Raw genomic sequence first — 70,385 nt, 5'->3', positions numbered from 1 at the left:
TGATATTGTGGAGGCTGCTTGCTGCTTGCTGCTTCCATGGACTCAGATGGACTGGTGAGGTCTTGAAGAACTTTGGACAAAATCCAAGCCTACATGCATGCATACAAACAAACAACATGCAGGCAAAGCACTCATACACATAAAATAAAATAGGAAAAAAATTTTAAAGTCTAAACTTTCTATGTCAGGTCACCGTATATATAGAACATAGTTTCCTATTTATAAGGTGACCTGAAGTACTAACTTGTCCTTCCTTTGCAAAACAAAGGAAGAAAAAGTGAAGAGCTAAGTACTTCTTGTTTTGAGGCAGGGTCTCTCTCCTTACACACTAGTTTCCGGCCAAGTCTCCTGCCTGTGCTCCTGTGTCACCCTGGGAAATCTGAGATTACAGCTGTGCATCACTACATCCAAGGGCTGAAGTCAGCTCACCAGACTTGTATGGCTTTTGTCTGCAGAACCATCTCCCAGTCCCTAGGCATCATCCTCTTTAAAAGTGAACGAGTAGTTTGCACTGGTTGGCTCACCTTTGCATTCATTCCCCTGCCCGGCCTTGAATGCTTTCCAAGGCAAAAACCACCATTGGCTTTTTTGTGGCTGGATCAGAAAGATCCGATGGCAGTGTGGTTCAGCAGACACCATTTGAACATGAAGCAGAATGGTTGAAATATTCCCAGAAGGGAAGTATTTGGCATTCATATTTAACAGAAAATAGATGCTTCTTGGGGTTGGAGAGATGGGTCAGCAGTTAAGAGCTCTGGCAGCTCTTCTAGGGGACCTGGGTTCAAGTCCCAGCAACTACATGACAACTCACAACTGTCTGTAACTCCAGTTCCAGGGAATTTAACATGCTCGCACAGACATACATGCTGGAAAAACACCAATGCAAATAAATCATAAACTTCATTAAAACTTTGAGGTTTTTTTTTCTTTTATGTAATTTAACCATCATTTCTCCAGTGTGAACTTTGTAGATATCAAACTGTTGTAAAGGTTGAAGGGCTTCAATAGAGTGGCAAAAGGCAAATAAGAAACAAGGTTTTGACCTGAAGGGACTGACCGGATAAACAGTTCTCTGCACCCGAATCCCATGGGAGGGAAAGCTAAACCTTCAGAGAGGCAGACATGCCTGGGAAACCAGAAGAGTCTACACTCGGCCCACATCTCTGACTCCAGAGGAAAACACCAAATGCCATCTGGAACCCTGGTGCACGGAAGCTCCCGGAAAGGGAGGCAAAGATCTTCCTGAATGCCTCCGCCTCGGAGAGCTCATAAGCAACACCCCACGAGCAAACTTGAGCCTTGGCACCACAGGTAAGACAAACCTTCCAGCTCCAAGCGACCTGCCTGGTGAACTCAAGACACAGGGCCACAGGAACAGCTGAAGACCTGTAGATAGGAAAAACTACACGCCCCAAAGCAGAACACTCTGTCCCCATAACTGGCTGAAAGAAAACAGTAAAACAGGTCTACAGCACTCCTGACACACAGGCTTACAGGACAGTCTAGCCACTGTCAGAAATAGCAGAACAAAGTAACACTAGAGATAATCTGATGGCGAGAGGCAAGCGCAGGAACCCAAGCAACAGAAACCAAGACTACATGGCATCATCCGAGCACAATTCTCCCACCAAAGCCAACACAGAATATCTAAACACACCAGAAAAGCAAGATCTAGATTCAAAATCACACTTCATCATGATGCTGGAGGACTTCAAGAAAGACATGAAGAACTCCCTTACAGAAACACAGGAAAACATAAATAAACAAGTAGAACTCTACAGACAGGAATCACAAAAATCCCTGAAAGAATTCCAAGAAAATATAAATAAACAAGTAGAAGCTTATGGAGAGGAATCACAAAAATCCCTGAAAGAATTCCAGGAAAAAATAATCAAAGAATTGAAGGAATTAAAAATGGAAATAGAAGCAATCAAGAAAGAACACATGGAAACAACCCTGGATGTAGAAAACCAAAGGAAGAGACAAGGAGCCATAGATACAAGCATCACCAACAGAATACAAGAGATAGAAGAGAGAATCTCAGGAGCAGAATATTCCATAGAAATCATCGACTCAACAGTCAAAGATAATGTAAAGCAGAAAAAGCTACTGGTCCAAAACATACAGGAAATCCAGGACTCAATGAGAAGATCAAACCTAAGGATAATAGGTATAGAAGAGAGTGAAGACTCCCAGCTCAAAGGACCAGTAAATATCTTCAACAAAATCATAGAAGAAAACTTCCCTAACCTAAAAAAAGAGATACCCATAGGCATTCAAGAAGCCTACAGAACTCCAAATAGATTGGACCAGAAAAGAAACACCTCCCAACACATAATAGTCAAAACTCAAAATGCACAAAATAAAGAAAGAATATTAAAAGCAGTAAGGGATAAAGGTCAAGTAACATATAAAGGCAGACCTATCAGAATCACACCAGACTTTTCGCCAGAGACTATGAAAGCCAGAAGATCCTGGACAGATGTCATACAGACCCTAAGAAAACACAAATGCCAGCCCAGGTTACTGTATCCTGCAAAACTCTCAATTAACATAGATGGAGAAATCAAGATATTCCATGACGAAAACATATTTACGCAATATCTTTCTACAAATCCAGCGCTACAAAGGATAATAAATGGTAAAGCCCAACATAAGGAGCCGGATTTAGATCGCTCCTGAGAGACACAGCCAGAATACAGCAAATACAGAGGCGAATGCCAGCAGCAAACCACTGAACTGAGAACAGGACTCCCGTTGAAGGAATCAGAGAAAGAACTGGAAGAGCTTAAAGGGGCTTGAGACCCCATATGAACAACAATGCCAAGCAACCAGAGCTTCCAGGGACTAAGCCACTACCTAAAGACTATACATGGACTGACTCTGAACTCTGACCTCATAAGTAGCAGTGAATATCCTAGTACGATCATCAGTGGAAGGGGAAGCCCTGGGTCCTGCTAAGACTGAACCCCCATTGAATGTGATTGTTGGGGGGAGGGCAGCAATGGGGGGAGGATGGGGAGGGGAACACCCATAAAGAAGGGGAAGGGGAGGGGTTAGGGGGATGTTGGCCTGGAAACCGGGAAAGGAAATAACACTCGAAATGTAAATAAGAAATACTCAATTTAATAAAGACAAAAAAAGTTAAAAAAAATGATGAAGTAGCCAAGTCTTTAGGAGGTGGGAGAGTTTGTCAGTTTTGATAGCCATGTGAAGAAAAGGCTCATTTCTCCCAGGGCCAATGTCTCTTCAGTGGACTCTGCAGGGTTTCCTTAGATGCCTGCATCTGTTCTTTTGAGACAGGCAGGGTCTCTCTAGTCAGGGTGACCTTAGCTCACTCACTGTAGTCACTCTAGTTTTACACTCATGGCAGTTACAGATGAGAGCCACCATACCAGCTCCTGTATTGGGTTTTTGTCTTATTAAAAAATAAGTACTTTTTTCCCTTGTTCCTTTGGTTATTATGGGCAGTTTTCAATGTTGCATTTTACACACTAGTTTTGTTAGAACTGTTTTGGATGTAGGAGAGTGACTCTGGGACAGCCAAGACACTTTGGAGTGAGTGTACTTCGGTTAATGAAGCCTGGTTGTTAGGTTGTAGATACTCCAGGGATTTTGGATCATCCTTTGGAGGATCAGAACACCATTGAGATGCAGGCCATCACAGCCCTGGCCCAGCCCCGAGCTGCAGTTCTGTATGTGATGGATTTGTCTGAGCAGTGTGGACATGGGTTGAAGGAGCAATTAGAACTCTTCCAGAATATCAGACCCCTGTTTATCAACAAGGTAAGTGTGCTAACTAATGCTTAGTTTACGTAGTAGCCCCTTCTCACTCATAGGTAATGGGTTCCAAGACCACTGGAGCCGTTCTATGTTCCTTGACCATAGATGTTAGTGATGTGACAACTTACATAAACCTGGTTGCCTGGTAGCACAGACAGTAGTAAGCCAGACAAAGGGATGATCTGTGTCCTGGTGGGAATGCAGCACTAAGACAAGACTTCATTGCACTGCTTAGGATGGAGCACATTTTATTTACAAGTTGTTTATTTATAGAACTTTCCACTTGGTGTTTTATAGCAGTAATTGATTTCAGCTTGGGTCAGGGAAATAGCAGAAAGCAAGGGCGTGGACAAGGAGAGGGACTACATGACTCTATACATGGTTTTATACATGGTTCTATACATGATTCTATACATTCTTCTATACATGATTCTATACATGATTCTATACATGCTTCTATACATTCTTCTATACATTCTATAAATGATTCTATACATTCTATACATTATTCTATACATTATTCTATACATGATTCTATACATGATTCTGTACATGATTCTATACATGATTCTATACATGATTCTATACATTCTTCTATACATGATTCTGTACATGATTCTATACATGATTCTATACATGATTCTATACATGATTCTATACATTATTCTATACATGATTCTATGGTGTGAAAGTAGTGACTTCTTTCTTCCTTGCTAGCCTCTTATTGTTGTAGCAAACAAATGTGATGTGAAGAGAATAGCTGAACTTTCTGAAGAAGATCAGGTAAGTCACTGATACATTAATTATGTATACTTTATTTTAAAGTAGCTGTGAGTCCTTTGACTGTCCTTTAGAAAGATTTTTAGTGCTCCCAGAACAGGTTTCTATTCGAGAACTAAGATGATCCTCAGTGGTTTAGTGGCAGGACATTAAAGCTGGAGTGTAGGTTCCTGACTCCTGCTCTGTGTCCAGTCTGTAGGAACGCCTGTGTTCTGGGGTTGCTACACTAAACCATTGGGAAATGTGCTTCCCTAGAAAAGGACTGCTTTTAAATTGGTACCCAAGGGGAAGCCAGGTACCTCAAGTCATGTGTACTTTTATCTTTTCCAGGCCTTAGGCTATGAAATGTTCTAGGGAAGTATTTCCCACAAGTTTCTCTTTAGAACGAGTGTAAATATGGCTTACTTTATTACATAGTGGAATCTGTAGCTAAGTAAGTTTGCAAGTGAGTAAGGGAGAACACCTTCTAAGTTCAGTGTCTGCCAGCATTATCCATGAGGTAGGCTGCATTGGTAGTCAAAAATTTTCAAACAGTTTAATCCTTTTAGTAGACAGTTTTCAGGATAAATGCTTTGAGAGACAGGTACTTGAACAGTGCTCTCACTGCCATCCTGAGTATAAGTTCCCTTCATGTTTACCTGTAGCTTGTCAGAAATTAATACCCTAGGGCTCATAGACTCCTCGTCCAACCCCCTGGGGTATGGAGCAGTATGAGTTTGCACAGGTGACAAGTGCACACTGAAAGTGCTGTCTGGATATATCTTTATATCTTTTGTCATGTTTAAACCAAGGTGGATGGTTCCTGAGTGGAAGGGACTTCTGTCCATGGGAAGCATTAGTTTGTCCTAAGTTGTCTTCTTAGGGCAGAACACAGCAAGTTTGGGGTTTTTTTTCGACTACTTACTTATTTAAAGACAGGACTAATGTAGGTTAGGATGGCCTTGAACTCTTTATCCTCCCGTCTGCTCATTCCAGCTGGCAGGATCGTATATTCTTTAAATTACTAATTACCTAACTGATGTCAGAGAATCAGTTTATTTTGAAAAGCAGAGAAACAAAAACTCTTTATATCTTATAAATAATCTTAATTTGTCAGTCCATATGGCATTGAAGAGAGGAGGAGGCGGGAAGGGAGTGGGCAGAGCCTGGGAGACTTACAAGTGAAACAAACTGGTCAGGTGCTCAGGCTTTGGGGTCAGCTCAGGTCCAGCTTCACTACTCAGCAATGTGGTAGGAAAGGGAGTCACCCTGTGGAGCCCCACATGTCTGGCTAGTGAAGGTACTGCCTGGATAATTGGTCACTGGCCAGCTGTTAGTAGAGAGCTGACATCACTGTAGGTTATCTTTCTGGTCTCTGATTCTCTCTAGTGAAAACAGTGCCTACCCTGCAGTCATTGGTGTTACAGGAATTGGGAAGTGGATGCTGTAGAAATGTACAGCTTGCTTAGCACTTGCACTATAGAGCCTGTCCTTCAACATTGGTGTGTTGTCACATGGTAGTAACAGTCAACAGTTATCACATGACTGGGGACTCAGTGACTGCCTTACACCCCGGGTCACAGTGACTGCCTTACACCCTGGGTCACAGTGACTGTTTTACACCCCGGGTCATTCTTTGTTAAGTGACAGGATTTGTGCTCAGAGACCCTAGCTTTCGCTGAAATCATGCTCTACACCCTTGATAATAGAAGTTGACCTTGTTCATGGGAACTTTTAGTGTCTATTATAAGTTGGTCCCCCGTCTCTAAGCTAGAGAGAGGTTTGTAGTTGTAAACATTTGAGAAGAGCATATTGCGTCCCTTCTTTAGAGTCTTAGTGATTCACAAAATGAAACAGCAAATATTTTTGTATTTTCTGAAGAATTATCTTGGGCTATTATAGCAGAAACTTTAAAATAAGGAATAGCATTGAAAACGTCTTTTGAAAAGTTGGTCCTGTCTTCATGAGGAACTGTGCTTCAGAAATCCCAGCAGGGAGACTGAGGCAGAAGCTAGCTTGTATTACATGGTGTATGTGTTCTAGGCCAGCCTGAACTACGAATCCAGGGTCTGCCTTCTTAAAACAAAACAATAAAAGTTGGTCATCCTCTTCTTTTGCATTTTTCCTCCTGAGAAATTGCATCTTGAGTTTGTGGATATAGGTCAGTGGGAGCTTGCTTGTAGCTGAGTTTAACCCCTAGTGCTGGGAGTTGGGGAGTAGGGGAAATCTTACAGAGTATTCCACAGAGCTTCTGACTTTGATTCGGTTTGATTCTGTGGGGGTTTGTTTGTTTGTTTAATTTTTGAGGCAACATTTTTCTCTGTAGCTTTGACTGTTGTAGAGCCTCACTTTAAACCAGGCTGGCCTTGAACTCAGAGATCCACCTGGCTCTGCTGTTCCACTTATGTATTTATTTATTTATTTTTAATTATATAAGATTGTTGTAGAAATTAACTTAAAACTGTTCTTAGAGTTAAAAACAAATCATAGTTGTTGAGCAAATAGTGTTTGCAACTTCCATTCACAAAACATTAATGCATGTTGCCCTTCTTTTCTTTGTATTCCAGAAAATATTTCTAGACTTGCAGGCTGAAGGATTTCCTGTCATCGAGACCAGCACCCTGACTGAGGAAGGTGTCATTCAAGTTAAAACAGAGGTTGGTGCTTTCTTAACTCGGGGCTAGTGTTTTTGTCTGAGATAGGTCAGTTGTGGGAAACTGTTTGCATTTTGGGAATTACTAACACTGGAAATAATTTAGGTTGGGTTTTTGTTTTTGTGTTTGTTTTTGTTTTCCTTGAATAGGATTAGTTGTTTAAATTCTTAGGGGAACCTAGTTACCTGCTGAAAGAAAATATGTAGGAAGTTCCATACTGGGTTGTGAACCTGTGGATGAGTGGAGGACTTGATTCTTCCTTGCAGTGTGAGGCTGGGGACTGGCCTCAATGGCTTTGTGACTCTTGTTTTTCTACTTTCTTAGGCTTGTGATAGGCTTTTGGCTCACCGAGTAGAAACGAAAATGAAAGGAAATAAAGTGAATGAGGTTCTGAACAGATTGCACTTAGCTGTGCCCAACAAGAGAGATGACAAGGTAAGGCAAGGCTGCCCTTCTTCGCAGGCTTCAGTTTGTGTTGCTGTGCTGGGCCGGTGGCCGCTTGGCACGTCCTCTTCCTGGTGTACACAGAGTCACATGTGGGTTTCACTTTTTCGTTCCTGGTGAAGTCACACGTGCCTGTGGGAGGGATGAAGTAAAGAAGAGTTCTGTGCACCTACTTCTCCCTGTCACAGTCTGTGTTGTAACTTGTTGTTTGTCCCTTAGAAGTAGCTTGGGTGCAATTGTCACACATCCCCATCCCCCCTGTTTTTTAAATTGTCAGTGGAAGCATATTTTTGTGTTTTTCTGCCATTATAAGCAGTCTACATCTTTATAGATGTGTTCCTACAAATAAATCTGTATTTTAGGATAGAAGTTCCTAAAAGTTGTTTTCTTTACCACTTTTTTCCTTGCCTGCTTTGTAAATATGTACACAGTGTGCATTCCTGGTGTCTGTGGGGGTCCAGAGACAGCATCAGATCCCCTGAAGTCATAGTTAGCGGTGAGCCAATTGAGTCCTGAGTCCTGTGAACTGAACTAGGTCCTCCACAGGAACAACCTGCAGATTTTCTTAACTGCTGAACTGTCTCTCCAGCCCCTCTTTATTTTATTGTTGTTTTTAAACACCTCAAAAACCTGCACATTTTCATTACATTAGCATTAGTGCTCTTTCGTAGTTATTAGATTGTGGGTTCTAGAGAACTGACAACATTATTTCTAAAATACTTTAGTGTCATTTTTCTCTGTATTTTCGTATTTTTGTTTCTGTTTGCTTTCATTTTTCTTCTGAATAGAGTTTTATGTGTGCTCAATTTAGTTTTTCCTGAGGGAGGTGTGGTTTACTACTTGTTTCATGGGGTGGTCATTGTTCTCAACTAATTAATGAATTTAATTCTGTTGAATTGTAAACATACTTAGGTTTATGTCTGTTTCTCATTCTACTGTTTTCCTGTATGTTTTTCTTATATGTTTCATGATAATTTTTTAAAAAGATTTATTTATCTATTATATATAAGTATACCGTAGCTGTCTTCAGATACACCAGAAGAGGGCATCGGATCTCCTTACAGATGGTTGTGAGCCACCATGTGGTTGCTGGGAATTGAACTCATGACCTCTGGAAGGGCAGTTGGGTCCTCTTAACCGCTGAGCCATCTCTCCAGCCCTTACGATAATTTTTGTTTTTGTTTTTTTTCCAAATGAACTATAGAATCAATTTTGGTGGTTGTCTGGTCTCTTTTACCTACTCTGGCCCCAAACCTCACTCCCCAGAATGCACTTTCTTTTAATTGGTGTGGGTTGTTTTGTGTTTCCCTTGTAGACTGTCTTTTTGTGTGTGTGTTTGGTTCCTTTAAGTTTCTTTCATACTTGGGAAGGCATTTCACATACTTTAAACAATGTCTTCTTAGGAGAGACCCCCTTTCATCCCAGAAGGAGTGGTAGCTCGTCGGAAGAGAATGGAGATCGCAGAACCCAAGAAGAAGAGGGTCGGTTACTGGACCTCTTTGTCTGAGTTTCTTATGAACAGGGACAGAGGGCCTGCCTGTGCACCAGAAAAAGTGATGCTGGGTGGTGGTCTTAGCCATGTGAAGCCTCCTTGGTGCAGGAAATGCAAATTGAGTGTGCCCAGGGTTTGGCCCTGTAAGATTCAGGGACACAGTGGTGAATCCTTAGCATATGCTTGACTGGAGCTTTTCAGTTGATGTCATAGTTCAGTGAACAAAGTCCATGAGACACGTAGTCCTCAGGTGGGCAAAACAGCCCTCCTGATAGACATAGATGTGCAAAAGGTCAGAGGCTGCTTCATCGGGAAGGAGGCTGCAAAGCATCTGGGGACATAAAGCTAAGACAAACTTTTGGGGCTTTCTTTTCAGGAACGAGATCCTGAAAATGGGAGATGATTATATTTTGGATCTTCAGAGTAAGTAAGGTGTTTTGGAATGTCAGTTGTATGAAAAGTGTTTCAGAAAAGAAAGGAACTCAGTGAGTGAAAGTCTTCCAGAGAGTTTATTGGTTTATAAACTTTTACTTATTTTCTTTTTTTTAAAAAATATTTATTTATTATATATGAGTCCACTTAAGATGTCCTCACACACACACAGAAGAGGTCATCAGATCCCATTACAGATGGCTGTGAGCTACCATGTGGTTGCTGGGAATTGAACTCAGGACTTCTGTAAGAGTAGTCAGTTCTCTTAACCACCAAGCCATCCCTCGAGCCCCCAAGATTTTACTTTTTTGAAGATTAGAACTTGCAGACTTACAGAGATGTGTATAAATAATGTCCTGTTGTTTCAGATGAAAGGATTCTTTTTTTGTAGTATTTGGAAGTCGGACACACGGGTCAGTATTCTTGTTAGTAGTAAGTTAAGGGTGTTGAACACAGCTGTTTTGTTAGGCTGTAAAGTGGTTTTACTTATAAAGGGATTATCCAGAGTAGTCATCTTGATGACACAGTACTTGAAGATTTGAGAAACTACCATAAACATAACTCCTTTTTCCTTTCAATATTAGAATACTGGGACTTAATGAATTCATCTGAGAAGTATGATAAGATACCAGAGATTTGGGAAGGCCACAATGTTGCTGATTATATCGATCCTGCTATCATGAAGGTCTGCAATGCTTTTTGAATTACTTGCCCCACTTTGACATTTAGAAGAACTTCACCAACTTTTACTCCTTCCTTGTTCTCCTTTTGTTAAATGCCCTCAGAGATCCTTTCACCCTGTTTTTGCTCTCTTGGAGACATCACTTCTCAATTCAAAGGACATTAATTATTCTTTTTCTGTGTGGTCCTGGTGGCGCCCAGCCTTCCCTACCGAGCTGCAGTGGCCCCATCATTTTGCTTGTGTTGATGTCCAGTGTGGAGATCCATCCTGTCCCTGGCTCCGTCCTCTCTCTGGAACATCTTCTGAGTCTTCTCAGACATCCTCCTGCAGTCTTTTGCCAGTTTAGCAAGTGACAGCAAATTAACAAGAAAATTCAGTCCATGGGGTGTGAGCTCTGATTTCCAGATTTCTCTGTCTCACTGACCTTTTTATGTTTGGTTCCTTCTAATCTGGAAGGGGGGATTAACCTCAGTGCCTTTCTTAGACACATTCCCACAGAGAGCTGGCCCACCGCCGACCTCTCTCCTGCCGGGCACCTATCCCTTGCTTGCTTTTTCATAGCGCGTCAATGTTTACACGATTATCTTCTCATTTATCTATATTTCTGTGTGCGTGCGTGTGAGTGTGCATGTTTGTGTTCGTGTGCATGTGCGTGTTTGTGTGCGTTGCTGGGGCGTGAACCCAGGATCTTGTGCTTGTGAGCTTTGTCACCTCGCTGCATCCCCAACCTCTGTGCATTTAAAGTTTCACTTTGTCACCAGTGCAGTTGTGCTTAGTATGGTATTTGAGAGGATGAATGGGGGTTTGTACAGATTTATTTTGTGTATCTGCAGTGGACACTAGGGAATGAGGGAAGGGGTCCCTATGTTTTTTATCTTTAAAGATGAAATGCAATTGGCAGAAAACAGTGCATACGTTGGTCATGCTGTCTCTTTGGCCTTCGTAAATCCTCTTTTCCATGAGATTAACTGTACACGTGGGCCCCGGTTGTGACGAGACCACACAGCGTTCTCATACCTTCAGGTATCTGAGGACACATGATTCCTGTAAATATGTCGCTGCACTTACCTCCCTGCAGGGTTTCCTTGTTAACTTCATGATTCTTTTTAAAGAAATTAGAAGAGTTGGAAAAGGAAGAAGAGCTCAGAACAGCTGCTGGGGAGTATGACAGCGAGTCTGAGAGTGAAGACGAGGAAATGGTGGAAATCCGACAGCTGGCAAAACAAATTAGAGAGAAGAAGAAGTTGAAAATTCTACAGTCCAAAGAAAAGAACACACAGGGACCCCGGATGCCCCGGACTGCTAAGAAGGTTAGTGTGGAGCCCCGCAGAGCCAAGTCCAGGCTTGCATGCTGGATCCTGTGTAATCCGCCATGAGAGCCCGGCTTCGCTGCCTGGGATGTCAGGTGCGGCACACCCCGGCGTTCGCAGGGTCCTGCTCTGGGCTGCAGCTTCTCTCCATGCATTGCAGCTCCAGGTGCATCCCTGCTGCAGACTGAGTCATTGCTGCCATGATGTGAGTTAAACCGAAACCTGATGACGGCTGAGGATGTTAGGTAGTTGTTAAAGAGGGTCTCAGGTAGTCCGGGCTTGAACCTGCAGCCAAGGAGTTCCTTCCCGACTCCTGCTCCACAGGTGCCAGGAGTACAGCCGTGTGCCACTGTGCATTTTCGTGACCTAGTTTTCTATTGATTGAGACTCCTAAATCCACAAGGCAGCTCGCCAGCCCCTGATGTTGCTGAGCATAGGAGCATCGCTCTCCAGGTGTGAATGGACCCTGAGCACCACTTGGCTTTGTGTCGGGATGTCATTGTCTTTACTTCTGTTCTCCTTGGAACTACCTCTGTGTCCATAGCCTTCCTGAAAGCTGAGGTCAGGGAGTGAGTGGCAGGTTCCCAAAAGGGATAGATACTGGGCAGTTAAAGTATAATGGAGGTGGGGGGTTGGAGGTGGGGGGTTGGCGTTGTAGATTCCACAATGGACGCTCCTGGTTTGAAAATACTGTTTTCATGTGCTTGGGCGGCCACTAATATTCACAGACGTGTTGTTTCTCCTGGTGCTTAGTTGTCTGTGAGAAGAGAGTCTGGTTCCCGAGTCTGTCTTCCCTCAGCTGTAGTGCCTTCTCTAGCCCATGCAGCCATTCTCTCACCCCGAGAACATAGCAGTCTTGCCATGACTTCTGTGTAGCAAATGCACTGTTTGTTTTTGTGGGGTTTAGCTGAACTGTCCAGAAACTGAAGTTATCCCAACTGGCAACAAGCATTGACAGTAGGTAATAGTCACTGTACAGCTATACTCTGAAGACCCAGAGCAGGAACAAACTCAGTCTCTCCTGCTGTATGCTGACACGTGGATCCTTTATTTGACTCCGGCTGGGTGGGAGAAATCTCCACCATCAAGCCATCAATCAGTCCTGCACCGACTCTGCTGGGTATCCCTCAGTTAATTCACATCTCACACTGTCTCCCTGCCTGAAGGGAGCATCAAGACCGTGAGGCTGAGAGTTTCCTTGCACCAGGCTAGCCCCACTTGCAGGTTATGGGGCAGGGCCTCTAGAGCTCAACTCTCTAATTACAGAGTGTGGTTCCCCTGATCCTGTCTTTGAGTTTGATTAATTTACTAGAGTACCTCACAATTGGGAAAACATTCCCTTTTGTTGATTACATTTGCCAGTTCATCGTAAAGTGTATTTTAAAATTTAAGAGATGAAGGCAGTGAAGTGCTGAATGAGGGCAATCTGAAGGGACCTTCAGTCCTGGGCCATGTGACCCCTCTTAGCACATGGCTGGGTGTTTCTCATTTTCCTGTATGCTAGGCATTTAGAGTCACTTCAAACTCTGTTCTTTTAGGTTTTTATTAAAGCTTTTTGCATAAACATACTTGGATCCTGGACTGTAAAAGTGTGATGGGCAAGCTTCTAAACTAATGCTAACAGACTATGTCTGTCCGCCCAGCCTCTTTAGGCCTTTCTGTGCTACATACCTGTGCGCCTCTGAAACAGGGTCTTGAGTTTGCTGCCACAGGGTAATCATAGGTGGCCTGCTCCCGTACAGAAAGGCGGGGGAAGGGGAAGGGACATTTTTTTCCCCTTCGGAGCTGGGGACCGAACCCAGGGCCTTGCGCTTGCTAGGCAAGCGCTCTACCGCTGAGCTAAATCCCCAACCTGGGAAGGTACCTTTTTAAGGTCTGTCGTCTGCCTTGGAGAAGAGATTATAATATTACATGTAATGGTGTAATACTATAGCCTGTCCTTCCATAGAGACGTAGTTGGTGCAGCTTTCTATTTCTTAGGAAGAAAATGGAGCATGTGTAAAGGGGGCAGAAGATGAGAGAAACCGAGAGACAGACAGACTGACTGACTGACTCTTGTGTATGACCTGAAGTCCATAGTTAAAAAGACTCAACTTTACCCCAGGTAGCCTCTGGAACCAGGGACTAAAGGCCAGATGCTCTAGTCCTTTCTGTTCCAGTCCTGAGGAAAGGATGAGGGCTGCGGGCTGGCATCCAGTAACCGAGAGCAGAGCACGTGTCTGCCACTTCTCTGTCCAGCACAGCTTCACCTGTTTTTTTCCTCTCTCTCTTTCTCTCTCTCTCTCTCTCTCTCTCTCTCTCTCTCTCTCTCTCTCTCTCTCTCCCCTTTTCTTTTAAAATTAAATTTCAACAGACATCTTACTTAGAACAAGTTATCTTCCCTCCCTTCCCCACCTTCTCAGGTTCAACAGGCAGATTTAGAGAATGAGATGCGTAGTCTTGGCGTGGACATGGATGATAAAGACAATGTAAGTCTGGAGGGGCAGTGTGGTTTCAGATGATCCGTGCTTTTGTTGTTTTGAGACGTTCATTGTCTTGCTGTGTCGCCCAGCCAGCCTTCAATCTCAGTCTTTCCCTGCCTCTAGTTCTCCAGTGCTGGTGGCAGGCATGTGCTGCCAAACCCTTCCCACAGTCAGTTTGCTTAACGATGCGGGTACCTTCCGAGAAATCTGTCCTAGGTGATCTGCTAATGTAAATGTCATGGCATGCACATGATATACGTAATGTAGCTGATGCATATGCCTACTGCCTCAGCTGTTTGGAGTGGGAGGTTAAAACCTCAGCATACATCATGTGAACTGTGGACCAAAACCATTGCCATTACTGCTTGTGATTGATGTTATCCAGTAAAGAACATTAGTGCACAGGATGTGCAAGAGCTGTGGCCTAAGAGCACCATCTTACTCACCACCAGCATGGGTGCTGAGCTGGACATTTCTGAAGCCTTGTCAGGAGACACAGGAGAGCATAGCACTGCGTCTGACCCTTAACCCCTGGCTTCAGACCAGAGCCCGCGAGTAAGCTGCAGTAGGCCTTCCAGAGTCTTTCACTTGCGAGTGATATTGTCTTTAAGAGCTTGTCTGTTTTCTCTTCTTGTTGGACTAATTTCGATTGTTACCAAGAGCACTGTTTGTTTTCCAGGCCCACTATGCAGTCCAGGCCAGAAGATCTCGGAGTGTCACCAGGAAAAGAAAACGAGAAGAGTCTGTTCCTCCCTCTTCCATAGCCCGCAGTCGCAGTCGGAGTTGCTCTAAAACGCCACGTGATGTTTCTGGTCTTCGGGATGTCAAGGTTTGTTTCGTTGATCTGGGACAAAAGAAAATAAGAACCTTCAGGGGTGTTTATAGAACCTCCAGCAAGCACCAGCCATTACTTGAGGAGGGTTGTGATTAAGAGATTAGCTGTTCGTCCTATCTTCTACTTTGTAGCATCTTTGGAGAGGAACTTGGACCAGAAGCAGTTGGATCCCCTGGATAGGTGTTCTGGCAAACCATTCTGAACCCCTTGACATGGCAGATAGACAGACATGGCCTCATAAAGTATGGATAGTCTAGGCTTAGGTCCCAACTGTTTGCAAAATACTAGGAAGAGGCCCCATTTCCAGTGAGGAAGTAGGCTGGGAAAACTTGGTTCATTTTCCTCATTAGGGGAATTGTTATCTCTTCAAGGTGGTAGCTTGTCACTATGGTATAATTTGTAATGTCTTTTTCAAAGGTGCAATAGTTGCTTAAAATCTCACTGAAATTTCTTTTTGAGAAAAAACTTTTTTTTTTAGTATTTTGAAAATTCAAATATAAGAGAAAACCTATTTAAACTAGCAGGTTCTCTAATAGAAGGCTGAAGTTTTCATTTCAGATGTCATTTCTATCTGGAAGTCTAGGAAGTGAGTGTTGAGTTGAGGTAGTGTTTTACTATGACTCCTAAGCGGCCTGAGAGTCCAGACTGCTCCATGTTCACCCGGGAGTAAGATTACACTATTGGTCTATGGGTTTCAATACTGGCATTGACATAAGTCAGAAGGTTCAGACCCTGGAAGTCTGAACAGATGCTCTTATAGTCTACTAATGGTAGAAAGGTCCAAGGCTTCCTCACGTAGTCACTGAGCTCAGATGCTCTTGTAGTCTATTGACTGTAGAAAGGTCCAAGGCTTCCTCATGTAGTCACTGAGCTCAGATGCTCTTATAGTCTACTAACGGTAGAAAGGTCCAAGGCTTCCTCAGGTAGACACCGAGCTCAGATTCTCTTATAGTCTATAACTGTAGAAAGGTTCAAGGCTTCCTCACGTAGTCATTGAGCTCATGCAGATAGTTGGGTGGTCTGAGAACCCGGTGACTGAGACAACTGGGTCTTGATGGTTCCTTCTGACTTTGGTAAAATGGTTCCCAGGTAATTACAATGCAGGACAGAAATGTGGTTTTCATTGTTGTGTGTTCTCCTGTGTAGATGGTGAAGAAAGCCAAGACCATGATGAAGAAAGCCCAGAAGAAGATGAATCGCTTGGGGAAGAAGGGGGAAGCAGATAGGCATGTGTTTGATATGAAGCCCAAGCACCTACTCTCTGGGAAGAGGAAAGCTGGTAAAAAGGACAGGAGATAATGTCCTCTTCGGTCGGAGTAGTTTAACTAGACCCGTGATTATTTCTGAGTGTGTGATGGTGTGTTTTATAGAATTTGGGATCAACATCTGTTAACCAAAGAAACGATGGAAATGACTTTTAAATGCTTGTTGCTGTGCTGAAAACTGGTAAAGCCGAGTAAGCGTGTGGTGCCGTGGCCCTGTGCAGTCAGATGTTACCTGCAGAGTGCTCTGTACTGGATGACGCGCTTCTTTCACAGCCAAGGGACTCATTTTGCAGAAAAGATGTATTGGTGTAAGGAGGCTGCTTTGGTGGGGGAAAACTTTTGTAGTAGATCTTTTGACACCCAAAATACCTATTTTTGTTAAGAAAGTATTCCTGCTGGGAGGTCTTACATTTAGCGTGTATCAGAACTTAAACTACAGTCTTAAATTATTTTCTGCATCTGTAGTACAATGTATCATTGTAACTTCAAACATTTTATCCAAAGTAAACATCCAGCAAAAACATAGTTTTGATCATTTACATTTAGTTTGATTTAATTGCAAGTCTCTTGATAGCCAAAAGGAACGGGCAGGGAATAGGACTTTGCTTAGAGCAAAAATAGTTTTTTAAAGGGAATAAGTGCCTGGATATGTCTTCTTTCACTAACAACAGCTGGATTAAGATTGGTGTCCTAGAAAGTAAAGAAACATTGATGAGAGGGATCCCAGTGTGGCTGGAACTGCAGCCCTGTCCACAGATCAGAAGACAGCCTTCCCACTGTCAGCGCTTCCTGTCAGTGTGACCGCTTCTGACCTGTATCGGAAACCAGTGATGTATACATGTATTATATTCTCTATCCTAAATCATATGGACTCTTTGAGACTTTTTTAAAAAATAGTTTTATTTGTCTTGGATATGTCATGTATTTGCATTTCAAGTGTTATCCCCTGTCTCCCCTCTTCCATCCCCCTCCCCAGCTTCTATGAGGGTGCTCCCACTCCCACCCACCCACTCCAACCTCAACACCCGAGACTTCTTATATTGGCTTTAGTTGTCTGATGACATTTGATGTCTTGATCTATTTTTTTATGTGTAGATGATTAAAGTTTATAATCATTAGTATGACTAATACCTTGATTAAATCATAGAATTATTCATCTAACAGTAGAAGATCTAGACAAAGCTTTTTTTTTCCTTAATAGAACTTGTATTTACTTAAATTTCAGAGGCGTTAGTGAGAAAGGGTAGAGGGTGCTGTTCAAAACAAAACAATTAAGCAAATACAGGAGCAGAATGTTCGAGGTCTTGAGCTTCACTGTGTTAGGAATCTGTCCTCATTGCTGTTAGAAAGAACTGGCTGTGAATGCTGGTGTTTGGTAGGTAGGCACTGGGCTACCTCTCTGCCTACCATGCCCTTTAGCAGTGCTGGTTACTAATAGAAGAAGCTGGAATGTGGTGGGGATTCAGCCGCTCCTCCTCTAGAGAGACACTAAATAGTCTTTAAATGTTAGAGGACTCATTCTGATTGTAAGCATATACTACAAAGACTACAAAGACTAAAGACAGCACTGCAGTACTGTCATAAAGACAACCATGCAGATGGTTGGAACAGAGTAGAGTAATAGCAGAAATCATTATCCTAAACAATGGACCAGAACAAACAGTGGGCAAAGGACTGTTTCTCCAGCAGCCACTGTGGGAAATGTATGGTTAAAGTCAGGCTCTACCTTACACCACATTAGAACATACATGTTTAAAAGCCTAAGGAGGAGAAGGACCTGCAGAACTCCAAAGCTTTAAAGAAAAGGGTAAAACCATCAGAACAATTGACAATTTCTTGGCTATGGCACCAGAGTAAAGGAAAGGTGAAAGTACATAAGCAGGACGCCCTCGGGATTCTTGGTATCGGAGGAGACAGCCTGCGGGATGGGAGAGGAGGTCTGCAGGTGGCAGGAGTATGAGTAATCCATGGTTTGTAAAGCTCAACAGAGACCAACTCAATATTGCAAGGGTCTTGAATATGTATTTCTCCAACCGAGATAGTCAGGTGTCCAGATAGCCACAGGCAGACATCTTCAGGGATGCTTTCACCTAAACATTGGGGAAATAGGAATTAGCGTGAAACCACTGCTGCACACCCACCAAGCTGACCAGGTCAAACAACAGCCAAGAAGGGGGTAAGCATGGGAAACCCAGGTAATTCTTCCCTTGTAGTATGTCCCTCAGGTGCTTGGTAGAGTGCTTTGCTAACATGAAACATTCCTGGATAGACAGTCAACACACAGGTGGAAACCTTACCATGCCTTGCTCCTTATCCTGCTTGCTGCTAAGGTGATCCCTCCTTGTTTGAGAAAAATAACTGACTGTATTTTCAAAAGCTATCTCACTCATTTTTAATTTTTTTCTAAAGATATCAGTCATCTTGTTTGTAACAATGATAGTTTAATTTCATGTTTATTCTGTTCCTGGGGTTCAATACATAAAACGAAAAATGTTTATAACCAGAAAATGTTCACTGGATCAAAGTTTTCCCTAAATCTGTCTGTGAATTATCAATAAAAAAGTGATCTGAAGTTAGGGTCTATTTCCAACAAGGTAAAAGTTATTGTTCACAGTGGGGAGGGCGTGATGCCTATTCTTGGTTGTCAACCTGACTATGGGGATTAACTAAAACCCCAAAATGGCGAGCACAACTGTGAGGGATTTTTGCTTAATTTGAAGCTTAGATTCTTCCTGGGCATTCCAGCAGGAAAAATCTACTGAGTCTAAATGTTGCAGCACGACAGGAGAGATGGGAGAAAAGACATCCTGGGGTTTCGGTGTTAGAATTTGTTCCCTCCAAGTCAGCCTGTTGAACTCTGAATTCATTATAGGAATAATGACTCCTACTCAAGGAAGAATTAGGCAACATCCACTGGATGTTTTTAATTTTCAAGACAGTTGCCCAAGCTTGGTGTAGTGGCAAATGCCTTTAATCCAGCACCTGGGAGGCAGAAGTAGAGGGATCTCTGAGTGGAATGCTAGCCTGGTCTACAGTGAGTTCCAAGATAGCCAGAGCTTATAGTGAGACCCTGTCTTTGAAAAAAGAAAAGAAACATACCCAGTACTATGGGGAACAGGGAATTTTTTGATGACTGAATCTTCTAGCACAATTCTCATAGTAAAGATTATATGTTTCCATCATTATTGGTAAGTATATTCACAATGACATTTGACCAGGCAAATTTATTCGTTGATTTATACTGACGAACATTAAGCTGCTTGCTTTTTGGCCGTTATTTAACATGTAGAAGACAGGCTTAATGTTTTGTACTGGGGGTCAGCAGTGGCCTAGGTAAAAATTCAACAGGAAGTACTTGATTAAGCTCATCAGCTCCACAAAGAGTCCTTGTGAAATCTGTGAAGCCGGTGAAAACCAACAAAGCTCTTATGTAATCCTCACGCACCACATGCTGCCTACAGAGAGAGCCCTGATCAGGTGAGCCTATGTAACACAAGGGACGGTGGTGACACCACAGGGAGGTTTTAGGAGAAAAGAGATATTTTTCCATAGATGATACAGAAATATTCTGAGCTGGAGAGAAAGAGGAAGCAATTAAATGAAATGAAGAGCTTGAATTTTATTTAGTGCAAGCAATTAAAGGAAATTAGAACTCAAGGTTCTGTCATACATGCCAGTTTTACCCATGGGTTATTAAAGAACTTTGTTTTTGAGACATTTTATAATTTTATGCACACGAGGTTTTGCCTTGTTCTGTATGTATACCACATAGTTCATTCCAGGTACCCACAGAGGTCATAAGAGTGAACAGGAGCAAGTACTCTTAGCTGCTGTCATTTCCCACACCCAATCCCTGCTTCAACCATTACTTTTCTATACCCCTCAAAGTCCATATATCTTGTCAGGCTCCACAAATGGGGACACATCCTCTAAATAAGGCCACCAAGGCAACAGGAAGTCTTCTACCATGCTTCTGAACCATCGGGTGATCTTCTCTGCCCCACGGGCCTCCCTGTCCAGTAGCCCCTGCACATCCTCCTGGCTCATATAGCTGTAGCTTCTCACTTCCCTGGGATCTGGGTTCAGCGTAAGGTCCTTCCTTACCAACAGAAGATAGCCAATCTCATGGTCTCCCCAGACGGCATCTGACTGACACTTTTGGTATTTTCGGGTTATGAAGGTTATGTCCTTTATGGAAATCTGTTAAAGTTGTTACAGTATTAATAACAGAGAAAATGGGCATTAGATAGAAAACAGCTCATTTCTTTCCTCATTCCTTTCCAGAATGCCATACAAGCACTTAAGCTTCAAGCAGATGGTAGGCAAATCACAATGAGGAGAGCACCGAACTTGGGTTTCATTTCCTGGTCACTATGGCTTCCTTGTTCACTTACAGTGAAGACCATGTATACAGGACATAAGGCTAAACACAGTTATGTAGTGTAGGACATACAGTTACGGGAAAGATTTCTTTTAGAAAATGCAAATAAAAGCACTGGAGGGCTGGTGATGGTAGTACACGCCTTTAATCCCAGTACTAAGGCAAGGCAAGCAGATCATTGTGAGATCCAGGTTAGCCTAGTTTACAAAGCAAGAACCAGGACAGCCAGGCTTACCTACACACACAGACACACACACACACACTCACACACACACACACACACAAGCACACACACATACACACACACACACACACACACACACACACACACACACACACAAGCACACACACATACACCCTGTAAAAAAAGTTGGGCACTTCATAGGAATGCTGTTTCCTACGGGAGACAGAAGCCATGTTAGCCCAGCAGCCACTCCCTAAGTTACCATTTTATGGATGAAACTTGACAACACTGGCATGTGACCTTCTATGTATCAAACAGATCCCTGAGCACATGAAAAAGTTCATTGAGCCCCATGCTGAGTAAGTGTGTACCTGGTCCTGGGGGATGCCCAGTTCAGCCTGCAGACGTCTCAGGGCCGCCCTCCTCACTCCCACGGCATCCTCCTCTTCCAGCTCCTCAGGCACATATAAAGGGTGACTAGAACAGGAATCTGTAAAATGTCCTGGGGCAGCATACAGCATGCTGCTTTAGAGAGAACACTATTGAATAGGAGCAATTTCCTTCCTGGTCATAGTGTAGAGAGTGGGTTCACCTTGGACTTTTATCAGTATCAGCTCTTCTATATGCAAATAGTAGATTATAAAATCTCAAAACTTGATTCGAGTTGCAAAATGCTTATAATTTAATGTCCTTGTATCGAGTGCGAGTGGGACTGTCTTTCTGTCTCTCTCTCTCTCTCTCTCTCTCTCTCTCTCTCTCTCTCTCTCTCACACACACACACACACACACACACACACACACACGGGGTTGTGAGGGAAGAGTGCTCAAATGTGTTCTCTCACTAGTCATTCCTGTGAGGTTCCCAAACCCTAAGTTAGACTCAAGTGCTCCCTGGGGTTGAGCTGGGTGGCTCACCAGGAAAAGTGTACTTGGCATCTGCTCTCTGCTGAACCAAGAGCTGGTTTTGTGTGTTGAAGAGGACCACACTGAAGACTCGGTGTAGCAGACCTGCAAAGTGACCATGTGCGAGTTAGGGTCATGCTGGAGTCAGCATGGAGTCTGCATATCCATCTCTTTCTCAGTCTCATGCAACTCAGGATGATGGCACCAGGAGTGGCTGGTGATTCTTGCTGGGATAGAACCTATGCCAGTCGACTGCATTTGTTGACTCACACAGTAAGTCTGCAAGTGAGTACTGCAGTTTTCCTCCACTTGTAAACAAAACCTAGAGAGCCAAGAAGTAAAGTAAGCCTTGCAAGGCAGGCTGAGCCCCACTGTGTGAATCTAAAGCTATAACTTGAAAGTATGTCCTAGCTGCTTTGGTCACACTGTGCAGGCATATGGATGACCGAGTGGCACACAGACTCACTGCTTATGCCTGGAAGTTGGGACACATGACGCACCGAGAGGGCTCACAGTGGGGTGTCTCCCACCACCCCCTTTTCCTGAGACACATATAGACCTCACAGGCCTGCCTATGGAGAAGAGGCTGGCCTTGAACTCAGAGAGATAACTTGTCTCTGCTTCTCTACTGGGACTAAAGATGTACAGCGCCACCCCCAGCTTGTCTACAATTTCTGACTTTCCCAATCCCTTCGAGGCAGCAGTCACAGTCTGCATCACCCAGTGCACTGATGGAAGTGTTAGCCTTATCAAGTTAGCAGCAGCCGCAGCAGCACCCGCTGGACAGCTGCCTCCTGACCCTGCATGGCTCAGAGTGGCCCATGGCACCAGGCCTGCACATGGCACCCTCCTTTCCACTCACCCTTGTTGATGTTTTCCATCAGGTGGCAGTTCCTCTTGGTGTCGGCCCCAATGATCTGGTCCTGCTTGTCAATGACAATGAGGATCTCCTCCAGGCGTTTTATCTGGAGTTCATTCAGGTGGGTTTTGCTTGCCTGGAACATACCTGTGAACACCAACGGCCTCTTGTGTAAACAGAAAGCATAAGGGGAGAGAGGTGTGTGAGCCCCTCCAATGTCAGCGCCGGAAGCATGTGCAGATATGGAAGTGTAAGGAGAAGGATGAGGCTTTAGTGATCAGACAGTGAGCTACACGGGCAACTGAGAGTGCTCATGGTCTGAATTTTATTTCTCCATGATGATTAAATCGCTGTGTAGAGAGAGCAGTGTCCTCAAATGAAGCTAACTGTGGGCAAGGGACACTCCTGCACGAATGCCACCAAAGAACGTCTCTACTGTTAGCCATCATTGTCGCTGTCTGGGTCTTCCTTTAATATGTGATATTTTTATCTTTATTAACTTAAGTATTTCTTATTTACATTTTGATTATTATTCCCCTTCCCTGTTTCCAGAGCAACATGCCCCTATCCCCTCCCCCTCCCCTTCTATATGGGCTTCCCCTCCCCACCCTCCCCCCATTACCGCCCTCCCCCAAACAATCACATTCACTGTGGGTTCAGCCTTCGCAGGACCCAGGGCTTCCCCTTCCACTGGTGCTCTTACTAGGATATTCATTGCTACCTATGAGGTCAGAGTCCAGGGTCAGTCCATGCATAGTCCTTAGGTAGTGGCTTAGTCCCTGGAAGCTCTGGTTGCTTGGCATTGTTGTACATATGGGGTCTTGAGCCCCTTCAAGCTCTTCCAGACCTTCTCTGATTCCTTCAATGGGGGTCCCAATCTTAGTTCAGTGGATTACTGCTGGCATTCGCCTCTGTATTTGCTGTATTCTGGGTGTGTCTCTCAGGAGCGATCTACATCCGATTCCTGTCGGTCTGCACTTCTTTGTTTCATCCATCTTATCTAATTGGGTGGGTGTATATGTATGGGCCACATGTGGGGCAGGCTCTGAATGGGTGTTCCTTCTGTTTCTGTTTTAATCTTTGCCTCTCTATTCCCTGCCAAGGGTATTCTTGTTCCCCTTTTAGAGAAGGAGTAAAGCATTTGCATTTTGGTCATCCTTCTTGAGTTTCATGTGTTCTATGCATGTAGGGTAATTCAAGCATTTGGGCTAATAGCCACTTATCAATGAGTGTATACTATGTGTGTTTTTCTGTGATTGGGTTACCTCACTTAGGATGATATTTTCCAGTTCCATCCATTAGCCTATGAATTTCAAAAGTCATTGTTATTGATAACTGAGTAGTATTCCATTGTTTAGATGTACCACATTTTCTGTATCCATTCTTCTGTTGAAGGGCATCTGGATTCTTTCCAGCTTCTGGCTATTATAAATAAGGCTGCTATGAACATAGTGGAGCACGTGTCTTTGTTATATGTTGGGGCATCTTTTGGGTATATGCCCAAGAGAGGTATAGCTGGGTCCTCAGGTAGTTCAATGTCCAATTTTCTGAGGAACCTCCAGACTGATTTCCAGAATGGTTGTACCAGTTTGCAGTCCCAGCAGCAATGGAGGAGTGTTCCTCTTTCTCTGCATCCTCGCCAGCATCTGCTGTCACCTGAGTTTTTGATCTTAGCCATTCTCACTGGTGTGAGGTGAAATCTCAGGGTTGTTTTGATTTGCATTTCCCTTATGACTAAAGATGTTGAACATTTCTTTAGGTGTTTCTCAGCCTTTTGGCATTCCTCAGCTGTGAATTCTTTGTTTAGCTCTGAACCCCACTTTTTAATAGGGTCATTTGTCTCCCTGCGGTCTAACTTCTTGAGTTCTTTGTATATTTTGGATATAAGCCCTCTATCTGTTGTAGGATTGGTAAAGATCTTTTCCCAATCTGTTGGTTGCCATTTTGTCCTAACCACAGTGTCCTTTGCCTTACAGAAGCTTTGCAGTTTTATGAGATCCCATTTGTCAATTCTTGATCTTAGAGCATAAGCCGTTGGTGTTTTGTTCAGGAAATTTTTTCCAGTACCCATGTGTTCGAGATGCTGCCCTAGTTTTTCTTCTATTAGTTTGAGTGTATCTGGTTTGATGTGGAGGTCCTTGATCCACTTAGACTTAAGTTTTGTACAGGGTGATAAGCATGGATCGATTTGCATTCTGCTACATGTTGACCTCCAGATGAACCAGCACCATTTGCTGAAAATGCTATCTTATTTCCATTGGATGGTTTTGGCTCCTTTGTCAAAAATCAAGTGCCCATAGGTGTGTGGGTTCATTTCTGGGTCTTCAATTCTGTTCCATTGGTCTATCTGTCTGTCTCTGTACCAATACCATGCAGTTTTTATCACTATTGCTCTGTAATACTGCTTGAGTTCAGGGGTAGTGATTCCCTCATAAGTCCTTTTATTGTTGAGGATAGTTTTAGCTATCCTGGGTTTTTGTTATTCCAGATGAATTTGCAAATTGTTCTGTCTAGCTCTTTGAAGAATTGGATTGGTATTTTGATGGGGATTGCATTGAATCTGTAGATCGCTTTTAGTAAAATGGCCATTTTTACTATATTGATCCTGCCAACGCATGGGAGATCTTTCTATCTTCGGAGGTTTTCTTCAATTTCTTTCTTCAGTGTCTTGAAGTTCTTATTGTACAGATCTTTTACTTGCTTGGTTAAAGTCACACCGAGGTACTTTATATTATTTGGGTCTATTATGAAGGGTGTCATTTCCCTAATTTCTTTCTCGGCTTGTTTCTCTTTTGTGTAGAGGAAGGCTACTGATTTATTTGAGTTAATTTTATACCCAGCCACTTTGCTGAAGTTGTTTATCAGCTTTAGTAGTTCTCTGGTGGAACTTTTGGGATCAGTTAAATATACTATCATGTCATCTGCAAATAGTGATATTTTGACTTCTTCTTTTCCGATCTGTATCCCCTTGACCTCCTTTTGTTGTCTGATTGCTCTGGCTAGAACTTCAAGAACTATATTGAATAAGTAGGGAGAGAGTGGGCAGCCTTGTCTAGTCCCTGATTTTAGTGGGATTGCTTCAAGTTTCTCTCCATTTAGTTTAATGTTAGCAACTGGTTTGCTGTATATAGCTTTTACTATGTTTAGGTATGGGCCTTGAATTCCTATTCTTTCCAGGACTTTTATCATGAAGGGGTGTTGAATTTTGTCAAATGCATTCTCAGCATCTAATGAAATGATCAGGTGTTTTTGTTCTTTCAGTTTGCTTATATAATGGATCACGTTGATGGTTTTCCATATATTAAACCATCCCTGCATGCCTGGGATGAAGCCTACTTGATCATGGTGGATGATTGTTTTGATGTGCTCTTGGATTCGGTTTGCCAGAATTTTATTGAGTATTTTTGCGTCGATATTCATAAGGGAAATTGGTCTGAAGTTCTCTTTCTTTGTTGGGTCTTTGTGTGGTTTAGGTATAAGAGTAATTGTGGCTTCATAGAAGGAATTCGGTAGTGCTCCATCTGTTTCAATTTTGTGGAATAGTTTGGATAATATTGGTATGAGGTCTTCTATGAAGGTTTGATAGAATTCTGCACTAAACCCATCTGGACCTGGGCTCTTTTTGGTTGGGAGACCTTTAATGACTGCTTCTATTTCCTTAGGAGTTATGGGGTTGTTTAACTGGTTTATCTGTTCCTGATTTAACTTCGGTACCTGATATTTGTCTAGGAAATTGTGCTTTTCCTGTAGATTTTCAAGTTTTGTTGAATATAGGCTTTTATAGTAAGTTCTGATGATTTTTTGAATTTCCTCTGAATCTGTAGTTATGTCTCCCTTTTCATTTCTGATTTTGTTAATTTGGACACACTCTCTGGGTCCTCTCGTTAGTCTGGCTAAGGGTTTATCTATCTTGTTGATTTTCTCAAAGAACCAACTTTTGGTTCTGTTGATTCTTTTTTTTTTTTTTTTTTTAAAGATTTATTTATTTATTATATATAAGTACACTGTAGCTGTCTTCAGATGTACCAGAAGAGGGCATCAGATCTCTTTACAGATGGTTGTGAGCCACCATGTGGTTGCTGGGAATTGAACTCATGACCTCTGGAAGAGCAGTCGGGTGCTCTTAACCGCTGAGCCATCTCTCCAGCCCCGGTTCTGTTGATTCTTTCTATGGTCCTTTTTGTTTCTACTTGGCTGATTTCAGCTCTGAGTTTGGTTATTTCCTGCCTTCTACTCCTCCTGGGTGTATTTGCTTCTTTTTGTTCTAGAGCTTTTAGGTGTGCTGTCGAGCTGGTGACATACGCTCTCTCCTGTTTCTTTCTGCAGGCACTCAGTGCTATGAGTTTTCCTCTTAGCACAGCTTTCATTGTGTCCCATAAGTTTGGGTATGCTGTACCTTCATTTTCATTAAATTGAAAGAAGTCTTTAATTTCTTTCTTTATTTCTTCCTTGACCAGATTATTGTCGAGTAGAGCATTGTTCAACTTCCACGTATATGTGGGCATTCTTCCCTTAATGTTATTGAAGACCAGCTTTAGGCCGTGGTGGTCTGATAGCACGCATGGAATTATTTCTATCTTTCTGTACCTGTTGAGACCCATTTTTTGACCAGTTATATGGTCAATTTTGGAGAAAGTACCATGAGGAGCTGAGAAGAATGTATATCCTTTTGCTTTAGGATAGAATGTTCTATAAATATCTGTTAAGTCCATTTGGTTCATGACTTCTCTTAGTCTGTCTAGGTCTCTGTTTAATTTCTGTTTCCATGATCTGTCCATTGATGAGAGTGGGGTGTTGAAATCTCCTACTATTATTGTGTGAGATGCAATGTGTGCTTTGAGCTTTAGTAATGTTTCTTTTATGTATGTAGGTGCCCTTGTATTTGTAGCATAGATATTCAGGATTGAGAGTTCATCTTGGTGGATTTTTCCTTTGATGAATATGAAGTGACCTTCCTTATCTTTTTTGTTGACTTTTAGTTGAAAATTGATTCTATTTGATATTGGAATGGCTACCCCAGCTTGCTTCTTCAGACCATTTGCTTGGAAAGTTGATTTCCAGCCTTTCACTCTGAGGTAGTGTCTGTCTTTGTCTCTGAGGTGTGTTTCTTATAGGCAGCAGAATGCAGGGTCCTCGTTGTGTATCCAGTTTGTTAATCTATGTCTTTTTATTGGGGAGTTGAGTCCATTGATGTTGAGAGATATTAAGGAATAGCGATTATTGCTTCCCGTTATATTCATATTTGGATGTGAGGTTATGCTTGTGTGCTTTTCTTCTCTTTGTTTTGTTGCCAAGGTGATTAGTTTCTTGCTTTTTCTAGGGTGTAGCTTGCCTCCTTATGTTGGGCTTTACCATTTATTATCCTTTGTAGCGCTGGATTTGTAGAAAGATATTGCGTAAATATGTTTTCGTCATGGAATATCTTGATTTCTCCATCTATGTTAATTGAGAGTTTTGCAGGATACAGTAACCTGGGCTGGCATTTGTGTTTTCTTAGGGTCTGTATGACATCTGTCCAGGATCTTCTGGCTTTCATAGTCTCTGGCGAAAAGTCTGGTGTGATTCTGATAGGTCTGTCTTTATATGTTTCTTGACCTTTTTCCCTTACTGCTTTTAATATTCTTTCTTTATTTTGTGCATTTGGTGTTTTGACTATTATGTGACGGGAGGTGTTTCTTTTCTGGTCCAACCTATTTGGAGTTCTGTAGGCTTCTTGTATGCTTATGGGTAATTTTTTCTTTAGGTTAGGGAAGTTTTCTTCTGTGATTTTGTTGAAGATATTTACTGGTCCTTTGAGCTAGGAGTCTTTACTCTCTTCTATACCTATTATCCTTAGGTTTGATCTTCTCATTGAGTCCTGGATTTCCTGTATGTTTTGGACCAGTAGCTTTTTCTGCTTTACATTATCTTTGACAGGTGAGTCGATGAATTCTATGGAATCTTCTGCTCCTGAGATTCTCTCTTCTATCTCTTTTGTTCTGTTGGTGATGCTTGTATCTACGGCTCCTTGTCTCTTCCTTTGGTTTTCTATATCCAGGGTTGTTTCCATGTGTTCTTTTTTGATTGCTTCTATTTTCATTTTTAATTCCTTCAACTGTTTGATTGTGTTTTCCTGGAATTCTTTCAGGGATTTTTGTGATTCCTCTCTGTAGGCTTCTACTTGTTTATTTATGTTTTCCTGTGTTTCTGTAAGGGAGTTCTTCATGTCTTTCTTGAAGTCCTCCAGCATCATGATGAAGTGTGATTTTGAATCTAGATCTTGCTTTTCTGGTGTGTTTGCTTTGGTGGGAGAATTGGGCTCCAATGATGCCATGTAGTCTTGGTTTCTGTTGCTTGGATTTCTGTGCTTGACTCTCGCCATCAGATTATCTCTAGTGTTACTGTGTTCTGCTATTTCTGACAGTGGCTAGACTGTCCTATAAGCCTGTGTGTCAGGAGTGCTGTAGACCTGTTTTCCTGTTTTCTTTCAGCCAGTTCTGAGAACAAAGTGTTCTGCTTTTGGGCATGTAGTTTTTCCTATCTACAGGTCTTCAGCTATTCCTGTGGGCCTGTGCCCTGAGTTCACCAGGCAGGTCTTTGGAGCAGAAAAGTTGGTCTTACCTGTGGTCCCGAGGCTCAAGTTTGCGCGTGGGGTGTTGCTTATGAGCTCTTCGTGGGGGTAGCAACCAGGAGAACCTGTGCCGCCCTTTCTGGGAGCCCCCATGCACCAGAGTCCCAGATGGCGTTTGGTGTTTTCCTCTGGATTCAGAGATGTGGGCAGAGTGTAGTCTCTTCTGGTTTCCCAGGCGTGTCTGCCTCTCTGAAGGTTTAGCTCTCCCTCCCATGGGATTTGGGTGCAGAAAACTGTTTATCCAGTCAGTCCATTCAGGTTCCGGCGGTGTCTCATTCGCAGGAGACCTGCTGCTCCTGTGCCCTTATCTATGGGAACCCAGAGGCCGTATACAGTTTCCTCTTGGGCCAGGGATGTGGGCAGGGGTGGGCAGTGTTGGTGGTCTCTTCCGCTCTGCAGTCTCAGGAGTGCCCACCCTGAGAGTTTTAACTAGTTGTTCCCTTGATTCTTCGAGCTCTTAAAAAGTTTTCCACTGCAGTCTACAGAAATATCACTTTCCTCCCTAAAACTTCTGTGTGGTGCATCTGATATGCTGTAGTCTCTGTAGAGCAGAGGCTCAGACAAGGACCACTGCGATCCCGGTCATCTCTCTGCCTTTTATAGTCATCACTTGCAACTGCAGAATTCCCTCCGGTGGGATGTGTGCTGCATGATTATAACAACATACAGGAGGAATTTGTGGCTGGACAGGGGTTGGGCACCTTTGGTCATAGCACTCCAGAGGCAGAGGCAGATGGATCTCTGAGTTTGAGTCTAGCCTGATCTACTTAGTGAGTTCCAGAACAGCCTGGACTACACAGAAAAACCCTGTCTCCAAAAACTAAAATAAATAGAAAGATAAAAAGGTAAGTAGATGATTGAAAGATAGGTAGGTAGGTAGGTAGGTAGGTAGGTAGATAGATAGATAGATAGATAGATAGATAGATAGATAGATAGATAGAATAAAGTTAAAAGAGGCAGAAATTTGCATTTCTAATCAGGTTCATTAACTTCACAGAAGCTCGCCCTCATTTGGTGAGCTAAACCCCAGAATTCCAGTTGCTTTCAGGTCTAACTCTATGCTATCTAGTAATGATTTACAAGAGAAAATACAGGACTGTTTTGGACAAATGTAAAAAGAAGTCAAAACATTCATTTTCTTCAAAGTGAGGAAGGGGTGAATATTTTTGGCAAAATGCTATACCTATATTATAAAAAATGTTGAATGTCTATTCCAAACTACCTTTAATCTATAAAATTCATGGAAATGCTCAATGCAGACTCTGGAGCCATTGGCTTGTTAGTCGGCGTTCTGGAACTGTGATAAAATAGCTGGGAAACAAACTTAGTACACAGGGACGAATGCTTTGGGTTTACTGTATCAAAGTCTCAATGTGTGTTTATGGCTCAATTGCTTTCGACCTAAGGTAAGACAGAAAGCAGTAAGGCAAAAGCTAGAGCTATGAGGTAGGTAGAAGAGGGCAAAGTTCATGTTGGCAGGGAAGCACAAAGAGAGAGAGAGACGCACAGAGAAGAGTAAATCCTTCACAGGCATAACCCACCTAGATCCCACCTCCTTAGAGCCCATTATCTATGAGTTCAATAGATTTGCCCGCTGTTGCAATAAGAAAGCCCCAATGTTCTAGTCACCTAAACCATCTATCATCAATCCTGCATCAGGGTAAACACTTAAATGCATGGGCTTTGGGAGAAACATTTCTGAACTAACTAATAACAAGCAGATGAAAAAAAAAAACTAGCTGGGTTTGGGGATTTAGCTCAGTGGTAGAGCGCTTGCCTAGCAAGCGGAAGGCCCTGGGTTCGGTCCCCAGCTCCGAAAAAAAAAAAAGAAAAAAGAAAGAAAAAACTAGCTATTTTGATTTTTCTAAGTTTTTTGGGTTGTTTTTTTTTGTTTTTGTTTTTTTTTGTTTTTTGACTAATGAGAAAAGTAATTTCTTGTTACTACAAAAACAAAAAGGTTTTTTTGTTAACTGCTTTGCCATTTGCTGTCTTATTGCATTCGGTCGTTTTTCTTGTCAATAAATAAAAACTGAGAACAAATTACCTGTTCCTTCACTGAGTATTGTATGGCCTATAGTCCTGGGGTGATTGTTGGAATAAGGAATTCATAGGATTTCAAGGTAGAACTGGTCACTTGGAGAGGAGGGCTTCTGTCATTAGGATCTCTTCTCTGTCATTCCCAGTCTTGTCCCTTGCCACATTTAGACTCAGTGCTTTTGTCCTGATGACATCCCCAGCAGAGTCGAGGAGTCATCTGCACTCGTCATCACCGACCCTTCTTGGTTGATTTCACACTGTGATGTTTCTCCCAACAACTTCCCAGCGCACTGTTGGGGAGCACTGATTCCAACGATAATTCAAAGATGAGTGTAGAACCCATGACATCTATAGGTTTGCCACATTAAAGACCGTGGTTAGTGTATTCAATTTCCCATCTGAGCAGAGCCATTTCACACTTTGACAGTAATAGATCCTACTGTGAGGAGGGAATGTGATGCAGTCCTCAAAATGTTTCCCTTGCAAGTCTAAAGACCTGGGTTTGATCCTCAGAACTCAGGTAGAGATGTAAGGTGCAGGACCAGGTGAGAGGCCCTTACTGCTAAAAGCACGTATGAGTCAAGACTGGAGAGCCCAGTTCAATCCCTGGACACACGTAAAGGTGAAGGGAGAGAACCAACTGTGCAATTGTCCTCTGACCTCCCCAACAGTGCTGTGGAACATTCCACTCCCCATATTAATGATCGGTGTAATCATTTCATTGTAATAAATCACAGTACTAAGGCAAAGACAGGAAAATCCCTAGGGCTTACTGCTTCCTCAATCTAGCCTAGTGAGAGATCCTGCTCCCAGGAGTTGGCTGGTGCTTGTGAGGCCGACACCCACCTTCCTGTGGTGTCTCTTGTACACATACAATCCCCATATGCAGCTGAACATGTGAACCTGTACATAATGTACACATGCATACAGCACACACATATAACACACACACACACACACACACACTCACCTGATGAACCACTAAACTCCACAATGAGACCCAAGCAGGGCCATGTGTGACAGCAGACAGACAGATTCTTTCAGCTCAGCCACACCTGCCCATTCAGTCTACACTGACAAAACCCTGCCCCAAATCCTTCTAAGGGTTCTGTTGTTGTTGTTTTCACCAAAAATGGTCAGTCTTTCTTCTCCTTCCAACTAAGACTCTGCATTGCAAACAAGCTTCCAAATACTCCTGCTGGTTCCGGGCTGAGCTTAGAATAGGAAAGATGACTGAAGTATCCGCACCACACAGGACACGTCATTTAAACCCAAGCTCAAGCTCTGCTTGAAGTGGAACAATACACAGATCCTACTTGGGGTTTTTATTGCTGCAGTGAAACACCATAACCAAAGCAACTCAGGGAGGAAAGGGTTTATTTTTCTTATGCTTTTGACTACTGTTCACTACTGAAGGAAGTCAGGACAGGAACTCGGAGGCAGAAGCTGATGCACAAACCATGGATGGGTGCTGTTACTGGCTTCTCCTCATGGCCTGCTCAGCCTGCTTTCTTATACAACCTAGGATGACCAGCCCAGCAGTGGACCAATGAACAATGGACTGGGCACTTTCCCTGTCAATCACCAATTTAAACAATGCCCTACAGGTCCTATGGTGGCATTTGGCAACTGAAGTTTCTTCTTCTCTAATGATTGTAGCTTTGTCAAGTTGACATCATGCTAGACAGCACAACATACAAAATATTTTGACTTTTTCTACAAATAATATGTTCCAGCTTCAGGAAATAGTGATGGTTTGGGTGTGTGTGTGTGTGTGTGTGTGTGTGTGTGTGTGTGTGTGTGTATTGTGTGTGTGTATAAAATAAAAGCAAGGATGTGAAGAACCAACAAAATGATTGTCAGGCAATCTGGAGTCCCTAGATAAATTTAAGGTCTACAACCCCTCACACTTTTTACATGCATACATACATACATACACTCAATATGTATTTCTTGTTACTAGACTCAAACAGAGCTAGGAGCCACTGTCAACTTTAATATTTACATGTGATCATTTTAGGGGCAGGGGGAGATGGTTCGACACTTAAGAGTGCTCACTGCTCTTCCAGAGGATCTCAGTTCAGTTCCCAACATGCACCTACATGATAGGTCAAAACCATTTGCAACACCAGCTCCACGGGATCTGATGAATCTTCTGATATCTACCTGTTCCTGCACGCACATGGTGTGTGTGGGCGTGTGTGCCAATACACACACACACACACACACACACACACACACACACACAAACACACACACTTTCACAAAATAAGATAAACACATAGAAAACGTGATCAGTCTTGGTATGACCTTCAGGGTAAGTAGCTTTACTCCTTTGGGCCAGTGCAGAGGCTCCATGTAAGTGACCACAGCCTAAGTATTTTATTTAATCAATAATTTGGCTAAGTAGCAATCTAATCGGAACGTCTAGACTAACTTTACATGAGTTCATTGAGATGCATGGTGTTGGGAATGGAAAAATGTTGGTTTTTATTTGTGTGTTCATTACAATAATGTGACTTTTAAAATTAATATATGTATGTATACATATATGTAACTTATATATAAAAGTAAAGATTTGATTTATTCAACATATTGTGTATATGTTTGAATTTTTGCATTTCAGCTGAGATTACAAAGACATTATATGAATAAAACTTAGAAGGGACTGAATATTTTTTCTGCAATGCAAAAAGAAGTCAAGCCTTGAAGAATCTTTAACACAGTGTGGCTCTTTCTGTAGACAGGCCCGTCCCAGTGTTAACTGCAATTTTCCTTCTTTCACTCTGAAACAGTAGAGAGCCATGTGTTTTCCAGAGAAAGAAGACAGACCACTTACAGCATGGAATGACATTCAAACACCTACTTGGTGAAACTTAAGTCAGCTGCTACATCCCAGTTGTTGGCATAAAAACTGAATCCAGCGGGTGGAGGAGAGAGAGGAGATGGGCTGGGGCAGGAGATCAGCCTAGTTCAGACCTACAGGGAGGGATGTTAAGACTTTCCTTAAGACTCCACTGCATCTTCTCAAGTTTGAGTCGGAGAAGGTTACACGGACAGAAGTAGATGCCTGAGTGAGTGTGCATGGCCTGCCAGGGAGAGGGACGTTAGCATGCATGTACCTTGGGAGAGTGTGACGGGATGCGGCTGGGTAGGTGGCCTCCACACATAGTCTCTACTCCAGGCACTGATGCTTCAGATTTGGGGCCTTCATTTATTTAATTTTGTGTGCATTGGTGTGAAGTTGTCAGATCCCCTGGAACTGGAGTTATGGACAGTTGTGAGCTGCCTTGTGGGTGCTGGGAATAGAACCTGGGTCCTTCAGAAGAGCAGACTGTGCTCTTAACCACTGAGCCGTCTCTCCAGCCCCGCTCCTGCTTTTTCATTTTAAATTTAGTTTATTTTGCTCTGCTCTGACCTGACTACTGTATTGGAGATGAAAAGCATTCTGACATCGCTATGGACTTCTGTGTTCTAGACATGTACAACTACCTAATTCAAACTGCCGCCTCGGCCTTTTTATTTTACTTTATGTGCTTTTGGGGTTAAGTGCAATCAAGACTCTTGAATAATGTTACAGTGACTTGAGCCTCTAAGATCTCAGATAAACTACAGTGGAATACTTAATGCATGGATTCCAGGAAAAAAGTTGCAACACCTGTCATTCTTATTCATCTATGCTAATACACTGAGGTAGGCACACCGTCTGTCAGTCTCCAGTGGGAAGGGATAAGGACAGAGACCGTTTTGTCACAGAGCCAAATCTGAAAAGGTCTTCCAACAGGATACTACTGTGTTACCACGTATAAAGGAAGCTGCAGCTGAGGTCTCCTGTGTCCATTCACTCCCGGGTTTCAGAGGCGGCACAAACAAAACTTCAGAGAAGGTGAGAGCCTAAGTCTGTCTGTGCCTAACGGTTGGTATCTCAGAGCTGTGCTGTCAGTGCGGTGTGTATCTCTCTGACCCAGGCACTCGTCTCCTGGCTTCCTTAGCATGATCACCCTGTATTGGGAGTGGGCTGCATGGGCTTGTGGGAACATTTATTTATCTATTCTGTAGTACTGCGCATTGGGTCTCAGGTCCTCGCTCAGATAAAACAAGTTCCCTATCACTGAACTCTATTCCCAACCCTGGTGCTTTTGATTTCTCCAGTTCTACATTCTCCTGGACTTCTTTTGTGAACAGGCAAGTATCAAATACAAAAAAAAATAATAATCGCAAATTAAAGGAAGACACAGAGAGCGACAATGATGGCTAACAGTAGAGACGTTATTTGGTGGCATTCGTGCAGGAGTGTCCCTTGCCCACAGTTAGCTTCATTTGAGGACACTGCTCTCTCTACACAGCGATTTAATCATCATGGAGAAATAAAATTCAGACCATGAGCACTCTCAGTTGCCCGTGTAGCTCACTGTCTGATCATTAAAGCCTCATCCTTCTCGTTACACTTCCATATCTGCACATGCTTCCGGCGCTGACATTGGAGGGGCTCACACACCTCTCTCCCCTTATGCTTTCTGTTTACACAAGAGGCCGTTGGTGTTCACAGGTATGTTCCAGGCAAGCAAAACCCACCTGAATGAACTCCAGATAAAACGCCTGGAGGAGATCCTCATTGTCATTGACAAGCAGGACCAGATCATTGGGGCCGACACCAAGAGGAACTGCCACCTGATGGAAAACATCAACAAGGGTGAGTGGAAAGGAGGGTGCCATGTGCAGGCCTGGTGCCATGGGCCACTCTGAGCCATGCAGGGTCAGGAGGCAGCTGTCCAGCGGGTGCTGCTGCGGCTGCTGCTAACTTGATAAGGCTAACACTTCCATCAGTGCACTGGGTGATGCAGACTGTGACTGCTGCCTCGAAGGGATTGGGAAAGTCAGAAATTGTAGACAAGCTGGGGGTGGCGCTGTACATCTTTAGTCCCAGTAGAGAAGCAGAGACAAGTTATCTCTCTGAGTTCAAGGCCAGCCTCTTCTCCATAGGCAGGCCTGTGAGGTCTATATGTGTCTCAGGAAAAGGGGGTGGTGGGAGACACCCCACTGTGAGCCCTCTCGGTGCGTCATGTGTCCCAACTTCCAGGCATAAGCAGTGAGTCTGTGTGCCACTCGGTCATCCATATGCCTGCACAGTGTGACCAAAGCAGCTAGGACATACTTTCAAGTTATAGCTTTAGATTCACACAGTGGGGCTCAGCCTGCCTTGCAAGGCTTACTTTACTTCTTGGCTCTCTAGGTTTTGTTTACAAGTGGAGGAAAACTGCAGTACTCACTTGCAGACTTACTGTGTGAGTCAACAAATGCAGTCGACTGGCATAGGTTCTATCCCAGCAAGAATCACCAGCCACTCCTGGTGCCATCATCCTGAGTTGCATGAGACTGAGAAAGAGATGGATATGCAGACTCCATGCTGACTCCAGCATGACCCTAACTCGCACATGGTCACTTTGCAGGTCTGCTACACCGAGGCTTCAGTGTGGTCCTCTTCAACACACAAAACCAGCTCTTGGTTCAGCAGAGAGCAGATGCCAAGTACACTTTTCCTGGTGAGCCACCCAGCTCAACCCCAGGGAGCACTGGAGTCTAACTTAGGGTTTGGGAACCTCACAGGAATGACTAGTGAGAGAACACATCTGAGCACTCTTCCCTCACAACCCCGTGTGTGTGTGTGTGTGTGTGAGAGAGAGAGAGAGAGAGAGAGAGAGAGAGAGAGAGAGAGAAAGAGAGACAGAGAGACAGAGAGACAGAAAGACAGTCCCACTCGCACTCGATACAAGGACATTAAATTATAAGCATTTTGCAACTCGAATCAAGTTTTGAGATTTTATAATCTACTATTTGCATATAGAAGAGCTGATACTGATAAAAGTCCAAGGTGAACCCACTCTCTACACTATGACCAGGAAGGAAATTGCTCCTATTCAATAAAGAGTGTTCTCTCTAAAGCTGCATGCTGTATGTTGCCCCAGGACATTTTACAGATTCCTGTTCTAGTCACCCTTTATATGTGCCTGAGGAGCTGGAAGAGGAGGATGCCGTGGGAGTGAGGAGGGCGGCCCTGAGACGTCTGCAGGCTGAACTGGGCATCCCCCAGGACCAGGTACCCACTCACTCAGCATGGGGCTCAATGAACTTTTTCATGTGCTCAGGGATCTGTTTAATACACAGAATGTCACATGCCAGTGTTGTCAAGTTTCATCCATCAAATGATCACTGAGGGAGTGGCTGCTGGCTAACATGGCTTCTGTCTCCCATAGGAAACAGCATTCCTATGAAGTGCCCAACTTTTTTTAGAGGGTGCATGTGTGTGTGTTTCTGTGTGTGTATGTGTGTGTGTGTGTGTGTGTGTGTGTGTGTGTGTGTGTGTGTAGGTGAGCCTGGCTGTCCTGGTTTGTGTGTGTGTGCATGTGCGTGTGCGTGTGTGTGTGTGTGTGTGTGTGTGTGTGTGTGTGTGTGTAGGTGAGCCTGGCTGTCCTGGTTTGTGTGTGTGTGCATGTGCGTGTGTGTGTGTGTGTGTGTGTGTGTGTGTGTGTGTGTAGGTGAGCCTGGCTGTCCTGGTTTGTGTGTATGTGCGTGTGTGTGTGTGTGTGTGTGTGTGTGTGTGTGTGTGTGTGTGTGTGTGTAGGTAAGCCTGGCTGTCCTGGTTCTTGCTTTGTAGACTAGGCTAACCTGGATCTCACAATGATCTGCTTGCCTTGCCTTAGTACTGGGATTAAAGGCGTGTACTACCATCACCAGCCCTCCAGTGCTTTTATTTGCATTTTCTAAAAGAAATCTTTCCCGTAACTGTATGTCCTACACTACATAACTGTGTTTAGCCTTATGTCCTGTATACATGGTCTTCACTGTAAGTGAACAAGGAAGCCATAGTGACCAGGAAATGAAACCCAAGTTCGGTGCTCTCTTCATTGTGATTTGCCTACCATCTGCTTGAAGCTTAAGTGCTTGTATGGCATTCTGGAAAGGAATGAGGAAAGAAATGAGCTGTTTTCTATCTAATGCCCATTTTCTCTATTATTAATACTGTAACAACTTTAACAGATTTCCATAAAGGACATAACCTTCATGACCCGAAAATACCAAAAGTGTCAGTCAGATGCCGTCTGGGGAGACCATGAGATTGGCTATCTTCTGTTGGTGAGGAAGGACCTTACGCTGAACCCAGATCCCAGGGAAGTGAGAAGCTACAGCTATATGAGCCAGGAGGATGTTCAGGAGCTACTGGACAGGGAGGCCCGTGGGGCAGAGAAGATCACCCCATGGTTCAGAAGCATGGTAGAAGACTTCCTGTTGCCTTGGTGGCCTTATTTAGAGGATGTGTCCCCATTTGTGGAGCCTGACAAGATATATGGACTTTGAGGGGTGTAGAAAAGTAATGGTTGAAGCAGGGATTGGGTGTGGGAAATGACAGCAGCTAAGAGTACTTGCTCCTGTTCACTCTTATGACCTCTGTGGGTACCTGGAATGAACTATGTGGTATACATACAGATCAAGGCAAATAACTCGTGTGCATAAAATTATAAAATGTCTCAAAAACAAAGTTCTTTAATAACCCATGGGTAAAACTAGCATGTATGACAGAACCTTGAGTTCTAATTTCCTTTTTGCTTGCACTTTCCTAATTGCTTGCACTAAATAAAATTCAAGCTCTTCATTTCATTTAAGTGCTTCCTCTTTCTCTCCAGCTCAGAATATTTCTGTATCATCTATGGAAAAATATCTCTTTTCTCCTAAAACCTCCCTGTGGTGTCACCACCGTCCCTTGTGTTACATAGGCTCACCTGATCAGGGCTCTCTCTGTAGGCAGCATGTGGTGCGTGAGGATTACATAAGAGCTTTGTTGGTTTTCACCGGGTTCACAGATTTCACAAGGACTCTTTGTGGAGCTGATGAGCTTAATCAAGTACTTCCTGTTGAATTTTTACCTAGGCCACTGCTGACCCCCAGTACAAAACATTAAGCCTGTCTTCTACATGTTAAATAACGGCCAAAAAGCAAGCAGCTTAATGTTCGACAGTATAGATCAACGAATAAATTTGCCTGGTCAAATGTTATTGTGAATATACTTACCAATAATGATGGAAACACATAATCTTTACTATGAGAATTGTGCTAGAAGATTCAGTCATCAAAAAACTCCCTGTTCCCCATAGTACTGGGTATGTTTCTTTTCTTTTTTCAAAGACAGGGTCTCACTATAAGTTCTGGCTGTCTTAGAACTCACTGTAGACCAGGCTAGCATTCCACTCAGAGATCCCTCTACTTCTGCCTCCCAGGTGCTGGATCAAAGGCATTTTCCACTACACCAAGCTTGGGCAACTGTCTTGAAAATTAAAAACATCCAGTGGATGTTGCCTAATTCTTCCTTGAGTAGGAGTCATTATTCCTATAATGAATTCAGAGTTCAACAGGCTGACTTGGAGGGAACAAATTCTAACACCGAAACCCCAGGATGTCTTTTCTCCCATCTCTCCTGTCGTGCTGCAACATTTAGACTCAGTAGATTTTCCCTGCTGGAATGCCCAGGAAGAATCTAAGCTTCAAATTAAGCAAAAATCCCTCACAGTTGTGCTCGCCATTTTGGGGTTTTAGTTAATCCCCATAGTCAGGTTGACAACCAAGAATAGGCATCACGCCCTTCCCACTGTGAACAGTAACTTTTACCTTGTTGGAAATAGACCCTAACTTCAGATCACTGTATTATTGATATTATCACAGACAGATCTAGGGAAAACTTTGATCCAGTGAACATTTTCTGGTTATAAACATTTTTCGTTTTATGTATTGAACCCCAGGAACAGAATAAACATGAAATTAAACTATCATTGTTACAAACAAGATGACTGATATCTTTAGAAAAAAATTAAAAATGAGTGAGATAGCTTTTGAAAATACAGTCAGTTATTTTTCTCAAACAAGGAGGGATCACCTTAGCAGCAAGCAGGATAAGGAGCAAGGCATGGTAAGGTTTCCACCTGTGTGTTGACTGTCTATCCAGGAATGTTTCATGTTAGCAAAGCACTCTACCAAGCACCTGAGGGACGTACTACAAGGGAAGAACTACCTGGGTTTCCCATGCTTACCCCCTTCTTGGCTGTTGTTTGACCTGGTCAGCTTGTTGGGTGTGCAGCAGTGGTTTCGCGCTCATTCGTATTTCCCCAGTGTTTAGGTGAAAGCATCCCTGAAGATGTCTGCCTGTGGCTATCTGGACACCTGACTATCTCGGTTGGAGAAATACATATTCAAGACCCTTGCAATATTGAGTTGGTCTCTGTTGAGCTTTACAAACCATGGATTACTCATACTCCTGCCACTTGCAGATCTCCTCTCCCATCCCGCAGGCTGTCTCCTCCGATACCAAGAATCCCGAGGGCGTCCTGCTTATGTACTTTCACCTTTCCTTTACTCTGGTGCCATAGCCAAGAAATTGTCAATTGTTCTGATGGTTTTACCCTTTTCTTTAAAGCTTTGGAGTTCTGCAGGTCCTTCTCCTCCTTAGGCTTTTAAACATGTATGTTCTAATGTGGTGTAAGGTAGAGCCTGACTTTAACCATACATTTCCCACAGTGGCTGCTGGAGAAACAGTCCTTTGCCCACTGTTTGTTCTGGTCCATTGTTTAGGATAATGATTTCTGCTATTACTCTACTCTGTTCCAACCATCTGCATGGCTGTCTTTATGACAGTACTGCAGTGCTGTCTTTAGTCTTTGTAGTCTTTGTAGTATATGCTTACAATCAGAATGAGTCCTCTAACATTTAAAGACTATTTAGTGTCTCTCTCAGAGGAGGAGCGGCTGAATCCCCACCACATTCCAGCTTCTTCTATTAGTAACCAGCACTGCTAAAGGGCATGGTAGGCAGAGAGGTAGCCCAGTGCCTACCTACCAAACACCAGCATTCACAGCCAGTTCTTTCTAACAGCAATGAGGACAGATTCCTAACACAGTGAAGCTCAAGACCTCGAACATTCTGCTCCTGTATTTGCTTAATTGTTTTGTTTTGAACAGCACTCTCTACCCTTTCTCACTAACGCCTCTGAAATTTAAGTAAATACAAGTTCTATTAAGGAAAAAAAAAGCTTTGTCTAGATCTTCTACTGTTAGATGAATAATTCTATGATTTAATCAAGGTATTAGTCATACTAATGATTATAGACTTTAATCATCTACACATAAAAAAATAGATCAAGACATCAAATGTCATCAGACAACTAAAGCCAATATAAGAAGTCTCGGGTGTTGAGGTTGGAGTGGGTGGGTGGGAGTGGGAGCACCCTCATAGAAGCTGGGGAGGGGGATGGAAGAGGGGAGAAAGGGGATAACATTTGAAATGCAAATACATGACATATCCAAGACAAATAAAACTATTTTTTAAAAAAGTCTCAAAGAGTCCATATGATTTAGGATAGAGAATATAATACATGTATACATCACTGGTTTCCGATACAGGTCAGAAGCGGTCACACTGACAGGAAGCGCTGACAGTGGGAAGGCTGTCTTCTGATCTGTGGTGTAGTTCCAGCCACACTGGGATCCCTCTCATCAATGTTTCTTTACTTTCTAGGACACCAATCTTAATCCAGCAGTTGTTAGTGAAAGAAGACATATCCAGGCACTTATTCCCTTTAAAAACCTATTTTTGCTCTAAGCAAAGTCCTATTCCCTGCCCCTTCCTTTTGGCTATCAAGAGACTTGCAATTAAAGCAAACTAAATGTAAATAATCAAAACTATGTTTTTGCTGGATGTTTACTTTGGATAAAATGTTTGAAGTTACAATGATGCATTGTACTACAGATGCAGAAAATAATTTAAGACTGTAGTTTAAGTTCTGATACACGCTAAATGTAAGACCTCCCAGCAGGAATACTTTCTTAACAAAAATAGGTATTTTGGGTGTCAAAAGATCTACTACAAAAGTTTTCCCCCACCAAAGCAGCCTCCTTACACCAATACATCTTTTCTGCAAAATGAGTCCCTTGGCTGTGAAAGAAGCGCGTCATCCAGTACAGAGCGCTCTGCAGGTAACATCTGACTGCACAGGGCCACGGCACCACACGCTTACTCGGCTTTACCAGTTTTCAGCACAGCAACAAGCATTTAAAAGTCATTTCCATCGTTTCTTTGGTTAACAGATGTTGATCCCAAATTCTATAAAACACACCATCACACACTCAGAAATAATCACGGGTCTAGTTAAACTACTCCGACTGAAGAGGACATTATCTCCTGTCCTTTTTACCAGCTTTCCTCTTCCCAGAGAGTAGGTGCTTGGGCTTCATATCAAACACATGCCTATCTGCTTCCCCCTTCTTCCCCAAGCGATTCATCTTCTTCTGGGCTTTCTTCATCATGGTCTTGGCTTTCTTCACCATCTACACAGGAGAACACACAACAATGAAAACCACATTTCTGTCCTGCATTGTAATTACCTGGGAACCATTTTACCAAAGTCAGAAGGAACCATCAAGACCCAGTTGTCTCAGTCACCGGGTTCTCAGACCACCACACTATCTGCAGGAGCTCAATGACTACGTGAGGAAGCCTTGAACCTTTCTACAGTTATACACTATAAGAGCATCTGAGCTCAGTGACTACATGAGGAAGCCTTGAGCCTTTCTACAGTCATACACTACAAGAGCATCTGAGCTCAGTGACTACGTGAGGAAGCCTTGGACCTTTCTACAGTTATAGACTATAAGAGTATCTGAGCTCAGTGACTACGCGAGGAAGCCTTGGACCTTTCTTCCGTTAGTAGACTACAAGAGCATCTGTTCAGACTTCCATGGTCTGAACCTTCTGACTCATGTCAATGCCAGTATTGAAACCCATAGACCAATAGTGTAATCTTACTCCCGGGTGAACATGGAGCAGTCTGGACTCTCAGGCCGCTTAGGAGTCATAGTAAAACACTACCTCAACTCAACACTCACTTCCTAGACTTCCAGATAGAAATGACATCTGAAATGAAAACTTCAGCCTTCTATTAGAGAACCTGCTAGTTTACATAAGTTTTCTCTTATATTTGAATTTTCAAAATAGTAAAAAAAAAGTTTTTTCTCAAAAAGAAATTTCAGTGAGATTTTAAGCAACTATTGCACCTTTGAAAAAGACATTACAAATTATACCATAGTGACAAGCTACCACCTTGAAGAGATAACAATTCCCCTAATGAGGAAAATGAACCAAGTTTTCCCAGCCTACTTCCTCACTGGAAATGGGGCCTCTTCCTAGTATTTTGCAAACAGTTGGGACCTAAGCCTAGACTATCCATACTTTATGAGGCCATGTCTGTCTATCTGCCATGTCAAGGGGTTCAGAATGGTTTGCCAGAACACCTATCCAGGGGATCCAACTGCTTCTGGTCCAAGTTCCTCTCCAAAGGATGCTACAAAGTAGAAGATAGGATGAACAGCTAATCTCTTAATCACAACCCTCCTCAAGTAATGGCTGGTGCTTGCTGGAGGTTCTATAAACACCCCTGAAGGTTCTTATTTTCTTTTGTCCCAGATCAACGAAACAAACCTTGACATCCCGAAGACCAGAAACATCACGTGGCGTTTTAGAGCAACTCCGACTGCGACTGCGGGCTATGGAAGAGGGAGGAACAGACTCTTCTCGTTTTCTTTTCCTGGTGACACTCCGAGATCTTCTGGCCTGGACTGCATAGTGGGCCTGGAAAACAAACAGTGCTCTTGGTAACAATCGAAATTAGTCCAACAAGAAGAGAAAACAGACGAGCTCTTAAAGACAATATCACTCGCAAGTGAAAGACTCTGGAAGGCCTACTGCAGCTTACTCGCGGGCTCTGGTCTGAAGCCAGGGGTTAAGGGTCAGACGCAGTGCTATGCTCTCCTGTGTCTCCTGACAAGGCTTCAGGAATGTCCAGCTCAGCACCCATGCTGGTGGTGAGTAAGATGGTGCTCTTAGGCCGCAGCTCTTGCACATCCTGTGCACTAATGTTCTTTACTGGATAACATCAATCACAAGCAGTGATGGCAATGGCTTTGGTCCACAGTTCACATGATGTATGCTGAGGTTTTAACCTCCCACTCCAAACAGCTGAGGCAGTAGGCATATGCACCAGCTACATTATGTATATCATGTGCATGCCATGACATTTACATTAGCAGATCACCTAGTGACAGATTTCTCAGAAGGTACCCGCATCGTTAAGCAAACTGACTGTGGGAAGGGTTTGGCAGCACATGCCTGCCACCAGCACTGGAGAACTAGAGGCAGGGAAAGACTGAGTTTGAAGGCAGGCTGGGCGACACAGCAAGACAATGAACGTCTCAAAACAACAAAAGCACGGATCATCTGAAACCACACTGCCCCTCCAGACTTACATTGTCTTTATCATCCATGTCCACGCCAAGACTACGCATCTCATTCTCTAAATCTGCCCGTTGAACCTGAGAAGGTGGGGAGGGGAGGGAAGATAACTTGTTTTAAGTAAAATGTCTGTTGAAATTTAATTTTAAAAGAAAAGGAGAGAGAGAGAGAGAGAGAGAGAGAGAGAGAGAGAGAGAGAGAGAGAGAGAGAGAGGAAAAACACAGGTGAAGCTGTGCTGGACAGAGAAGTGGTAGACACGTGCTCTGCTCTCGGTTACTGGATGCCAGCCCGCAGCCCTCATCCTTTCCTCAGGACTGGAACAGAAAAGACTAGAGCATCTGGCCTTTAGTCCCTGGTTCCAGAGGCTACCTGGGGTAAAGTTGAGTCTTTTTAACTATGGACTTCAGGCCATACACAAGAGTCAGTCAGTCAGTCCGTCTCTCGGTTTCTCTCATCTTCTGCCCCCTTTACACATGCTCCATTTTCTTCCTAAGAAATAGAAAGCTGCACCAACTATGTCTCTATGGAAGGACATGCTACAGTCTTGCACCATTACATGTAATATTATATATAATGTCCTCTCCAAGGCAGACGACAGAACTTAAAAATGTCCGTTCCCCTTCCCCCGCCTTTCTGTACGGGAGCAGGCCACCTATGATTACCCTGTGGCAGCAAACTCAAGACCCTGTTTCAGAGGCGCACAGGTATGTAGCACAGAAAGGCCTAAAGAGGCTGGGCGGACAGACGTAGTCTGTTAGCATTAGTTTAGAAGCTTGCCCATCACACATTTACAGTCCAGGATCCAAGTATGTTTATACAAAAAGCTTTAATAAAAACCTAAAAGAACAGAGTTTGAAGTGACTCTAGATGCCTAGCATACAGGAAAATGAGAAACACCCAGCCATGTGCTAAGAGGGGTCACATGGCCCAGGACTGAAGGTCCCTTCAGATTGCCCTCATTCAGCACTTCACTGCCTTCATCTCTTAAATTTTAAAATACACTTTACGATGAACTGGCAAATGTAATCAACAAAAGGGAATGTTTTCCCAATTGTGAGGTACTCTAGTAAATTATGCAAACTCAAAGACAGGATCAGGGGAACCACACTCTGTAATTAGAGAGTTGAGCTCTAGAGGCCCTGCCCCATAACCTGCAAGTGGGGCTAGCCTGGTGCAAGGAAACTCTCAGCCTTACGGTCTTGATGCCCCCTTCAGGCAGGGAGACAGTGTGAGATGTGAATTAACTGAGGGATACCCAACAGAGTCAGTGCAGGGCTGATTGATGGCTTGATGGGGGAGATTTCTCTCACCCAGCCGGAGTCAAATAAAGGATCCACGTGTCAGCATACAGCAGGAGAGACTGAGTTTGTTCCTGCTCCGGGTCTTCAGAGTATAGCTGTACAGTGACTATTACCTACTGTAAATGCTTGTTGCCAGTTGGGATAACTTCAGTTTCTGGACAGTTCAATTACACCCCACAAAAACAAACAGTGCACTTGCTACACAGAAGCCATGGCAAGACTGCTATGTTCTCGGGGTGAGAGAATTGCTGCATGGACTAGAGAAGGCACTACAGCTGAGGGAAGACAGACTCGTGAACCAGAGTGTCTTCTCACAGACAACTAAGCACCAGGAGAAACAACACGTCTGTGAATATTAGTGGCCGCCCAAGCACATGAAAACAGTATTTTCAAACCAGGAGCGTCCATTGTGGAATCTACAACGCCAACCCCCCACCTCCAACCCCCACCTCCATTATACTTTAACTGCCCAGTATCTGTCCCTTTTGGGAACCTGCCACTCACTCCCTGACCTCAGCTTTCAGGAAGGCTATGGACACAGAGGTAGTTCCAACAAGAACAAAAGTAAAGACAATGACATCCCGACACAAAGCCAAGTGGTGCTCAGGGTCCATTCACACCTGGAGAGCGATGCTCCTATGCTCAGCAGCATCAGGGGCTGGCGAGCTGCCTTGTGGATTTAGGAGTCTCAATCAATAGAAAACTTAGGTAACAAAAATGCACACTGGCACACGGCTGTACTCCTGGCACCTATGGAGCAGGAGTCGGGAAGGAACTCCTTGGCTACAGGCTCAAGGCTAGCCCGGACTACCTGAGACCCTCTTTAACAACTACCTAACATCCTTGGCCATCATCAGGTTTCGGTTTAACTCACATCACGGCAGCAATGACTCAGTCTGCAGCAGGGATGCACCTGGAGCTGCAATGCATGGAGAGAAGTTGCAGCCCAGAGCAAAGACCCTGTGAACGCCCGGGTGTGCCGCACCTGACATCCCAGGCAGTGAAGTCTGGCTCTCATGGCAGATTACACAGGATCCAGCATGCAAGCCTGGACTTGGCTCTGCGGTGCTCCAGACTAACCTTCTTAGCAGTCCGGGGCATCCGGGGTCCCTGTGTGTTCTTTTCTTTGGACTGTAGAATTTTCAACTTCTTCTCTCTAATTTGTTTTGCCAGCTGTGGATTTCCACCATTTCCTCGTCTTCACTCTCAGACTCACTGTCATACTCCCCAGCAGCTGTTCTGAGCTCTTCTTCCTTTTCCAACTCTTCTAATTTCTTTAAAAAGAATCATGAAGTTAAGAAGGAAACCCTGCAGGGAAGTAAGTGCAGCGACATATTTACAGGAATCATGTTTCCTCAAATTCCTGAAGGTATGAGAATGCTGTGTGGTCTCGTCACAACCGGGGCCCACGTGTACAGTTAATCTCATGGGAAAGAGGATTTATGAAGGCCAAAGAGACAGCATGACCAACGTATGCACTGTTTTCTGCCAATTGCATTTCATCTTTAAAGATAATGAGGGACCCCTTCCCTCATTCCCTAGTGTCCCCAGCAGATACACAAAATAATCTGTACAAACCCCCATTCATCTTCTCAAATACCATACTAAGCACAACTGCACTGGTGACAAAGTGAAACTTTAAATGCACAGAGGTTGGGGATGCAGCGAGGTGACAAAGCTCACAAGCACAAGATCCTGGGTTCACTCCCCAGCAACGCACACAAACACGCACACGCACACACACAGAAACATAGATAAATGGGAAGATAATCGTGTAAACATTGACGCGCTATGAAAAAGCATGCAAAGGATAGGTGCCCCAGCAGGAGAGAGGTCGGCGGTGGGCCAGCTCTCTGTGGGAATGTGTCTAAGAAAGGCACTGAGGTCAATCCCCCCTTCCAGATTAGAAGGAACCAAACATAAAAAGGTCAGTGAGACAGAGAAATCTGTAAATCAGAGCTCATACCCCATGGACTGAATTTTCTTGTTAATTCGCTGTCACTTGCTAAACTAGCAAAAGACTACAGGAGGTTGTCTGAGAAGACTCAGAAGATGTTCCAGAGAGAGGATGGAACCAGGGACAGGATGGATCTCCACACTGGACATCAACACAAGCAAAATGATGGGGCCACTGCAGCTCGGTGGGGAAGGCTGGGCGCCACCAGGACCACACAGAAAAAGAATAATTAATGTCCTTTGATTTGAGAAGTGATGTCTCCAAGAGAGCAAAAACAGGGTGAAAAAGATGTCTGAGGGCATAGAACAAAAGGAGAACAAGGAAGGAGTAAAAGTTGGTGAAATTCTTCTAGTCTCATCAAAGTGGGGCAAGTAATTTAAAAAGCATTGCAGACCTTCATGATAGCAGGATCGATATAATCAGCAACATTGTGGCCTTCCCAAATCTCTGGTATCTTATCATACTTCTCAGATGAATTCATTAAGTCCCAGTATTCTAATATTGAAAGGAAAAAGGAGTTATGTTTATGGTAGTTTCTCAAATCTTCAAGTACTGTGTCATCAAGATGACTACTCTGGATAATCCCTTTATAAGTAAAACCACTTTACAGCCTAACAAAACAGCTGTGTTCAACACCCTTAACTTACTCTTAACAAGAACAATACTGACCCGTGTGTCCAACTTCCAAATACTACAGAAAAAGAATCCTTTCATCTGAAACAACAGGACATTATTTATACACAGCTCTGTAAGTCTGCAACTTCTAATCTTCAAAAAAGTAAAATCTTGGGGGCTGGAGGGATGGCTCAGTGGTTAAGAGAACTGACTACTCTTACAGAAGTCCTGAGTTCAATTCCCAGCAACCACATGGTAGCTCACAGCCATCTGTAATGGGATCTGATGCCCTCTTCTGTGTGTGTGTGAGGACATCTTGAGTGGACTCATATATAATAAATAAATATTAAAAAAAAAAGAAAAAAGTAAAAGTTTATAAACCAATAAACTCACTGGAAGACTTTCACTCACTGAGTTCCTTTCTTTTCTGAAACACTTTTCATACAACTGACACTCCAGAACACCTTACTTATTCTGAAGATCCAAAATATAATCATCTCCCATTTCCAACTCAAGATCTCATTCCTGAAAAGAAAGCCCCAAAAGTTTGACTTAGCTTTATGTCCCCAGATGCTTTGCAGCCTCCTTCCCGATGAAGCAGCCTCTGACCTTTTGCACATCTATGTTTATCAGGAGGGCTGTTTTGCCCACCTGGGGACTACGTGTCTCATGGACTTTGTTCACTGAACTACGACATCAACTGAAAAGCTCCAGTCAATCATATGCTAAGGATTCACCACTGTGTCCCTGAATCTTACAGGGCCAAACCCTGGGCACACTCAATTTGCATCTCCTGTACCAAGGAGGCTTCACATGGCTAAGACCACCACCCAGCATCACTTTTTCTGGTGCATAGGCAGGCCTTCTGTCCCTGTTCATAAGAAACTCGGACAAAGAGGTCCAGTAACCTACCCTCTTCTTCTTGGGCTCTGCGATCTCCATTCTCTTCCGACAAGCTACCACTCCTTCTGGGATTAAAGGGGGTCTCTCCTAAGAAGACATTGTTTAAAGTATGTGAAATGCCTTCCCGAGTATGAAAGAAACTTAAAGGAACCAAACACACACACACACACAAAGGCAGTCTGCAAGGGAAACACAAAACAACCCACACCAATTAAAATAAAGTGCATTCTGGGGAGTGAGGTAGGTAAAAGAGACCAGGCAACCACCAAAATTGATTCTATAGTTCATTTGGAAAAAAAAAACAAAAATTATCATAAAACTTATAAGAAAAACACACAGGAAAACAGTAGAATGAGAAACAGACATAAACCTAAGTATGTTTAGAATTCAACAGCATTAAATTCATTAATTAGTTGAGAACAATGACCACTCCATGAAACAAGTAGTAAACCACACCTCCCTCAGGAAAAACTAAATTGAGCACACACAAAACTCTATTCAGAAGAAAAAAGAAAGCAAACAGAAACAAAAATATGAAAATACAGAGAAAAATGACACTAAAGTATTTTAGAAATAATGTCGCCAGTTCTCTAGAACCCACAATCTAATAACTACGAAAGAGCACTAATGCTAATGTAATGAAAATGTGCAGGGTTTTTGAGATGTTTAAAAACAACAATAAAATAAAGAGGGGCTGGAGAGATAGTTCAGTGGTTAAGAAAATCTGCAGGTTGTTCCTGCGGAGGACCTAGTTCAGTTCACAGGACTCAGGAGTCAAGCGGCTCACCGCTAACTATGACTTCAGGGGATCTGATGCTGTCTCTGGACCTCCACAGACACCAGGAATGCACACTGTGTACATATTTACAAAGCAGGCAAGGAAAAAAGTGATAAAGAAAACAACTTTTAGGAACTTATATCCTAAAATACAGATTTATTTGTAGGAACACATCTATAAAGATGTAGACTGCTTATAATGGCAGAAAAACATAAAAATATGCTTCCACTGGCTCAATTTAAAAAACAGGGGGGATGGGGACGTGTGACAATTGCACCCAAGCTACTTCTAAGGGACAAACAACAAGTTACAACGCAGACTGTGACAGGGAGAAGTAGGTGCACAGAACTCTTCTTTACTTCATCCCTCCCACAGGCACGTGTGACTTCACCAGGAATGAAAAAGTGAAACCCGAGTGTGACTCTGGGCAACACCAGGAAGAGGCACGTGCCAAGCGGCCACCGGCCCAGCACAGCAACACAAACTGAAGCCTGCGAAGAAGGGCGGCCTTGCCTTACCTTGTCATCTCTCTTGTTGGGCACAGCTAAGTGCAATCTGTTCAGAACCTCATTCACTTTATTTCCTTTCATTTTCGTTTCTACTCGGTGAGCCAAAAGCCTATCACAAGCCTAAGAAAGTAGAAAAATAAGAGTCACAAAGCCATTGAGGCCAGTCCCCAGCCTCACACTGCAAGGAAGAATCAAGTCCTCCACTCATCCACAGGTTCACAACCCAGTATGGAACTTCCTACATATTTTCTTTCAGCAGGTAACTAGGTTCCCCAAAGGTTCACCTAACAATTTAAACAACTAATCGTATTCAAGGAAAACAAAAACAAACACAAAAACAAAAACCCAACCTAAATTATTTCCAGTGTTAGTAATTCCCAAAATGCAAACAGTTTCCCATAACTGACCGTTCTCAGACAAAAACACTAGCCCTGAGTTAAGAAAGCACCAACCTCCGTTTTAACTTGAATGACACCTTCCTCAGTCAGGGTGCTGGTCTCGATGACAGGAAATCCTTCAGCCTGCAAGTCTAGAAATATTTTCTGGAATACAAAGAAAAGAAGGGCAACATGCATTAATGTTTTGTGAATGGAGGTTGCAAACACTATTTGCTCAACAACTATGATTTGTTTTTAACTCTAAGAACAGTTTTAAGTTAATTTCTACAACAATCTTATATAATTAAAAATAAATAAATAAATACATAAGTGGAACAGCAGAGCCAGATGGATCTCTGAGTTCAAGGCCAGCCTGGTTTAAAGTGAGGCTCTACGACAGTCAAAGCTACAGAGAAAAATGTTGCCTCAAAAATTAAACAAACAAACAAACCCCCACAGAATCAAACCGAATCAAAGTCAGAAGCTCTGTGGAATACTCTGTAAGATTTCCCCTACTCCCCAACTCCCAGCACTAGGGGTTAAACTCAGCTACAAGCAAGCTCCCACTGACCTATATCCACAAACTCAAGATGCAATTTCTCAGGAGGAAAAATGCAAAAGAAGAGGATGACCAACTTTTATTGTTTTGTTTTAAGAAGGCAGACCCTGGATTCGTAGTTCAGGCTGGCCTAGAACACATACACCATGTAATACAAGCTAGCTTCTGCCTCAGTCTCCCTGCTGGGATTTCTGAAGCACAGTTCCTCATGAAGACAGGACCAACTTTTCAAAAGACGTTTTCAATGCTATTCCTTATTTTAAAGTTTCTGCTATAATAGCCCAAGAGAATTCTTCAGAAAATACAAAAATATTTGCTGTTTCATTTTGTGAATCACTAAGACTCTAAAGAAGGGACGCAATATGCTCTTCTCAAATGTTTACAACTACAAACCTCTCTCTAGCTTAGAGACGGGGGACCAACTTCTAATAGACACTAAAAGTTCCCATGAACAAGGTCAACTTCTATTATCAAGGGTGTAGAGCATGATTTCAGCGAAAGCTAGGGTCTCTGAGCACAAATCCTGTCACTTAACAACGAATGACCCGGGGTGTAAAACAGTCACTGTGACCCAGGGTGTAAGGCAGTCACTGTGACCCAGGGTGTAAGGCAGTCACTGAGCCCCCAGTCATGTGATAACTGTTGACTGTTACTACGATGTGACAACACACCAATGTTGAAGGACAGGCTCTACAGTGCAAGCCCTAAGCAAGCTGTACATTTCTACAGCATCCACTTCCCAATTCCTGTAACACCAACGACTGCTGGGTAGGCACTGTTTTCACTAGAGAGAATCAGAGACCAGAAAGATAACCTACAGTGATGTCAGCTCTCTACTAACAGCTGGTCAGTGACCAATTATCCAGGCAGTACCTTCACTAGCCAGACATGTGGGGCTCCGCAGGGTGACTCCCTTTCCTACCACATTGCTGAGTAGTAAAGCTGGACCTGAGCTGACCCCAAAGCCTGAGCACCTGACCAGTTTGTTTCACTTGTAAGCCTTCCTGGCTCTACCCACTCCCTTCCCGCCTCCTCCTCTCTTCAATGCCATATGGACTGACAAATTAAGATTATTTATAAGATATAAAGAGTTTTTGTTTCTCTGCTTTTTAAAATAAACTGATTCTCTGACATCAGTTAGATAATTAGTAATTTAAAGAATATACGATCCTGCCAGCTGGAATGAGCAGACGGGAGGATAAAGAGTTCAAGGCCATCCTAACCTACATTAGTCCTGTCTTTAAATAAGTAAGTAGTTGAAAAAAAAAACCCCAAACTTGCTGTGTTCTGCCCTAAGAAGACAACTTAGGACAAACTAATGCTTCCCATGGACAGAAGTCCCTTCCACTCAGGAACCATCCACCTTGGTTTAAACATGACAAAAGATATAAAGATATATCCAGACAGCTCTTTCAGTGTGCACTTGTCACCTGTGCAAACTCATACTGCTCCATACCCCAGGGGGTTGGATGAGGAGTCTATGAGCCCTAGGGTATTAATTTCTGACAAGCTACAGGTAAACATGAAGGGAACTTCTACTCAGGGATGGCAGTGAGAGCACTGTTCAAGTACCTGTCTCTCAAAGCATTTATCCTGAAAACTGTCTACTAAAAGGGTTAAACTGTTTGAAAATTTTTGACTACCAATGCAGCCTACCTCATGGATAATGCTGGCAGACACTGAACTTAGAAGGTGTTCTCCCTTACTCACTTGCAAACTTACTTAGCTACAGATTCCACTATGTAATAAAGTAAGCCATATTTACACTCGTTCTAAAGAGAAACTTGTGGGAAATACTTCCCTAGAACATTTCATAGCCTAAGGCCTGGAAAAGATAAAAGTACACATGACTTGAGGTACCTGGCTTCCCCTTGGGTACCAATTTAAAAGCAGTCCTTTTCTAGGGAAGCACATTTCCCAGTGGTTTAGTGTAGCAACCCCAGAACACAGGCGTTCCTACAGACTGGACACAGAGCAGGAGTCAGGAACCTACACTCCAGCTTTAATGTCCTGCCACTAAACCACTGAGGATCATCTTAGTTCTCGAATAGAAACCTGATCTGGGAGCACTAAAAATCTTTCTAAAGGACGGTCTAAGGACTCACAGCTACTTTAAAAGAAAGTATACATAATTAATGTATCAGTGACTTACCTGATCTCCTTCAGAAAGTCAGCTATTCTCTTCACATCACATTTGTTTGGTACAACAATAAGAGGCTAGCAAGGAAGAAAAGAAGTTACTACTTTTACACTATAGAATCATGTATAGAATCATGTATAGAATCATGTATAGAATCATGTATAGAATCACGTGTAGAATCATGTATAGAATCATGTATAGAATAATGTATAGAATCATGTATAGAATCATGTATAGGATAATGTATAGAATAATGTATAGAATCATGTAGTCCCTCTCCTTGTCCATGCCTTTGCTTCCTGCCATTTCTCTGACCCAAGCTGAAATCAATTACTGGTATAAAACACCAAGTGGAAAGTTCTATAAATAAACAACTTGTAAATAAAATGTGCTCCATCCTAAGCAGTGCAATGAAGTCTTGTCTTAGTGCTGCATTCCCACCAGGACACAGATCATCCCTTTGTCTGGCTTACTACTGTCTGTGCTACCAGGCAACCAGGTTTATGTAAGTTGTCACATCACTAACATCTGTGGTGAATGAACATAGAATGGCTTCAGTGGTCTTGGAACCCATTACCTATGAGTGAGAAGGTGCTACTACGTAAATTAAGCATTAGTTAGCACACTTACCTTGTTGATAAACAGGGGTCTGATATTCTGGAAGAGTTCTAATTGCTCCTTCAACCCATGTCCACACTGCTCAGACAAATCCAACACATACAGAACTGGGCCAGGGCTGTGATGGCCTGCATCTCAATGGTGTTCCGATCCTCCAAAGGATGATCCGAAATCCCTGGAGTATCTACAACCTAACAACCAGGCTTCATTAACCGAAGTACACTCACTCCAAAGTGTCTCGGCTGTCCCAGAGTCACTCTCCTACATCCAAAACAGTTCTAACAAAACTAGTGTGTAAAATGCAACATTGAAAACTGCCCACAATAACCAAAGGAACAAGGAGAAAAAGTACTTATTTTTTAATAAGACAAAAACCCAATACAGGAGCTGGTATGGTGGCTCTCATCTGTAACTGCCATGAGTGTAAAACTAGAGTGACTACAGTGAGTGAGCTAAGGTCACCCTGACTAGAGAGACCCTGCCTGTCTCAAAAGAACAGATGCAGGCATCTAAGGAAACCCTGCAGAGTCCACTGAAGAGACATTGGCCCTGGGAGAAATGAGCCTTTTTTTCACATGGCTATCAAAACTGACAAACTCTCCCACCTCCTAAAGACTTGGCTTCTTCATCTTTTTTTTTTTTTTTACTTTTTTTTTGGCTTTATTAAATTGAGTATTTCTTATTTACATTTCGAGTGTTATTTCCTTTCCCGGTTTCCAGGCCACCATCCCCCTAACCTCTCCCCCTCCCCTTCTGTATGGGTGTTCCCCTCCCCATCCTCTCCAAATTGCCACCCTCCCCCTCAACAATCTAGTTCACTGGGGGTTCAGTCTTAGCAGGACCCAGGGCTTCCCCTTCCACTGGTGCTCTTACTAGGATATTCATTGCTACCTATGAGGTCAGAGTCCAGGGTCAGTCCATGTATAGTCTTTAGGTAGTGGCTTAGTCCCTGGAAGCTCTGGTTGCTTGGCATTGTTGTTCATATGGGGTCTCAAGCCCCTTTAAGCTCTTCCAGTTCTTTCTCTGATTCCTTCAATGGGGGTCCTGTTCTCAGTTCAGTGGTTTGCTGCTGGCATTCGCCTCTGTATTTGCTGTATTCTGGCTGTGTCTCTCAGGAGCGATCTACATCCGGCTCCTGTCAGCCTGCACTTCTTTGCTTCATCAATATTGTCTAATTGGGTGGCTGTATATGTATAGGCCACATGTGGGGCCGGCTCTGAATGGGTGTTCCTTCTGTGTCTGTTTTAATCTTTGCCTCTCTATTCCCTGCCAAGGGTATTCTTGTTCCCCTTTTAAAGAAGGAGTGAAGCATTCACATTTTGATCATCCGTCTTGAGTTCATGTGTTCTATGAATCTAGGGTAATTCAAGCATTTGGGCTAATAGCCACTTATCAATAAGTATATACCATGTGTGTTTTTCTGTGATTGGGTTACCTCACTCAGGATGATATTTTCCAGTTCCATCCATTAGCCTATGAATTTCATAAAGTCATTGTTTTTCATAGCTGAGTAATATTCCATTGTGTAGATGTACCACATTTTCTGTATCCATTCCTCTGTTGAAGGCATCTGGGGTTTTCCAAGCTTCTGGCTATTATAAATAAGGCTGCCGGTTGGGGATTTAGCTCAGTGGTAGAGCGCTTGCCTAGGAAGCGCAAGGCCCTGGGTTTGGTCCCCAGCTCCGAAAAAAAAAAAAAAAGAATAAATAAGGCTGCTATGAACATAGTGGAGCACGTGTCTTTTTTTGAATATTTATTATTCATTCATTTATTCATTCATTCATTCTACAACCCAATTGCTTCCTCCCAGCTCCACCCCCATGGAGTCTCTCCCCTCCCTCTCCCCTTTCCCTGAGAGGGTAGGGCCCCCTGTAGGTATCCCCCAACCCTGGCACATCAGGTCTCTGCAGAGCTAGATGCATTCTCTCCCACTAAGGTCAAACAAGGCAGACCAGTTGGGGAACGAATTCCATAGACAGGCAACAGATTTAGGGAGAGCCTCTGCTCCAGGTTTTGGTGGACTCCCATGAAGACTGAACTACCCAACTACACATCTGCTACATATGTGCAGGAAGGCCTAGGTCCAGCCCGTGTATGTGCTCTTTGGTTGGTGGTTCAGTCTGTGAGAGCCCCAAAGGTCCAGGTTAGTTAACTCTGTTGGTCTTCCTGTGTATCCCTCAGTCCTTCCCTCAACTCTTCCATAAGAAACTCCCAGCTCTAATGTTTGACTGTGGGTCTCTGCATCTGTCTGAGTCAGCTGCTGGGTGGAGTCTCTCAGAGGACAGTGATGCTAGGCTCCTATCTGCAAGCAGAACAGAGTATTTATTAATCATGTCAGGATTGATGCTTGCCCACGGGATGGGTCTCAATTTGGGCCAGTTATTGGTCAGTTATTCCTTCATGTCCCTGCATTTCTTTTATTTTTTTTATTAACTTGAGTATTTCTTATATACATTTCAAGTGTTATTCCCTTTCCCGGTTTCCGGGCAAACATCCCCCTCCCCCCTCCCCTTCCTTATGGGTGTTCCCCTCCTCCCCTCCCCCCATTGCCGCCCTCCCCCAAAAGTCTAGTTCACTGGGGGTTCAGTCTTAGCAGGACCCAGGGCTTCCCCTTCCACTGGTGCTCTTACTAGGATATTCATTGCTACCTATGAGGTCAGAGTCCAGGGTCAGTCCATGTATACTCTTTAGGTAGTGGCTTAGTCCCTGGAAGCTCTGGTTGCTTGGCATTGTTGTACATATGGGGTCTTGAGCCCCTTCAAGCTCTTCCAGTTCTTTCTCTGATTCCTTCAACGGGGGTCCTATTCTCAGTTCAGTGGTTTGCTTCTGGCATTCGCCTCTGTATTTGCTGTATTCTGGCTGTGTCTCTCAGGAGCGATCTACATCTGGCTCCTGTCGGTCTGCACTTCTTTGCTTCATCCATCTTGTCTAATTGGGTGGCTGTATATGTATGGGCCACATGTGGGGCAGGCTCTGAATGGGTGTTCCTTCAGTCTCTGTTTTAATCTTTGCCTCTCTATTCTCTGCCAAGGGTATTCTTGTTCCCCTTTTAAAGAAGGAGTGAAGCATTCACATTTTAATCATCCGTCTTGAGTTTCATTTATTCTAGGCATCTAGGGTAATTCAAGCATTTGGGCTAATAGCCACTTATCAATGAGTGCATACCATGTATGTCTTTCTGTGATTGGGTTAACTCACTCAGGATGATATTTTCCAGTTCCAACCATTTGCCTACGAATTTCATAGACTCGTTGTTTTTGATAGCTGAGAAATATTCCATTGTGTAGATGTACCACATTTTCTGTATCCATTCCTCTGTTGAAGGGCATCTGGGTTCTTTCCAGCTTCTGGCTATTATAAATAAGGCTGCGATGAACATAGTGGAGCACGTGTCTTTTTTATATGTTGGGGCATCTTTTGGGTATATGCCCAAGAGAGGTATAGCTGGATCCTCAGGCAGTTCAATGTCCAATTTTCTGAGGAACCTCCAGACTGATTTCCAGAATAGTTGTACCAGTCTGCAATCCCACCAACAATGGAGGAGTGTTCCTCTTTCTCTGCATCCTCGCCAGCATTTGCTGTCACCTGAGGTTTTGATCTTAGCCATTCTCACTGGCGTGAGGTGAAATCTCAGGGTTGTTTTGATTTGCATTTCGCTTATGACTAAAGATGTTGAACATTTAGGTGTTTCTCAGCCATTCGGCATTCCTCAGCTGTGAATTCTTTGTTTAGCTCTGAACCCCATTTTTTAATAGGCTTATTTGTCTCCCTGCGGTCTAACTTCTTGAGTTCTTTGTATATTTTGGATATAAGGCCTCTATCTGTTGTAGGATTGTTAAAGATCTTTTCCCAATCTGTTGGTTGCCATTTTGTCCTAACCACAGTGTCCTTTGCCTTACAGAAGCTTTGCAGTTTTATGAGATCCCATTTGTCGATTCTTGATCTTAGAGCATAAGCCATTGGTGTTTTGTTCAGGAAATTTTTTCCAGTGCCCATGTGTTCCAGATGCTTCCCTAGTTTTTCTTCTATTAGTTTGAGTGTGTCTGGTTTGATGTGGAGGTCCTTGATCCACTTGGACTTAAGCTTTGTACAGGGTGATAAGCATGGATCGCTCTGCATTCTTCTACATGTTGCCCTCCAGTTGAACCAGCACCATTTGCTGAAAATGCTATCTTTTTTCCATTGGATGGTTTTGGCTCCTTTGTCAAAAATCAAGTGACCATATGTGTGTGGGTTCATTTCTGGGTCTTCAATTCTATTCCATTGGTCTATCTGTCTGTCTCTGTACCAATACCATGCAGTTTTTATCACTATTGCTCTGTAATACTGCTTGAGTTCAGGGATAGTGATTCCCCCTGAAGTCCTTTTATTGTTGAGGATAGCTTTAGCTATCCTGGGTTTTTTGTTATTCCAGATGAATTTGCAAATTGTTCTGTCTAACTCTTTGAAGAATTGGATTGGTATTTTGATGGGGATTGCATTGAATCTGTAGATTGCTTTTGGTAAAATGGCCATTTTTACTATATTAATCCTGCCAATCCATGAGCATGGGAGATCTTTCCATCTTCTGAGGTCTTCTTCAATTTCTTTCCTCAGTGTCTTGAAGTTCTTATTGTACAGATCTTTTACTTGCTTGGTTAAAGTCACACCGAGGTACTTTATATTATTTGGGTCTATTATGAAGGGTGTCGCTTCCGTAATTTCTTTCTCGGCTTGTTTCTCTTTTGTGTAGAGGAAGGCTACTGATTTATTTGAGTTAATTTTATACCCAGCCACTTTGCTGAAGTTGTTTATCAGCTTTAGTAGTTCTCTGGTGGAACTTTTGGGATCAGTTAAATATACTATCATATCATCTGCAAATAGTGATATTTTGACTTCTTCTTTTCCGATCTGTATCCCCTTGACTTCCTTTTGTTGTCTGATTGCTCTGGCTAGAACTTCAAGAACTATATTGAATAAGGGAGAGAGTGGGCAGCCTTGTCTAGTCCCTGATTTTAGTGGGATTGCTTCAAGTTTCTCTCCATTTAGTTTAATGTTAGCAACTGGTTTGCTGTATATGGCTTTTACTATGTTTAGGTATGGGCCTTGAATTCCTATTCTTTCCATGACTTTTATCATGAAGGGGTGTTGAATTTTGTCAAATGCTTTCTCAGCATCTAATGAAATGATCATGTGGTTCTGTTCTTTCAGTTTGTTTATATAATGGATCACGTTGATGGTTTTCCGTATATTAAACCATCCCTGCATGCCTGGGATGAAGCCTACTTGATCATGGTGGATGATTGTTTTGATGGGCTCTTGGATTCGGTTTGCCAGAATTTTATTGAGTATTTTTGCGTTGATATTCATAAGGGAAATTGGTCTGAAGTTCTCTTTCTTTGTTGGGTCTTTGCGTGGTTTAGGTATAAGAGTAATTGTGGCTTCATAGAAGGAATTCGGTAGTGATCCATGTGTTTCAATTTTGTGGAATAGTTTGGATAATATTGGTATGAGGTCTTCTATGAAGGTCTTATAGAATTCTGCACTAAACCCGTCTGGACCTGGGCTCTTTTTGGTTGGGAGACCTTTAATGACTGCTTCTATTTCCTTAGGAGTTATGGGGTTGTTTACCTGGTTTATCTGTTCCTGATTTAACTTCGGTACCTGGTATCTGTCTAGGAAATTGTCCATTTCCTGAAGATTTTCAAGTTTTGTTGAATATAGGTTTTTATAGTAAGATCTGATGATTTTTTGAATTTCCTCTGAATCTGTAGTTATGTCTCCCTTTTCATTTCTGATTTTGTTAATTTGTACACACTCTATGTGTTCTCTCGTTAGTCTGGCTAAGGGTTTATCTATCTTGTTGATTTTCTCAAAGAACCAACTTTTGGTTCTGTTGATTCTTTCTATGGTCCTTTTTGTTTCTACTTGGTTGATTTCAGCTCTGAGTTTGATTATTTCCTGTCTTCTACTCCTCCTGGGTGTGTTTGCTTCTTTTTGTTCTAGAGCTTTTAGGTTTGCTGTCAAGCTGCTGACATATGCTCTTTCCTGTTTCTTTCTGCAGGCACTCAGCGCTATGAGTTTTCCTCTTAGCACAGCTTTCATTGTGTCCCATAAGTTTGGGTATGTTGTACCTTCATTTTCATTAAATTCTAAGAAGTTTTTAATTTCTTTCTTTATTTCTTCCTTGACTAGGTTATCATTGAGTAGAGCATTGTTTAATTTCCACGTATATGTGGGCATTCTTCCCTTATTGTTATTGAAGACCAGTTTTAGGCCGTGGTGGTCCGATAGCATGCATGGGATTATTTCTAACTTTCTGTACCTGTTGAGGCCCGTTTTTTGACCAATTATATGGTCAATTTTGGAGAAAGTACCATGAGGAGCTGAGAAGAAGGTATATCCTTTTTCTTTAGGGTAGAATGTTTTATAAATATCTGTTAAGTCCATTTGGCTCATGACTTCTCTTAGTCTGTCTAATTCTCTGTTTAATTTCTGTTTCAATGATCTGTCCATTGATGAGAGTGGGGTGTTGAAATCTCCTACTATTATTGTGTGAGGTGCAATGTGTGTTTTGAGCTTTAGTAAGATTTCTTTTACGTATGTAGTTGCCCTTGTATTTGGGGCATAGATATTTAGGATTGAGAGTTCATCTTGGTGGATTTTTCCTTTGATGAATATGAAGTGTCCTTCCTTATCTTTTTTGATGACTTTTAGTTGAAAATGGATTTTATTTGATATTAGAATGGCTACTCCAGCTTGCTTCTTCTGACCATTTGCTTGGAAAGTTGTTTTCCAGCCTTTCACTCTGAGGTAGTGTCTGTCTTTGTCTCTGAGGTGTGTTTCCTGTAGGCAGCAGAATGCAGGGTCCTCATTGCATATCCAGTTTGTTAATCTATGTCTTTTTATTGGGGAATTGAGACCATTGATGTTGAGAGATATTAAGGAATAGTGATTATTGCTTCCTGGTATATTCATATTTGGATGTGAGGTTATGTTTCTGTGCTTTTCTTCTCTTTGTTTTGTTGCCAAGACGATTAGTTTCTTGCTTTTTCTAGGGTGTAGCTTGCCTCCTTATGTTGTGCTTTACCATTTATTATCCTTTGTAGTGCTGGATTTGTAGAAAGATATTGTGTAAATTTGGTTTTGTCATGGAATATCTTGGTTTATCCATGTATGTTAATTGAAAGTTTTGCAAGGGTTGGGGATTTAGCTCAGTGGTAGAGCGCTTACCTAGGAAGCGCAAGGCCCTGGGTTCGGTTCCCAGCTCCGAAAAAAAGAACAAAAAAAAAAAAAGAGAGTTTTGCAGGATACAGTAACCTGGGATGGCATTTGTGTTCTCTTAGGGTCTGTATGACATCTGTACAGGATCTTCTGGCTTTCATAGTCTCTGGCGAGAAGTCTGGTGTGATTCTGATAGGTCTGCCTTTATATGTTACTTGACCTTTTTCCCTTACTGCTTTTAGTATTCTTTCTTTATTTTGTGCATTTGGTGTTTTGACTATTATGTGTCGGGAGGTGTTTCTTTTCTGGTCCAATCTATTTGGAGTTCTGTAGGCTTCTTGTATGCCTACGGGTATCTCTTTTTTTAGGTTAGGGACGTTTTCTTCTATGATTTTGTTGAATATATTTACTGGTCCTTTGAGCCGGGAGTCTTCACTCTCTTCTATACCTATTATCCTTAGGTTTGATCTTCTCATTGAGTCCTGGATTTCCTGTATGTTTTGGACCAGTAGCTTTTTCCGTTTTACATTATCTTTGACTGTTGAGTCGATGATTTCTATGGAATCTTCTGCTCCTGAGATTCTCTTCTATATCTTGTATTCTGTTTGTGATGCTTGTATCTACGGCTCCTTGTCTCTTCCTTTGGTTTTCTATATCCAGGGTTGTTTCCATGTGTTCTTTCTTGATTGCTTCTATTTCCATTTTTAATTCCTTCAATTGTTTGATTGTGTTTTCCTGGAATTCTTTCAGGGATTTTTGTGATTCCTCTCTATAGGCTTCTATTTGTTTGTTTATATTTTCCTGGAATTCTTTCAGGGATTTTTGTGATTCCTCTCTGTAGACTTCTACTATTTATTTATGTTTTCCTGTGTTTCTGTAAGGGAGTTCTTCATGTCTTTCTTGAAGTCCTCCAGCATCATGATCAAATATGATTTTGAAACTAGATCTTGCTTTTCTCGTGTGTTTCAATATTCTGTGATTGCTTTGGTGGGAGAATTGGGCTCCAATGATGCCATGTAGTCTTGGTTTCTGTTGTTTGGGTACCTGCGCTTACCTCTCGCCATCAGATTATCTCTAGTGTTACTTTGTTCTGCTATTTCTGACACTGGCTAGACTGTCCTATAAGCCTGTGTGTCAGGAGTGCTGTAGACCTGTTTTCCTGTTTTCTTTCAGCCAGTTATGGGGACAGAGTGTTCTGCTCTCGGGCGTGTAGTTTTTCCTATCTACAGGTCTTCAGCTGTTCCTGTGGGCCTGTGTCTTGAGTTCACCAGGCAGGTCAGTTGGAGCTGGAAGGTTTGTCTTACCTGTGGTCCCGAGGCTCAAGTTTGCTCGTGGGGTGTTGCTTATGAGCTCTCCAAGGCGGAGGCATTCAGGAAGATCCTGCCCTTTCCGGGAGCTTCCGAGTACCAGGGTTCCAGATAGCGTTTGGTGTTTTCCTATGGAGTCAGAGATGTGGGCCGAGTGTAGACTCTTCTGGTTTCCCAGGCGTATCTGCCTCTCTGAAGGTTTAGCTTTCCCTCCCACGGGATTCGGGTGCAGAGAACTGTTTATCCGGTCATTCCCTCAGGCCAAAACCTTGTTTCTTATTTGCCTTTTGCCACTCTATTGAAGCCCTTCAACCTTTACAACAGTTTGATATTTACAAAGTTCACAGTGGAGAAATGATGGTTAAATTACATAAAAGAAAAAAAAACCTCAAAGTTTTAATGAAGTTTATGATTTATTTGCATTGGTGTTTTTCCAGCATGTATGTCTGTGCGAGCATGTTAAATTCCCTGGAACTGGAGTTACAGACAGTTGCGAGTTGTCATGTAGTTGCTGGGAATTGAACCCAGGTCCCCTAGAAGAGCAGCCAGTGCTCTTAACTGCTGACCCATCTCTCCAACCACAAGAAGCATCTATTTTCTGTAAATATGAATGCTAAATACTTCCCTTCTGGGAATATTTCAACCATTCTGCTTCATGTTCAAATGGTGTCTGCTGAACCACACTGCCATTGGATCTTTCTGATCCAGCCACCAAAAAAGCCAATGGTGGTTTTGCCTTGGAAAGCATTCAAGGCCGGGCAGGGGAATGAATGCAAAGGTGAGCCAACCAGTGCAAACTACTCGTTCACTTTTAAAGACGATGACGCCTAGGGACTGGGAGTCGGTTCTGCAGGCAAAAGCCATACAAGTCTGATGAGCTGACTTCAGCCCTTGGATGTAGTGATGCACAGCTGTAATCTCAGCTTTCCCAGGGTGACACGGGAGCACAGGCAGGAGACTTGGCAGGAAACTAGTGTGTAAGGAGAGAGACCCTGCCTCAAAACAAGAAGTACTTAGCTCTTCACTTTTTCTTCCTTTGTTTTGCAAAGGAAGGACAAGTTAGTACTTCAGGTCACCTTATAAATAGGAAACTATGTTCTATAGATAAGGTGACCTGACAAAGAAAATTTAGACTTTAAAATTTTTTCCTATTTTATTTTATGTGTATGAGTGCTTTGCCTGCATGTTGTTTGTTTGTATGCATGCATGTAAGCTTGGATTTTGTCTAAAGTTCTTCAAGACCTCACCAGTTCATCTGAGTCCATGGAAGCAGCAAGCAGCAAGCAGCCCCCAGAATATCATGAAAAGTTCTTTGGTGAGTTTCTGTCTACAAAGTCATGACAAGCAAAGATCAGCAACAAGATGTAAGGTGAACCAATGCCAGAGACTCCTCCCACTGGCTGTGGGGTCATATTTCTATTCTTTCTAAACATCGTATGTCCTCTCATGTGCTTGCTTCAGCAAAACATCCTTTCACCTATCTTCCCCAACAAAACATCATATGACATAACTGAGTTTCCAAAGAAACCATAAAATACCACTTCGTGTGTGTGTGTGTATGTGTGTGTGTGTGTGTGTGTGTGTGTGTGTGTGTGTGTGTGTACATATATACCTGCAGAGATAAGAAGAGAACATTAGACCTCCTGGAGTTGGGTTGCAGGTGGTTGAGAACCACCACATATGAGTACTAAGAACCGAACTAGGGTCTTCTGCAAGACCAGCAAGTGCTCTTAATCTGCTGAGAATCTCTCCAGATCTAAAATTTAGACTTCTGGTTGTTGTGTTTTTGCCAAATAGCTTTTAGAGTACAGTATTTGCCTAGTGTGTCCAAGGTCCTGAGTTTGGCATCTGCATAAAAAAGAAAGACAGGGAAAGATGGGGTCAGAGGTGGAAAGGAAGTGAGGGGAGGTGGGGGAGAGAAAGAGGTATTATTCTTAGTACAGTGTCACTCAACTGGCATCACACTAATGGGAACTATACCACAATTGGGTATGACTGAAACCCTCTGAGAACTTCTTTATCCAATAATCTATGTAACAAACACAACGTAATAGACATGTGTCGTAGGGTGATGAGACTCTCACTGTGATAAAACTCCAAAGAAACTTGGGGAGGAAAGGGTTTATTTAGCTTATGGTTCCAAGGAAATCAGGACAAGAACTGAAGCAGGACAAGGGCCTGCAGGCAGGAGCTGATGCAGAGACCATGGGGGGTGCTGCTTACTGGCTTGTTTTTGATGACTCTCTCAACCTGCTTTCTTACAGAACCCCGGACCACCAGCCCAGGGATGGCACCACCCATAAGTTCTCAGTTCTCCACCATTAATCATTAATTTAAAAATGCCCTACAGCTTACCTACAGCCTGATTTTTTGGAGGCATTTCTCAGGTGAGGCTCCCCTCTCTCTGATGACTCTAGCTTGTATGGAGATGGCATAAAACTAGCCAGAACAACCCAATTTCGTTAAGGGATACCAGTTGAAAATAGATTCTTCAATAGATTTTTTTCAGTGGACCTAAGAGAACTAGACAACCCTGTGCAGCCACCATTCTGTCATTCACCAAGTACACAATGAACCATTTAACAAAGCCTTTGTTAACCTGTCATCTTCCGTAACTCATCATCTGAAAGTCGATGAGTCCTTGCTCCAGGTCCTATGCCTACATTGTTTTTTCCCTTTTGTTTAATTCACTGAAATACTAACTCTGCTGCCAAGTAAAGCTTGCTTTAGTGCGCATTGTTGCGTGTGATTTACATCAATGCTAGGCTCTTTAGTTCCTCCTCCCATGTTTGCGCAACTTTTTTCATACTCAATAATTATCTTTATTTCTATGGGGATAAAGTGTTCTAATCATAGCTACACAGTAGAAAGTCACCTAGACTAAAATCACCTGGAAAGAAACATTAGAGCACGCTGTACTTCAGGGTATTAAACACACACATGCACGCACGCACGCACACATGCACACACACGTGCACGCATGAATGCACACAAATCTTAAAAAATATTTTCAAGGAAAACTTGACCTAGAATTTTTATAGCAAGTCGTAGGAACAGGGAAGACCTATCTTGAATCCACGAGAATATTCTCAACAAGTCATCCTAAACTGACTTATTCCTGAGGTGGAGAGCTGGGAATGTAGATTTTAAAAAGTGACAGTTTAGGAGCTAAAGAAAGGGTTCAGTCAGTAAAGTGTCCTGCAAGAACATGAATCCCCTGCACCCAGGTAGCAAGCCAAGTGCAGCAGTGAGCACCTGTAAACCTGGTGACAATGCTGGGAGGAGGGGAGCGAAGGGGAGGGTATCAGGCACACATTGGCTGGCCTGCCTAACAGAGTCACTGAGCTTCAGGCCCAGCAACAGATCTTGTCTCAATAAATAAGGCAGAGAGGAGAACAGTTGAAGGCAACAATGTCAGCATCTGGCCTCCAAACACATGCACACATCCACATGAATATGTACACACACACACACACACACACACACACACACAGAAAGAGAGAGAGAGAGAGAGAGAGAGAGAGAGAGACAGACAGACAGACAGACAGACAGACAGAGACAAACAGACAGAATAAGATGGGAGACCAGACTGGACTCTCTACTCTGGATAGCTGACTATCTGGGTCCTGGGACAAGAAAGTGCGCCCAGACCCCGTGAGAGAGAGACCCAACCGCCTGGTCAGGTGGGCACTCCTGAGGCTGCAGAGTGGAAGAGACCACCAACACTGCTCACCCCTACCCACATCCCTGGCCCAAGAGGAAACTTGACAAGGCCTCTGGGCTCCCGTAGGGGAGGGCCCAGGAGCGGCAGGACCCCTGCCTGAGACACTGCTGGAACCTGAAGGAAACAGGCCAGATAAACAGTTCTCTGCACCCAAATCCCGTGGGAGGGAGAGCTAAACCTTCAGAGATGCAGACAAGCCTGGGAAACCAGAAGAGACTGCTCTCTGCACACACATCTCGGACGCCAGAGGAAAAAGCCAAAGACCATCTGGAACCCTGGTGCACTGAAGCTCCCGGAAGGGGCGGCACAGGTCTTCCTGGTTGCTGCCGCTGCAGAGAGCCCATGGGCAGCACCCCACGAGCGAACTTGAGCCTCGGGACCACAGGTAAGACCAAATTTTCTGCTGCAAGAAAGCTGCCTGGTGAACTCAAGACACAGGCCCACAGGAACAGCTGAAGACCTGTAGAGAGGAAAAACTACACGCCCGAAAGCAGAGCACTCTGTCCCCATAACTGACTGAAAGAGAGGAAAACAGGTCTACAGCACTCCTGACACACAGGCTTATAGGACAGTCTAGCCAGTGTCAGAAATAGCAGAACAAAGTAACACTAGAGATAATCTGATGGCGAGAGGCAAGTGCAGGAACCCAAGCAACAGAAACCAAGACTACATGGCACCATCGGAGCCCAATTCTCCCATCAAAACAAACATGGAATATCCAAACACACCAGAAAAGCAAGATCTAGTTTCAAAATCATTTTTGATCATGATGCTGGAGGACTTCAAGAAAGACGTGAAGAACTCCCTTAGAGAACAAGTAGAAGCCTACAGAGAGGAATCGCAAAAATGCCTGAAAGAATTCCAGGAAAACATAAATAAACAAGTAGAAGCCCATAGAGAGGAGACACAAAAATCCCTGAAAGAATTCCAGGAAAACATAAATAAACAAGTAGAAGCCCATAGAGAGGAGACTCAAAAATCCCTGAAAGAATTCCAGGAAAACACAATCAAACAGTTGAAGGAATTAAAAATGGAAATAGAAGCAATCAAGAAAGAACACATGGAAACAACCCTGGATATAGAAAACCAAAAGAAGAGACAAGGAGCTGTAGATACAAGCTTCACCAACAGAATACAAGAGATGGAAGAGAGAATCTCAGGAGCAGAAGATTCCATAGAAATCATTGACTCAACTGTCAAAGATAATGTAAAACGGAAAAAGCTACTGGTCCAAAACATACAGGAAATCCAGGACTCAATGAGAAGATCAAACCTAAGGATAATAGGTATAGAAGAGAGTGAAGACTCCCAGCTCAAAGGACCAGTAAATATCTTCAACAAAATCATAGAAGAAAACGTCCCTAACCTAAAAAAAGAGATACCCGTAGGCATACAAGAAGCCTACAGAACTCCAAATAGATTGGACCAGAAAAGAAACACCTCCCGACACATAATAGTCAAAACACCAAATTCACAAAATAAAGAAAGAATTCTAAAAGCAGTAAGGGAAAAAGGTCAAGTAACATATAAAGGCAGACCTATCAGAATCACACCAGACTTCTCGCCAGAGACTATGAAAGCCAGAAGATCCTGGACAGATGTCGTACAGACCCTAAGAGAACACAAATGCCATCCCAGGTTACTGTATCCTGCAAAACTCTCAATTAACATACATGGATAAACCAAGATATTCCATGACAAAACCAAATTTACACAATATCTTTCTACAAATCCAGCACTACAAAGGATAATAAATGGTAAAGCACAACATAAGGAGGCAAGCTACACCCTAGAAAAAGCAAGAAACTAATCGTCTTGGCAACAAAACAAAGAGAAGAAAAGCACAGAAACATAACCTCACATCCAAATATGAATATACCAGGAAGCAATAATCACTATTCCTTAATATCTCTCAACATCAATGGTCTCAATTCCCCAATAAAAAGACATAGATTAACAAACTGGATATGCAATGAGGACCCTGCATTCTGCTGCCTACAGGAAACACACCTCAGAGACAAAGACAGACACTACCTCAGAGTGAAAGGCTGGAAAACAACTTTCCAAGCAAATGGTCAGAAGAAGCAAGCTGGAGTAGCCATTCTAATATCAAATAAAATCAATTTCCAACTAAAAGTCATCAAAAAAGATAAGGAAGGACACTTCATATTCATCAAAGGAAAAATCCACCAAGATGAACTCTCAATCCTAAATATCTATGCCCCAAATACAAGGGCGCCTACATACGTAAAAGAAACCTTACTAAAGCTCAAAACACACATTGCACCTCACACAATAATAGTGGGAGATTTCAACACCCCACTCTCATCAATGGACAGATCATGGAAACAGAAATTAAACAGTGATGTCGACAGACTAAGAGAAGTCATGAGCCAAATGGACTTAACGGATATTTATAGAACATTCTATCCTAAAGCAAAAGGATATACCTTCTTCTCAGCTCCTCATGGTACTTTCTCCAAAATTGACCATATAATTGGTCAAAAAACGGGCCTCAACAGGTACAGAAAGATAGAAATAATCCCATGCGTGCTATCGGAGCACCACGGCCTAAAACTGGTCTTCAATAACAATAAGGGAAGAATGCCCACATATACGTGGAAATTGAAGAATGCTTTACTCAATGATAACCTGGTCAAGGAAGAAATGAAGAAAGAAATTAAAAACTTCTTAGAATTTAATGAAAATGAAGGTACAACATACCCAAACGTATGGGACACATTGAAAGCTGTGCTAAGAGGAAAACTCATAGCGCTGAGTGCCTGCAGAAAGAAACAGGAAAGAGCATATGTCAGCAGCTTGACAGCACACCTAAAAGCTCTAGAACAAAAAGAAGCAAATACACGCAGGAGGAGTAGAAGGCAGGAAATAATCAAACTCAGAGCTGAAATCAACCAAGTAGAAACAAAAAGGACCATAGAAAGAATCAACAGAACCAAAAGTTGGTTCTTTGAGAAAATCAACAAGATAGATAAACCCTTAGCCAGTCTAACGAGAGGACACAGAGAGTGCGTACAAATTAACAAAATCAGAAATTAAAAGGGTGACATAACTACAGATTCAGAGGAAATTCAAAAACTCATCAGATCTTACTATAAAAACCTATATTCAACAAAACTTGAAAATCTTCAGGAAATGGACAATTTCCTAGACAGATACCAGGTATCAAAGTTAAATCAGGAACAGATAAACCAGTTAAACAACCCCATAACTCCTAAGGGGATAGAAGCAGTCATTAAAGGTCTCCCAACCAAAAAGAGCCCAGGTCCAGACGGGTTTAGTGCAGAATTCTATCAAACCTTCATAGAAGACCTCATACCAATATTATCCAAACTATTCCACAAAATTGAAACAGATGGAGCCCTACCGAATACCTTCTACGAAGCCACAATTACTCTTATACCTAAACCACACAAAGACACAACAAAGAAAGAGAACTTCAGACCAATTTCCCTTATGAATATCGACGCAAAAATACTCAATAAAATTCTGGCAAACCGAATTCAAGAGCACATCAAAACAATCATCCACCATGATCAAGTAGGCTTCATCCCAGGCATGCAGGGATGGTTTAATATACGGAAAACCATCAACGTGATCCATTATATAAACAAACTGAAAGAACAGAACCACATGATCATTTCATTAGATGCTGAGAAAGCATTTGACAACATTCAACACCCCTTCATGATAAAAATCCTGGAAAGAATAGGAATTCAAGGCCCATACCTAAACATAGTAAAAGCCATATACAGCAAACCAGTTGCTAACATTAAACTAAATGGAGAGAAACTTGAAGCAATCCCACTAAAATCAGGGACTAGACAAGGCTGCCCACTCTCTCCCTACTTATTCAATATAGTTCTTGAAGTTCTAGCCAGAGCAATCAGACAACAAAAGGAGATCAAGGGGATACAGATCGGAAAAGAAGAAGTCAAAATATCACTATTT

General features: G+C 42.9%; 4 protein-coding genes across 6 annotated transcripts; 2 read left to right on the top strand and 2 right to left on the bottom strand.

The window, feature by feature from the left end:
* The first annotated feature begins 10,011 nt into the window (after positions 1 to 10,011).
* On the top strand, positions 10,012 to 17,031 carry LOC134484814 (GTP-binding protein 4-like). Of its 2 annotated transcripts, XM_063280709.1 has the most exons (5): positions 10,012 to 10,249; positions 11,359 to 11,556; positions 13,959 to 14,024; positions 14,698 to 14,847; positions 16,000 to 17,031. In XM_063280709.1, the coding sequence occupies exons 1-5, from the start codon at positions 10,163 to 10,165 to the stop codon at positions 16,150 to 16,152; spliced, it is 654 nt and encodes a 217-aa protein (XP_063136779.1). In that variant the 5' UTR covers positions 10,012 to 10,162; the 3' UTR covers positions 16,153 to 17,031. The 2 variants fall into 2 exon arrangements, with proteins under 2 accessions (XP_063136779.1, XP_063136778.1); XM_063280708.1 differs by lacking the exon at positions 13,959 to 14,024.
* Positions 17,032 to 20,000: 2,969 nt separating this feature from the next.
* On the bottom strand, positions 20,001 to 22,944 carry Idi2-ps1 (isopentenyl-diphosphate delta isomerase 2, pseudogene 1). Its single transcript, XM_063280707.1, has 4 exons — positions 22,449 to 22,944; positions 21,599 to 21,691; positions 21,055 to 21,185; positions 20,001 to 20,318 (listed from the first exon to the last, which is right to left on the bottom strand). Exons 1-4 carry the CDS (start codon positions 22,588 to 22,590, stop codon positions 20,001 to 20,003), a joined length of 684 nt encoding a protein of 227 aa, XP_063136777.1. The 5' UTR covers positions 22,591 to 22,944.
* An 11,289-nt stretch (positions 22,945 to 34,233) lies between these two features.
* On the top strand, positions 34,234 to 38,448 carry LOC134484812 (isopentenyl-diphosphate delta-isomerase 2-like). Its single transcript, XM_063280704.1, has 5 exons — positions 34,234 to 34,243; positions 35,642 to 35,785; positions 36,543 to 36,635; positions 37,059 to 37,189; positions 38,131 to 38,448. The coding sequence occupies exons 1-5, from the start codon at positions 34,234 to 34,236 to the stop codon at positions 38,446 to 38,448; spliced, it is 696 nt and encodes a 231-aa protein (XP_063136774.1).
* Positions 38,449 to 41,231: 2,783 nt separating this feature from the next.
* LOC134484813 (GTP-binding protein 4-like) lies at positions 41,232 to 48,904 on the bottom strand. 2 transcript variants are annotated; one of them, XM_063280705.1, is made up of 4 exons: positions 48,075 to 48,904; positions 46,804 to 46,997; positions 43,612 to 43,761; positions 41,232 to 42,461 (listed from the first exon to the last, which is right to left on the bottom strand). In XM_063280705.1, the coding sequence occupies exons 2-4, from the start codon at positions 46,822 to 46,824 to the stop codon at positions 42,309 to 42,311; spliced, it is 324 nt and encodes a 107-aa protein (XP_063136775.1). In that variant the 5' UTR covers positions 46,825 to 46,997; positions 48,075 to 48,904; the 3' UTR covers positions 41,232 to 42,308. The 2 variants fall into 2 exon arrangements, with proteins under 2 accessions (XP_063136775.1, XP_063136776.1); XM_063280706.1 differs by lacking the exons at positions 46,804 to 46,997; positions 48,075 to 48,904 and adding an exon at positions 44,436 to 46,417.
* Between the last annotated feature and the right edge of the window lie 21,481 nt (positions 48,905 to 70,385).

Source organism: Rattus norvegicus, unplaced genomic scaffold, assembly GCF_036323735.1.
Source record: "Rattus norvegicus strain BN/NHsdMcwi unplaced genomic scaffold, GRCr8 scaffold_2, whole genome shotgun sequence".
Lineage (NCBI taxonomy): Eukaryota > Metazoa > Chordata > Mammalia > Rodentia > Muridae > Rattus > Rattus norvegicus.
The sequence above is the reverse complement of the archived record's forward strand: the minus strand, read 5'-3'. Positions and strand labels throughout refer to the sequence as shown.

Bases quoted from the DNA above. Each gene is read 5' to 3' on its own strand.
- LOC134484814 (XM_063280709.1), top strand. From the start codon at position 10,163: ATGAATTCATCTGAGAAGTATGATAAGATACCAGAGATTTGGGAAGGC. The intron at 14,025-14,697 runs GTAAGTCTGGAG...TTTGTTTTCCAG, and splicing joins ACATGGATGATAAAGACAAT to GCCCACTATGCAGTCCAGGC. The intron at 14,848-15,999 runs GTTTGTTTCGTT...TCTCCTGTGTAG, and splicing joins CTGGTCTTCGGGATGTCAAG to ATGGTGAAGAAAGCCAAGAC.
- Idi2-ps1 (XM_063280707.1), bottom strand. From the start codon at position 22,590: ATGTTCCAGGCAAGCAAAACCCACCTGAATGAACTCCAGATAAAACGC. The intron at 21,692-22,448 runs GTGAGTGGAAAG...GTCACTTTGCAG, and splicing joins GATGGAAAACATCAACAAGG to GTCTGCTACACCGAGTCTTC. The intron at 21,186-21,598 runs GTGAGCCACCCA...ATGCTGCCCCAG, and splicing joins TGCCAAGTACACTTTTCCTG to GACATTTTACAGATTCCTGT.
- LOC134484812 (XM_063280704.1), top strand. The intron at 35,786-36,542 runs GTGAGTGGAAAG...GTCACTTTGCAG, and splicing joins GATGGAAAACATCAACAAGG to GTCTGCTACACCGAGGCTTC. The intron at 36,636-37,058 runs GTGAGCCACCCA...ATGTTGCCCCAG, and splicing joins TGCCAAGTACACTTTTCCTG to GACATTTTACAGATTCCTGT.
- LOC134484813 (XM_063280706.1), bottom strand. From the start codon at position 44,474: ATGCGTAGTCTTGGCGTGGACATGGATGATAAAGACAAT. The intron at 43,762-44,435 runs GTAAGTCTGGAG...TTTGTTTTCCAG, and splicing joins ACATGGATGATAAAGACAAT to GCCCACTATGCAGTCCAGGC. The intron at 42,462-43,611 runs GTTTGTTTCGTT...TCTCCTGTGTAG, and splicing joins CTGGTCTTCGGGATGTCAAG to ATGGTGAAGAAAGCCAAGAC.